The sequence below is a fragment of the Carya illinoinensis genome, chromosome 8 (assembly GCF_018687715.1).
Source record: "Carya illinoinensis cultivar Pawnee chromosome 8, C.illinoinensisPawnee_v1, whole genome shotgun sequence".
NCBI classification, from domain to species: domain Eukaryota; kingdom Viridiplantae; phylum Streptophyta; class Magnoliopsida; order Fagales; family Juglandaceae; genus Carya; species Carya illinoinensis.
Genome location: NC_056759.1, coordinates 29,123,504 through 29,195,249, shown reverse-complemented (window position 1 = coordinate 29,195,249; position 71,746 = coordinate 29,123,504). Strand labels below are relative to the sequence as shown.

Sequence of the window (71,746 nt, the reverse complement as noted above, 5' to 3'; positions counted from 1 at the left end):
GTTGGCGAGGGAATGGCGAGGGAAATGGGAGGAAAAGGAGAGGCAGAGGGTGTTTTTTGGGGGGGGGGGGAGAAATGTGGCATCTTGCTATTGAATTATATCACTGTATGAAATCTCTTTGCAGCTTCTAAATATATTAATGCATTACCAAGAACTTTCATGAAACTCTGCTCCGTATTATTAGAATTGGATTTTTATTTGTTTAAGAAATTAAAAAAATAAAATATATATCCGGTATCATTTTTTTCGAATGTTATTGATAATCCCCACTTACTACCGAAGATAACTAAAAAAAATTACAAAGATTTTGCAACCAATTTTAGAACATCAAACCATTTAGAATAATTTATTGCAATAAGTTTCTTTTTCTTTTTAAGTAAATACATACCATAAGACTCCAACCTGCGTTTTAATTTAGCAGAAGACGGTTAATAAGTGCTTCCAACTTCTTTGAGCACTCTCAATAACTTATATAATACAAAAAATGTAATTTATTTGAAGAACTGTTCATAAAATGAGTTCCATTTGATGATGTAAAAGAATATAAAAAATAAAAATTACTACAGTAACCATTGACATATCGCGGATACTGTTTATCCTTTAAATAATTTTTAATTATTATTTATATTTCATTTACTCCCTCATTTTCTTTTACTTTTACATTTCAATACAATTTTTTTTTTATTGTTCATCATTTAAAACACCTCTATTTTATTTTTTTCTGAAAATTATATTGAAATTATTATTTATTCAATTTTTTCATATTTTAATTTCATTTTTAATTTTTATTTTGTTTATATATTTTTATTTTGTGTGTATGGGACTAATTATATTACATTGTATATAATAGTATATTGCAAATATAAAAAATATAAGGATGTTACAAATTTATTGGTAGAAAAAAATGTTTAAGAAGAATAAAAAATATTATTCAAATAATATGAAGAAAAAAAAATGAATTGATATATGATATATTATAAAAGTTAATATTTAAATTAAAAAAACAATTTAATGATATATTTTAAAAAACAGAAACGCCTCTAACAGGTGTCACTAACAAAGCTTATTTATCGGAGACCAATGAGGACTCGCCACGTAAGGGATACTTACAAAACCAACGCGAGACGTGCAACATGGGATCCCGACCCCCCTCTCTGCTCTCATTCTCTCTCGAGAAACCGAAATCCCTAACCTCTCTCTCTCCTTCCCCCTAACCTCTCTCTCTCTCTCTCTCCTTCCCTCTCGTGGCCTAAAGATCTGCAATTTTACCTGTCAAGGACCTCAAGACCTGCAACTTTATTCTCACAGCAGTACTCTATCCTCACAGATTCATCTCTTTCCCTTCACATAAATCCCTAAACTCTCTCTCCTTCCCTCTTGTGGCCTGAAGCCTCCGTGATTCGTCAATCTTCATCACCGCTCAGCGTTCGCCCTCTCTCTCGCAAGCATGTATTTTTATTGTTATGCTAGTTGTTGCGTTCACACTTGAGCTATGTCTATGGCTTCCGGTACAGGAAATGAAATGAGAGAAGGGAAAGATGGAAGAAAAAAAAAAAAAAAGACAAAAAAAATTTGGAACAGCTTGGCAATTTCATTAGAGGCAAGGAGATAATATGAAGTCCAAAGAGACTCTCTTAGGAGGGTCTTGGATTACAGTGCTAGAAGAAGCAAAGCCGAGGTACGGGGGAATATTGTTATTAAAATTGCTAGATAAAAGAAGTGACTTCTCGTCTTGGTCTATCTGGGTTGGTAAGTTAGGTTCTTACTGCATTTGGATGCAAAGAATCTCTACTTGAGCCACTGCAAGTTGCATTTGCAACTATGATACTTGATTTTGCAGGTAAGAAATTGCCCCAACACATCCGTAAACAGGGTCTAATTTTAATCAACCACACAATCTTATAGTGGGTTAACCATATGCAGTACAATCGCCATTCATGTTTGTTGTCGAATAAAAAATAATTCTGAGAATTTTTCGGTGTGAGAGAGAGAGAGAGAGAGAGAGAGAGAGAGAGAGAGGGAGAAGGAGAGAGAGAGGGAGCTTTGATGGAGTGTGTTAATGTTTCGGTGGCTTGATGGCTTCGACAGAGTGGGAAGGAGAGAATTCATTTGAAATCGAAGTGTTACCTGTTCAGCTCACATTTGCCTCCTGGAAATACAAATCAAACAAATTTTTAGTGAATTGAATAAGTAAAAGAGACAGAGAAAGTAGTGGGCTTCGACAAAATCAAGAGAGAGAGAGTGGATGGAGAAGGGGCTGGGTTTTGACAGAGCAGTGAACCTTTTTTTTTCCTCTGCAACGCATCTTACTAATGACAAGATGTGTATCCCACGTGGGCTATTATGATTGATTTCCGTTATTTGAAGAACAACAGAGACACCTGTCTGAACTTATTTTCTTTAAAAAATAAGATAAAAAAATATCATTCTGAGTGCTCTTAAAGTTGCTATCGTAATTCGTAAAATAAGTAAATCATACTTTCTAAGATGAGGCGGTGGATGTAGTAAGAGACTCGTCTCAAGAAGAGCAAAAATTTTTTTTAATTATTTTTTTTATATTCTTAAATATTTACTTTTAAAAAATTTATAATAGTACTAAAAATTATTTTTTTATTATTAAATAAAAAAATTCATCTAAACCCAAATATCGGTATAGGCCACTTTTGTTCCAAGATTCCTCTCTAGAAAGGTACAATGGCATTCCACTACAATCCCGTTAAAAGTACGACTATAAAAAGGTCACAACTTTAAAATAAATAAATAAAATATAAATGACACGCCATTACTTTTCTCGTTTATCTCAGCTTAGGTGAGACTTTAGTGCATAAACGACAACCACCTTAATACACACAACTTATTAAAGAACTCGTTATATTGGTAACAAGAGTCAAAGTACCCGTACCTTTTCATTTAATATGGCTTGTTTGGCCACCAATTAAAAAAAAAAAGACGTAAAAGCCTTGTGTGGTAATATTTTTTTTTACATATAAGTAAAATTGTATAATAATCTACGTATTAATATTAATTTTTTTATATTTAAAATTTAAATTACTACTATTTTTAATAAAATTTATTTTTTAATCAATCATATTAGATTAATATATATATTAATATACAATTCTGGTCGTAACTAAATTATTTTTTTGTTCGCAAATAACCTTACATTGAAAGAAAAACCATTACAACTGTCCATTACAAAGCTAAGCGAAAAAATTAAATAAATACAAACTAAACAGAGTATTAAGAGGGAAGATATTTACCACTATGGAAGTCCAATAAGCTTTGAGGGATTTTTATTAATGGGATTTTTCAAATATTTTATTGGAATAGGTCTATTGCACAATGAAATTAACATATCAATTTTGAGGTCGATGTATTTTAACTGCTATATAGACTTCAAAGTCATTGAGTAAATATCTTGATAATGGATCACAATGGCCATGAGAGTACAATACCACCTAATTTTTATTTTTATCTCAGCTTAGGTGAAATTTATAGTGCATGAATGACAACCACCTCTACTCATTAGAAAACAAGTTTAGGTATGGTTGGCCTGTCAATAAAATAAACTTGCATATGAGTAATATTATATATAGTTATTTTTGTATATTTTCTATATATTCTACTTATGTGATTGATTGCATTAATTTTTTTTAATAGGCAATCAATCACGTCAGTAGAATACATAAAAGAATATATAAAAATGACTACAAATAAAACTTTTAAATATTTATATATAAGTTTTTTTTTTTGAAATAGACTTCAATTCATTTCTGAATGAAAGAAATTACAGCTGTGACCAATAATTACGAGTAACAAGCCCCGATTACAAGCCAACTACCCATCGGTTGTACGCTCCCTCGGGCACAACTTTCATTGCGCCGGATTATGTCTAAAAACTTCTAAACTCTCCAATGACGACACCGTACTGAGATGCGAGACTCTGTTAAAAATAGAAATGTTCATCTCGGCTCGTCTGCGAGAAAAAACCACACAATACATCCCCATCCTCTAAGAAGGAGAGGAACTACCCAACCTTCACCCTTTATAAGAGAAGGGGACTCACAACCCTCATCCTCAAAAGAGGAGAGGTACTTGTCTATTTCAAAAATATATTTATTAAAACCTAAATTAGAAACAACCCTAACAGACCCCTGAACAAACAAGCACCGTATGGTAGCCTGCACACACACGATAGCCTGCACCACGCCCAACACTGCTCTCCACAAGCACCGTATGCCCACTAGCCTTTCGCCCAACACTTTCTGTCAGCACCCACGATTTTCACTGGTAGCCTGCACACACACGGTAGCCTGCACCACGCCCTTCCTGCACAAGGATTTCTGACAGCAAACAACCAAAACCAAATCACCCTCTGCACATGGGCTTCTCACCGTCGCCAGCTCCATCATCGTCACCGTCGCCAACCCATATCCACCAACACACCCCAAACTCCACTTCGGCTAGATGGAGACCAGAGACAAACAGCACACTGAGAGCTTATTTCCAGAGGCAAACCATAACCCAAAATCAAAAAACTTCAAACCGTTGCGTCACCCCATGCACAGAGCACCCGGAGCTTAAACACAGACATACAAAACAGAGTACTACAGAGAATGAAACAAGCGAAAACATAGAAAAAAAAACAAACAAACAACAACCGTTTGACCCTGCATTGCTTGATACTCCCGTCACCATCCATGAGGACAACCACCGTGAGCTACGCTGGAGATCCATCTCGGAAGACGCTTTATCCCCTCCATGCAACTCGGCATGCATCCCCAAAATAATCCTCTGTTTTTCATGGATAAAACAGAGTTCCTATACCCCATAGAAGAGCACCCCAACCCGCAAGCTAACTCCATCTCCATGAGCAAATTCCATGACCAACCCACGCCGTAAACCCTCAAAAACTGTCCTCTCAGAAGACCAAAACTGAATGGTCAGGAACACCTGCCATTTGAAACCGAAATCCTCCATCTCCACCGTGGAATATCTCTCCGCCCAGCTGGGTGATATGTTAAGGAAGAAGACTCGGAAACAAACGCCTGGTGATGAATATAACACAACCAAACAGCTTTATTATCAAAGGAAAAAAAGTGACTTAGAACCAAAAGCGAAGGAAAAATAAATGGAGGAGGGGCTCCTCCCTCCCTCGAATGGTTTTCCTAAACGATTCCTAAAAAGAAGTGAGAGTTTCTCCCACTAAAACAAGTCTAATGAACATAAACTAAATATTTATATATAAGTTAAGGATATGTAAACCTTGCGTAGTCAGTTAGAAAAGAAAAATGTCCATTTAAAAATATTAATTAATTTATTTTAATGATGACTCTCACAATTTCTCAAAAAAAAAAAAGAAAAAAGAAAAAAAAAAAGCATAGGACTAGCACGTCCAGAACCTGCACAAATATTTTCTTTTTTAACATATCTAAGAGCATCCTTGTCCCATTCCTCATCCCCATTCTTATAATTTAACTCAAAATCACATTTTTTCAAATTTTTTCTTAAATTTTATTCATCTTTCAAAAACCTCATACATCACATTCCCCATCCCTATCTCTATTTTATTAAATAATATTTTTGTATTCTCTTTTTATTAATTTTTTCTTTCACTTATATTTACAAATTTAACTACTCAATATTTTTTCTTATTTTTTGAACTATTACTCTAGCAAATATTTTAAACAAAAATTTAAATTATTTTTTTGTGAATATGATAATATTTTTAAAATTAATTTTTTTATATTTTTGTAATTAATTAAATTATTTTTAAAATTATTATTTAAAACTATAATAAATATGAGTATGAGAGAAAGTATAAATGATTGAAAAATTATTTATTTTATATATTAGAATAAAATATTGATAAAAATGATTTAGGGAATAAATAGTGAGTCCCCAAATATGGAGGCTTACTATTTATTCCTTAAACCTTTTCCCTAAAATAGAGATCCGGATATGGGGGTATTTTAATCAAAACCTTAAAATAAACTCCAAATTATGAAAAATCTGGTATTTTGAAAAACCTGTTGGAGATGCTCTAACAAATTGCTGAAACGAGTCCCTGCAATGATAATTTTAAATTGATTTATTAATATAATAAATCCTTTTTTTTTTTTTTTTTTCTTTAATGAAAGGATGTGCCGAAAGGCCATCCAAATTTTCAAAACTTACTCTAGTTAGGCAAGTTGGACAAGTTCACAAGGAAGTCTTACGTTCTTCTAGAGGGTGCTGTGTTTCCGGCCAATGACTTTTGGACTGGGTCGGTCACCGGAGCAGGAAGGTAAGGGGAAGGAACCGCGGAGTTTGAAGAAAGATTCCATGATGCTATCACGCTGTTACTGTATTTCTCTCAATACGCGTGGGCCTGTCTTACATAGGCTTGTAGTTGACCTTCGGAGTTGACGCCATTACATTACCATAATGACCTCTTGTTCTTCTTGGAATCCCAAACCGAAAGTCGCATGCTTAAAGACTCTTTCCAATAATATACAAGGATGGTTATGTAAATTCAGGTCTGAAACGTTGAAAACTTGCAACGGGTTGAGCTTTATGCATTGAGGAACATCAGCCATTCCTCTTGTATGTAAGCTTGCTTTAGTTCTTCCCTTACAACAAAATTGGGAGTTCCAAAATCCCAACCTCTTGGTAAGAAAAAGGAAAGCCTGTCGACGATTTGTCTGATCTTTCTCCTACAAGGTTCAGTTGTGAGTATGATTATGATCCTGTTGAAGTTTAGATCGTTTGATTTGCAATAGTATCTGTTATTATTGATCCTGATTACATGGTGCCAATTGTTGCAGGCCAAAGTCACTTTGTCTTTGTTTCGAAAGTTACTGAGCATCATTGTTGAATCCATACATCGAACGCGATCAACTGTGAGTAACCTGACCGAGATTTCTTTCTGTTCTTTCTTATTAATCGTTTTTCAATTAAATGTTAAATTCTAAACGAACTGGTCTCACGAAGATAAACTTGAGTCTTTAGCTTGTTTTTTACGAGGTTTTGTTCCAATTATATATGCGAATTCCTGAGATAGAGACCTTATGTTTACATAGTCGCAAGAGTTACAACTCTTGTCCAGTATTGTTAGAATCTTGGCTTCTGGGTGGGTTGGTAATCTGTTGGGGGGGATTCTTAATTGTGCATCGGTTTGATTGAGGGAAACAACAGGGAAGAGTGTCTAAGGGAAACTACTTCGCAAAGAACATGAGAACTCACAAAATACCAGAACCTGTAAACAATTGAAAAGAGGGTAAGTATGGCGGAACAGACAAACTAAAAAAAAAATAATAATAATGTTAAAGTAGATAAAGGAGTGGTCAAAGTTGTTGTCGTTGTCTAGCTTGAGAAAGTTATTTAGTGGGCTTGACGGAGCAGATTTTATCTGTGACCATTCCTTTATAGTATAACTTCCTAGCCAAGTATGGTACATATCATCAGTTTACCAAGCTAGCTTCTTAGTGATTCCTGTTTTCCATGATTCTTGTATAAACAGTATAAAGGGCAAACATATCCTATCTTGAAAATCTGGTTATAATAGTTAGCCGAGTTATAAAAATATGCTCTGAAATCGCACTTGGATGCCATATCAGATTATCCTTTTAACTGTGGGATATGAGTTTTAGACGATGTTGGAATCTAAATGGGAAGCTTTGGATTTTGCTTAAGTCTTAAATTCTGGTTGTGACTTTGGGTTGTTGGTTTGTGAATTGGAAATTGAATGGTTTTTCATATGAGACCGGATGTTTAAAGTTTTGGCAGATTGTTTATGAATGAAACCTTTTTCCTTTCGGTAGATTTTGGGCTTGCCATGTTTTGTTACGGAATTTCCAAATTTCTCAACTAGAATTTCCATAAGGAAGGTTTTGGTGCGACTAATTCAGTTGCTTTGAGAAAAGCATGTGTGCATAGGGTTGTATTTTTATTCTGCCAGGGTTCTCTCTTGAAGTTATATTGCTTTGTAAGTTAATGAGTAATTGGAGCATTGATGTTTTCTTGAATGAAAACTTTTGGAGAGAGAAAAACTGATTGTGTGAGTATTGACTGGATGTACCCAATTCTTTACTGGTTTTCTTATGTTATAGGAGTTATGTTAAATGACGGACACAGTTTTCTTATTATTTCTTCTTTTAAATTTTTTTCCAGTAAAAGACATGGTGGATGCAGTAGTACAAGTTTTCTTGGAAAAACTGCTTAAAGCTCTTTCAGAAGAAAGCCATATTTTGAGCGAGTTCAGGGATCAATTTGAAAAATTACAGAGTCAGCTGGTATTAATGCAAAGCTTCCTCAAAGATGCTGTGAGGCTAAAGAGTAAGAAAGAAACTCTTCGAACGATCATGGTCGATCTGCGAGAGCTGATTTTCGAAGCAGAAGACATACTAGCAGATTGCCAACTGCTGTCAAGGGATAAAGACCTCTTCTCCACTGGATGGCTAATGTGCATCTATCCCACAAAGCTTCCATGGCAGTATCAGACTGGAAAGCGCCTCAAAGAAATCCATGAGAAAATAATAACCAATAAACAAGATATTGCAACTTATCTCGGGGTCTCGATTTTAAACCAACCAGAGCCCGTGTATGGTTGCAATGACTTGTCACAGAACTGGAGCTCTCCTGTATATGATCATACACAAGTGGTAGGATTGGAAGATGACAAGAGGAAAATAAAGGATTGGCTGTTTGGAGCAGATGATGGGATATTGAAAATTGGAGTTGTTGGCATGGGTGGACTGGGGAAGACCACCGTTGCACAGGAAGTTTTCAATGATAGAGAAATAGAGGGACGATTTGAAAGAAGAATGTGGGTTTCTGTTTCTCAAACTTTTACTGAAGAACAAATTATGAGAAGCATGTTAAGGAACTTGGGAGATGCAAGTGTGGGAGATGATCGAACTGAATTGCTGAGGAAAATAAACCAGTATCTCCAAGGGAAGAGGTATTTGATTGTATTGGATGATGTTTGGGGCCACGACTTTGCTTGGTGGTACAGAATTTCTGAAGGATTGCCTAAAGGAAATGGAAGCAGTGTCATTATTACATCCAGAAATGAGGAAGTTGTACAAAAGATGGGAGTGTATGAAGAAAGAATCCACCGGCCTAAATTCCTATCTAAGGCTAATAGCTGGTTACTGTTTAGGAAGATTGCATTTGCAGCACGAGGAGGTGAGTGTCCTGAGCTAGAGGATATTGGGAAGGAGATTGTAGATAAGTGCAAGGGTCTTCCATTGGCAATTAAGGTAGTTGGAGGAATGATGCTTTATAAATTGCCCCGATATCATGAATGGAAGCGGATTCTAGACCATTTCCGTGACGAATTAAAAGAAAATGATGATTCTGAGAGAGGCTTGATGGCCTCACTTCAATTGAGCTATGACGAGCTCCCACCTAACCTGAAGTCATGCTTCCTTTGTTTCTCACTTTTCCCGGAGGACTGTGTCATAAGCAAAGAGCAGTTGGTCTATTGGTGGATTGGAGAAGGTTTTGTTCCACTGAGAAGTAACAGGTCGACAACTGAAGCTGGAGAAGATTGTTTCTCAGGGTTAACAAATCGATGTTTGATAGAGGTTGTCGATAAGACATATAATGGAACGATTTCTACTTGTGCAATTCATGATATGGTTCGTGATTTGGTCCTAAAAATCTCAGATGATGATGCATTCTTTAGAAAAGATGGCATTGGTTGTCGTCATTTAGGGATCAAAAGTGATTTAGATCCAAAGCTGCTTATTGCTAATCGAAAGTTGCGGGCATTGTTGTCCACAACCAAGACTGGGGAAGTGAACAAGATTGCCTCAAGAACTGCCAAAGCACTTTGTCAATCTCGATACTTACGGGTACTAGATATCTCCAAATCAATATTTGAAACATCTCTCTCAGGTATTCTAAATCATATTTGCTCCCTTCAGCACTTAACTTACCTCAGCTTGAGCAACACTCATCCACTAGTTCAATTGCCATCTTCACTTGAGAAGCTTAGCAACCTTCAGATTATGGACGTGAGTTATTGTCAAAATCTAAAAACGCTTCCATCTTACATTGTGACTTTTAAGAAGCTCAAGGTCTTAGATGTCAGCCATTGCGGTTCACTTGAATGCTTGCCTAAAGGTTTGGGAAGGCTTTCCAACCTTGAAGTGTTGTTGGGTTTTAGACCTGCTAGATCAGACCAATCAGAAGGTTGTCGAATTGGTGAGCTAATAAACCTGACTAAGCTCAGGTCATTGGAATTACAAATTACTCGCGCTGATGAGATTGGAGATAATGAGGTCAATGCATTGGTGAATCTCCAAGAACTGCAATATTTGTCAATGAGTTGTTTTGACAGTAATAGTGATGGCAGCGACCTCATTACTAAGGTTGACAAACTCTTTCCCCCACAGCAACTCCATGAGCTGTGTCTCCAATATTATCCCGGAAAGATGAGTCCCAAGTGGCTCAACCCTATATCACTTCCTATGCTAAGGTCTCTCTCAATCTCCTCCGGAGATATTGCAGAATTTCATCCGAGCTTTTGGGGAGATGATAATATCGTTTGGAAAATAGAGGCCTTGATGTTGGAATCTCTCTCGGATCTGGGAGTGGAGTGGTCGTCGCTGCAACAAGTTATGCCATCATTAAGAATTGTCACTGTGAGTTGGTGTCCAGAGTTAGAGTCATTCTCAGTTGAAGATTTTGGGTATAAAGGTGGCGTCTGGAAGAAGGAATAGTACATGAACGAAAACTAGGGGGAAAAAAACCTGCTTGGGAAGTAAATTTAATTTCTTTTATATTGATTATTTTGCTGGAAATATTAGTGCCCTTGATTACATGTAAAAAAGGACTGAATATAGATTTTGCACTATTTGATGTCATTGTTTTTGGACTTCTGGTTTCTCCATGTTGTAACAAATAGACCAGGGCAAAACTTTCCATGTATTCTTTCTTAAAACTTGTAAGTCTCATAGAAATTTTCGACACTGCTCCAAGGAAATCAAAATGACATATTTTTATTATGTTGGCAATTGATTCGATATAGTGGTATTTAATGTGAGTTCTTTGGAATAAATTTGGTTGAGAGACAGTGATGCTACTCCTGCAACCCTTTTACAATTATTATATAAACGATTTGCAAGCAATCATTACAATCATGTTACTGCATTAAATATGAATTTTATTTTTACAAAACTGTCGTCAATACATATAAAATTATAAAAATAGTTGTAAATGAGTTTAAAATTTAATTATTTTTCTTGACATAATTAACCTTTTACACAAAGTTTGGACATTGCAGCTGTATATGCGTCCGGTACGACTTGTGATAAAATATTTGATAGTGTTACATTATTTGATCCAAATTCTTACAGAAGACTCATTGGACGTATGCTCTATTTGAAATTAACCAGACCAGATCTTTGTTATGATGTAAATTCATTAAGTCAATATTTAGAGAAATTCTATTTGCGGTCCCTATTTGGGGACCGCATGTGCATGTCTTTTATTAAAAGAGAAAAAATTTTATTTTAAAAGGGATATTTTAGTAATTTTAAAAAATTTTAAAGATAAAATTTCCTATATCTACATTGCAATCTCCAAATAGAAACTGTACGTAGTATTGCTCGATGCCTGCATTGCTGTCAATACCCAAGATTGGGGAAGTGAACAAGATTGCCTCAAGAACTACCAAAGCACTTTTTCAGTCCCAATACTTACGGGTACTAGATGTTTCCAAATCAATCTTCGAAACACCTCTCTCAAGTATTCTAAATCATATTTTCTCCATTCAGCACTTAACTTACCTCAACTTGAGCAATACTCATCCACTGGTTCAATTGCCATCTTCGCTTGAAAAGCTTAGCAACTTTCAGATTATGAACGTGTTCTAATAAATGCAATATTTGCCAATGAATTGTTTTAACGGTAATAGTAATAACAGCAACACCATTACCAAGGTTGACAAACTCTTTCCCCCGCAACAATCCATTGCTGTATCACCAATATTATCCCTGAAATTAAGATGAGTCCCAAGTGGCTCAACCTCTTATCACTTCTTAATTAACCTAAAGTCTCTCTCAATCTTCGCTGGAGATATTGTAGAGTTTCATCAAAGCTTTTGGGGGGATGATAAGATTTTCTGAAAAATAAAGACATTGACGTTGGAATCTCTCTCGGATCTGGGAGTGGATTGGTCATGGCTGCAACAAGTTATGCCATCATTAGGAGTTGTCAATGTGAGTTGGTGTCCAGAGTTAAAGAGTCATTCCCAGTTGAAAATTTTAGATATAAAGGTGGCCTCTGAAAGAAGGAATAACACATGAGCTAAACCAGGGGAAAAATACCCTGCTCAGGAAGTAAATTTAATTTCTTTTGTATTGATTATTTTGCTTGTAATATTAGTGCCCCTGATTACATGTAAAAAAGGACTGCATATAGGTTTTGCATTATTTGATGTCATTGTTTTTGGACTTCTGGTTTCTCCATGTTGTAACAAACAAACCAGCGCAGAACTTCTCGTTATTTTATACTGTAAATTCAATAAATCAGTATTTAGACATATAATGGAACACTTTCTTCTTGCGCAATTCTTATTTGGTTCGTGATTGGTCCTAAAATTTTGAGATGATGACGAATTCTTTGGATAAGATGGCATTAGTTGTCGCCATTTGGGGATCAAAAGTAATTTTGATCTAAACTTGCTTATTCCTAATCAAAAGCTGCGGGCATTGTTCTCCATATCCAAGACTAGGGAAGTGACCAAGATTGCCTCAAAAACTTCGAAAGCACTTTTCCAGTCCCGATACTTACGGGTATTAGATGTTTCCAAATCAATCTTTGAAACACCTCTATCAGGTATTCTAAATCATATTTGCTCCCTTCAGCGCTTGACTTACCACAGCTTGAGCAACACTCATCCACTGCCTCAATTGCCATCTTCGCTTGAAAAGCTTAGCAACCTCCAGATTACGGATGTGAGTTATTGTTAAAATCTAAAAACGCTTCTATTTTACATTGTGGTTTTGCCTAAAGGCGTGGAAAGGCTTTCTAACCTAGAAGTGTTTTTTGGGTTTTAGACCTACCGGATTAGACGAGTTGAAAGGTTGTCCGATTGGTAAGCTAATAAACTTGACTAAATTGAGGTCATCGATATTTTAAATTACTCGTGCTACGTTGAGTGGACCTTTAACCATTCAGATTGGGCTCGACTCTCCAAACTATGTTTCAAGCATTCTAAATAAGCCTCCCTTCTCCCTAGACTCTCTCCCTTCTCTCTAAACAAACCCTAACCCTAAATCCACGGATCCTCCTGGACAGGGCTCCCATCCCTTCTCCCCCCCCCCCCCCCCCCCCCCCCCCCCCCCTTTCCTTCTCTTCCCTCCCCCTCCCCCTCCCCCTCCCCTTTTCATTTCTTTTTTCTACATTTTGTGTCTTTTTTCGTTTTTTAGTTTGTAGGTGTGTTTTCAGGCAAATAAGGGGAAGTGCCGACCGGGTCGTTTCTAACCGCGATCTGCCAACACGCACCCCGCCAGGATGTTGGCCAGTAGCCGATCTTCAAGTCTACCGAACCCGGCGCCAAACAAACTGGCGGGTAGCTCGCATGCGCTGGACGAAGTCTCGGACGCTCCATAGCGTGGTTGCCACGCGCCACCAGGGAGCCACCGGCCGATTCAAAACTTGGCTTTTCTGGAACCTCAGACTCTGGGAAAGCATAGACCGACCGTCAGCTCTCCTCCAACTACACTTGCACCACAACCTCTGGTTTTTTGTATTTCGTCCCTCCATTCTGTTGATGTTTTGGTGTTTGTTCTTAATTTGTATTTTAACCGAGCGGGGTGAGGAGTGTTTTGATCGGTCATAATCTTGGGCTAGTGCTAGTCGAGAGTGGCAAACATTGTTATGGTTGGTGGACATATGGCCGACCTCTGGTAGAGGTTTTGTAGTCCATACACGAACTGGGTACTCGTGTCGTTCCTGGACTCGTGATGCCGATGCCTGCAGAGGGTGTGCCGTCGAGGCTCATGCCGGTGCTTGTGTTTATGTTTCGATTGTTTTGTTATTTTTTTGTAATGTAGTATTACGTAGTTTTATTAGTAATTTGTAGTAATAGGCTTTTGGACTTAGTGTCCATAGTAGTAATATCCCATACTCCGTCTCTTTAGGGGATGGAGGGGCCTTGTCACTCTGTTTATTCAGAGTGTGCTCTCTCTTCGGAAAGTTTTAGAAGTTAAGACAATATTTGTCACCTTGTGTGAGGGGATGCTCCAGAGCCGATGCTTAGGTTGGCTTATAGTTTGGTTTTTCCTGTATTAATAAGTCACATTTGTAATTTCGGCTTGATGAATGAATTCACTATTTCAAAAAAAAAAAAAAAAAACATTCTAAATAAGCCCAATAATTAAACACCGCTCCTTCTTGTAAAAAATTACAGAGTTTCGATCATTACTGTCCATTCAGCCATTTCGGCCGGGTGAATAATGTGTGTGTGTGTGTATATATATATATAAAAGAAAATGCTAGTATGTTATCTGGGTTTGGTTCTTTATTTTGATTGCTCATATATTTAATTTTTTTTTATAGTGATTAAGGAAGTAATTTTTAATGTATTGGTATTTTTTTTTAAATTTTTTAAAAATATTTAAATATGCTTAAAAAATGTGAAAAAGAAAAGAAGGAAAAATATGAGGACAAATTTATTCTAACGACCATGCCCAGCAGTTAAAGCTGGACAACACGCTAGCATTACTCATATAAATATAAATATGTATATATATATATATATATATATCTCTCTCTAAGCCCACAAGCTAACTCCTTAAAAAAGGTAACACGCATTCTAATACCTTCTTATATATTATAAACGACGGTTACGCCAATTGTGTAAGAATTAATTGTTTTCTTTTTTCAATGGTATATATATAACGAACACTGCTCTAAGGAAATCAAACTGACAGATTTTTATGATGCTGGTAATTAGTTCAATATAGTGGCATTTAATGTGTTAGTTTTTTTTTTTAATAAATTTGGTTGAGGGGCAGTGATATTACACCTTTAACTCTTTTATAGTTATTATTATTATACTTAATTAAAATTTGTGTATATTTAAATATATTTACTTGTTCATATCTATTATTATCCAACTAATTTAAATATTATAATATTGTTATATCTAATTAGTTATTAAAATCTCCCATTGATCAAAATTGCAAATTGTCAAAGTCTGATTGCGCTTCATTATCTGATCCAAGTTCTTACAGAAAACTCATTGGTCATCTTCTCTATTCGACAATAACCAGACCAGATCTTTTTTATGCTGTAAATTCAATTAGTCAGTATTTAGACATATAATGGAACGATTTCTACTTGTGCAATTCATGATATGGTTCATGATTTTATCCTAAAATTCTCAGATGATGACACATTCTTTAGAAAAGATGACATTAGTTGTCGCCATTTGGGGATCAAAAGCACTTTGGCAGTCCTGATACTTACAGGTACTAGATGTTTTCAAATCAATCATTGAAACACCTCTCTCAGGTATTCTAAATCATATTTGCTCTATTCAGCACTTAACTTACGCTAGTTTGACCAGCACTCATCCACTAGTTCAATTGTCACACTCACTTTAAAAGCTTAATTAGCAACCTTCAGATTACGGATGTGAGTTATTGTCAAAATCTGAAAACGCTTCCAATTTACATATTGGCTTTGAAGAAGCTCAATGTCTTAGATGTCAGTCATTGTGTTTCACTTGAATACTTGCCTAAAGGTTTGGGAACGCTTTCCAACCTTGACGTGTTCTTGGGTTTTTAGACCTGCCAAATCAGACCAGTTGGAAGGTTGTTGGATTAGTGAGCTAATAAACCTGACTAAACTGAGGTCATTAGTATTATAAATTACTCGAGCTGATGAGATTGGAGATAATGAGGCCAATCTTATTAAAGTTAGTTAGCTGGCAATGTCTTAAGTTACACATTTGTATTCGGTTAAGTTAGGCCCAGACTATTTTGTTAACTTGTATATAAGTTGGGCACTTATTTGTACTTTGACCTTGATCAAAAACATTTTTTACTTTGAAATACATTTAGAGAGCACGAGGGGAATTTCCCCAATTTCTTGTTTTAGGTTTTTTACATGGTATCAGAGCCATGTTGGGTATCAAAGAGAAAGAATTCAAGTGATGCAAAATCTAGCTATCACCGTCCATCTGCCAATCAAGTGTCTACTTCCCTAGAGGCAAACACAGTTCCTAATCCTAGTCAAGTTCTTTCTCAAGAGAAAATTCAACAACTTCTCAATGCCTTGCACACTTAACTTAAACCAGACTCTCCTCTAGGTTTTTCTTCTCCATCCAACTCATCACAGCCTACCAGTTATGCCAATATGGCAGGTATTTCTTCTTCTTTTTCTTTTGTTAATTCTAATTTTTCATCACAATTACGTTTCCCGAATATTTGGATTGTTGACAGTGGAGCTACGGACCACATGGTCTGCTCTTTGTCTCTTTTCACTTCACCTCCTGAATCTGTTAGTGCCACTGTTAGCCTACCAAATGGTCATTTTGCTTTTGTGACTCATATAGGTTCAGTTATGCTTTCGGCAAGCTTAACCTTACATCATGTTCTATATGTTCCTTTATTTACTTTCAATTTAATTTATGTGAATAAACTCACCTCAACTTCTAATCTTGCCATGATATTTTTGACTGACAAATGCTTAATTCAAGACCTGCTTGCTTGGAAAATGATTGGAATGGCTGATCAAAAGAATGGATTATATTTGCTGAACTTTAGTTTTTCTTCATGTCCTGGTTCTCAGTTTTTCAATTCAGTTTCATCTTCAATTTCTGCAAATACTTTGTGACATAGTCGATTAGGACATATGTCTTTGTCCCGAATGCATTTGTTACATGATGTAATTCCTAATGTACAATTTCAGCATAATAATGATCAATGTTGAATCTATCCATTAGCTAAATAGCATAGACCTTCTTTTTCTAGAAGCTCAATTAAATCTATTATTCCTTTTGAGCTTATTCATTGTGATCTTTGGGGACCATTTGCTATTCTTACTAATAATGGTCATCATTATTTTTTAACAATAGTTGATGATTTCACTCGTTGCACTTGGATTTATTTGTTAAAATTCAAGTCCCAAACTCGCAGCACCATTGAGTCTTTCTTGGCTATGGTTGAAACACAATTTTCATCCAAAGTCAGGATTTTTCATTCTGATAATGGAACAGAATTCAATATGTCCACTCTCTTCTCTTCCAAAGGCATTATACGTCAACATAGCTGTCCATACACACCACAACAAAATAGAGTCCTTGAAAGGAAACACCAACATTTATTAAATGTTGCTAGGGCTTTCAAATTTCAATCTAACATTCCTTTATCCTATTGGGGTGATTGTATCATGACAACTATATACTTTATCAATAGATCTCCTTCCCCTTTGTTAAACAATAAGTCTCCTTAGGAGCTTTTGTTTTCCAAAAAGTTTTTTTATTCTCATTTGAAGGTATTCGACTGCTTATGTTTTGCTACTAATGTCTCTCCTCATGAGACCAAATTTGATCCTCGTGCTAAGAGATGTGTATTTCTTAGTTATTCATACGATACCAAGGGTTATAAACTCTTAAATCTTGATACTAAATCCATTTTTGTATCTCATGATGTTATTTTTCATGAGACTTCATTCCCTTTTCAAATTCAAAATCTGACTTGTGATTCTTCATCTGATCTTGTTCTTCCTGTCTGTGTTGATGATATTAATTCTTCTCTGCCAGTTCATATTCCCCTTTCTAATGACATTAGTCCAGACCATCATGATCTGGTTGATGCTATTCCTAGGAGATCTTCTCGAATCAAACAACCACCCTCTTATTTGCAGGACTACCATTGCAAAATGGTCCAAACTTTTGATTAATCTTTACTCTCTTCGGGTTCCACACAGTAGGCTTCTAATAAAGCTTTTGATTTCTCAAGGTATCTCTCTTACACTCGTCTTTCCCCTGCTCACAAAGCCTTTAGCATCTCTATTTCCACTCACTCTTATTTGCTATTCTTGATTATTTGCTTGGAATTTCTACTTGGCTCTTGGTCTGCTTGTTTTGTTTTGACAGGTCTATATTATATTCATCAAAGTTGATTTTGTCACCAATCCGCCAACGGGGGAAATTGTAGATGCAAGATTTTGGTTAGGACTTGGTGACTAAGTTGATAAGTTTGAACATGACTAGGTGACTAAAATGATAAGGTTTATCCTATCATTGTGTTTGTAATTATGAATGAATGTAAAATAATTATTGACTTTATATAACAATACTGAGTTTATCTAGAAGTCTTAGAAGTTGTTTAGATAAGTCATTTATGTGAAATTCGAGTCTATAAGGATCTGCACTTATCCATAACAGAAGCTGAATAGAAATCAATTACTATAGAAAAGAATTATCGCAAAATGTCAGAAATATGTCAAGAGACGTCTTCGCAATAGATTCTATCCGTTAGCAGAATCTTACTGAAACTAGAACACTTTCTAGATTGTTTATTTAAGAGATCCTACTGGTTAGGATCGGTAGAGATTCATATTTAGATATTTTCTAGAGCACTTTCTGGTGCATATTTTGGTGAGAAAATTCCTTAGTGAATTTTCATATTGTTTCTCTCAAAGAGTGTGATCATGCTCCATGTTAGAGATTTGATTGGTCGAGTTTCAGCCCCTGGAGTTCTAGGAGAAAAGCCAATATTTGAAGATCGTTAGAGGTTTTAGCTACTATTGCAGTAAAAGAAAAATGGGTTGTTTGTCTGGTCAAGTAAGAGAGTCAATTGACAAAAGGTTTTTTAATTGAGAACTTATTTGAAATTTGATTTTCAAATAATAAAATTGACTTTTATGAGTTTAGCTGTCTATTAGGTTTTACATTTAAAGAGTTCTTTAAATGTTTCCCTTTGTAATCAATCTTTGTGTTATTCAATTTATTTACCTTATGTTATATGTTTGATTGATTAAATAATTGTAAGAATGAGATCTAACCAATTTGTTCAATAGAACTTGTACTAAACAATTCCGTGAATTCACAGGGGTACTTGGATAATTCACATTCTGTATAAATGCTCTCGCTCCATCTCTCTCCCCCTTTCCCTCTTTCTTCTGCGTATTCTTAACAAGTTCTCCGTCTCTAGTATGCATGGCTTGAACGCGGCCCTGCATATTCCTAACAAGTTCTCTCTCTCTCTATCACGAATTATTTCTCTCGCCCATGAAAGTTGAGGGACATTTTACGGAACTTCAAAATAATTACGAGATAAATGACAACAAAGAAACATAGATTTTACTGAACTTCAAAATAATTACAGGATAAACTTTTCGATTCGTCTGAGTTCTTTGGTAGCATCAACCATGGTTGGTCTTTCCATAGGGTCCTCCTTCAAGCACCTTAAAGCAAGGTCCCGCACAGCTTGGAATTGCTGGTCCACTCCAGCTCCTCTTAATTCCCCTGCCATGATTACAGGATCCACCACTGAATTTATAGCACAATTTCTAAATTCAATTAGTGCCTCCTTTAGATTATCTATTGCCCGATAATAAAAATGATGACTCAATCCAGTTAAAATTTTCAAGACAGTTGCACCGAAGAAATAGACATCACTTTTCTCTGTTATGCACCTCGTCTCCCTATAGTAGGGGCATGGTTCTCTCATAGGATGCCAAAAACATTCCCTTTCATGACCATCCACCCTGACATGAGTTTCACCCTCAGGGATTATTAAAGACTTTGAAAAACCAGTTAGTTTTGGAACCCCATGGCAGTCTATGAAGATATTATGTAGTCCAATATCGGTATGGATGATGGGTCTAGAGAATGCTGTGTGGAGATATGAAATTGCATGAGCAATCTCTCTTGCCATCCTTAGCCTACTCTCCCACGTCAGGGGCTCTTTATTAGAGGCGACAATAAGATCCCTTAGGGTTCCCTTCCCAGCAAATTCATACACTAAAATGACATTTCGAGTCTCAAGGCAACAACCAACGAGCTTTAGAACATTCTTGTGAGCACTCACCTTTGCAGAAATTGCTAAATCGGTGAACAACTTCTCCTTTGAATCGACATCTTCCGCTTTCTTAATGAAAATAGTTCGGCCTTCAAGATAACCTTTACACCATTGATAAGGCCACACTTCACGTATAACAAGTTGAGGATCAAAGTTATTTGTGGTTTTGCTCAACTCTGCAAAGGAGAAGGTACGTATGGGAATAGGTTTGCCATTACAAATGGAAACCAGCTTCTCAAGTACCCTGCCTCCATTCTCTATAAATGCTCTCTCTCTTTCTCTCTTTCTCTCCCTCTGCTTTCTCAACATTCTTAACTAATTAAAGTTGTCTCTCTCCGGTAAGGGAGGCTTGAACACAGCCCTAACCTTTAAATGCCTTAGTCCTTTCCGTCCACGATAAGAGAGAGGTGGTTTCCAGTCCACGATAAGAGAGAGGTGGTTTCCAGTCCACGATAAGAGAGAGGTGGTTTCCAGGTAAGCGGGAAGTCTCTTGCCCTCCGAGAGTAGAGGGAAATTTCGCGGAAACTAATAAGCTGGTCAACACACGTTATAGTGGTCATGAGTAGGTTGTACATGGTAGGACATCCTACTATCTGGGTTGGAATATGTCGGTCGGATTCTGTGTTTTTTTCCACCACGTTTCCTCAATCACACATTGTTAGAGACGTATCCACAGCAACAACTGGATCACAAAGCAGTTACATGAAGACGTGTTCAAATAATTCCCTAGATTGTTGATACGTTTGTTTAGATATGTGATCAGTTTAAATTCAAATGTACTCCTCTGTTTTTATCCTTCCATGATTTAATTGTAACAGAATATATTTTTCATCATTATAAATATACGCCTATACCTACGTTTAAGGTAAGGCAACAATTCTCCAATTATTTGAAATTCTACATGGTATCAGAGCCTAAGTGACAAACGTCTAAATCCTAATATGGCCTCCTCAGTTCCCACTTTGTCCTTTGCTCTTATCCCCACCCCACCCACTTCTCTTACTCCTCATCCCTTCATCTCCATCAAATTAAGTCTTGATAATTACCTGCTCTAGTGTGCCCAAATTGTTCCATCTCAAAGGCACCCATTTATTCGGCTATGTTGATGGTTCCCTCCCAGCACCACCTACTCATATATCTTCCACTGAAAATACCAAAGCACGTAGCATTCCAAATCCTGCCTTCCACTCCTGGCATCTTCAAGATCAACTCATCTTGAGTGCTCTTACTTCTTCCCTCACGGAATTTTTTTTTTATCTCATGTCGTTAAGTGCACTACCTCGCGTGATATGTGGCTTGCACTAGAACGAATGTTTTCCTCCACCTCTCATGCTCGGATCACGCATATTCATTTCCAGCTCGCCACCCTAAAAAAAGCCAACCTCTCCATTGTTGATTATTTCCAGCAATTTACAAATCTTACAGACACCCTTGCTGCTGTTGATCAACCCTTGAATAATTATGAACTTGTCTCCTTTCTTCTTGCAGGCCTTGGACCAGATTATGACTCCTTTGTCACATCTGTTACCACTAGAGTTGAACCTCTATAAATTGAAGACCTTTATGGTCATCTCCTTGCTCATGAAAAGTGATTAGAGCAGCAGTTGAACTAACTATCGCCAATGCTAATTTCACATCCCGCAAAACCACAAATCGTGGTGGCCGTGGCAATCGTCTCAGCTCTCCAAGCCAAAATGGACGAGGAAATTATCAGAATTCACCATCTCGAAACTACCGAGGTAGGGGACGTGGTTGAAGTTGTCCATCCTCCTCCAATAGCTCTCGTCCTGTTTGCCAAGTTTGCAACAAAACGGGTCATGTGGCATTGGATTGTTATCACAGGTATGGTGAATCTTACCAGCGAGACTACTCTTAAGGCCAAGCATAATTATGAGCCTCCAAAAATTTGACTGATGCAAACTGGTATCTAGACTCGGGTGCTGCACACCACCTCACTTTGCAACTTGCCAATCTGAATGTTAAAGCTGAAGAATACTCTGGATCTGACACAATTCGTGTCGGCAATGGTAATGGTCTTCCTATTCACCATATTGGAACCACCCAAATTGCTACTGCTTCATTTAAATTTCACCTCAACAATGTTTTACATGTTCCCTGTATTTTCAAAAATTTGCTTTCTGTGCAATGCTTCACAAAAGATACCAACACATTTTTTGAATTCCACCCATCTTATTTTCTTTTGAAGGATCGAGTTACGGGGAAGTTGCTGCTCCAAGGCCAAAGTAACAATGGACTCTATCAAATTTCATCCACTCAAAATAAATGTGCTCCTTCCGCTTTCTCAAGTGAACACTCAACTCTCTCCTTATGGCATGCTCGCATGGGTCATCCTTCATTTCAAATTGTTCATCGTGTGCTTCATCAAATGCAAGTCCCAGTACATCGTCCCTCCATCTCTCAAAAATGCTCTGCTTGCTTGAGTTCAAAGAGTCGGCAATTACCATTTTCCACTTCTTTAACTCAAGCTACAGAACCTTTAGCATTAATCTATACTAATGTATGGGATCTTGCTCCTATTTGTTCAAACACTGGTCATAAATATTATGTTTCTTTTTTGGATACATTTAGCAAATATTCATGGCTTTATCCCATCTCTCTAAAAAGTGATGTTAGTCGTATTTTTCTCAAATTTCAATCATACGTTGAACGATATTTTAATACCAAAATCAAAGTAGTGCAATCTGATTAGGGCGGTGAATATCGCTTTCTTCATAAAATTTTTCAAGATCAAGGTATTGTTCATCGTATTTCTTGCCCTCATACGCACCAACAAAATGGTGCTATTGAGCACAAACATCGCCACATAATGGAAACAGGCCTTACCTTATTATCCTAAGCAAATTTTCCTCAACAATTTTGGGACGATGCTTTCCTTATAGCCTGATACTTAATTAATCGCATGCTTACTCACACACTTCAAAATCGCAATCCATATGAGGTTCTTTTCAAATCTCCACCTAATTACACTTTTCTAAAAAAATTTGGTTGCGCTTGTTGGCCTAATCTCCGACCATACAATACCAACAAATTTCAACCTCGTTCTTTTCCTTGTGTCTTTCTCGGATATAGCCCTATACACAAAGGATATAAGTGTCTCCATGTTCCCACTCGCAGTGTTTATATCTCCCGTGATGTGCAATTTGATGAATTTACATTTCCTTTCAAAACCATCACAACGTGCCACTATCCTTCATCTCAAATCCATAATGGTTATCTTCTGAGTCTATCGGATACAAGGGTCTCGACAGCAGCAGCTTCTCCGAGCAGTCCCTCAATTGAATGTATAGACACTCCTCTCCACAACTAGCCCACAAGTGAACCAGATATACCCAGTCCGAACCCATCCCTCACCTCACCACATGTAACTGAATCTATTGAGCCTTGCCCCACCAATTCACAACCTTCCCTACACTTAGAAAATTCTCCTCCTTCCAACACTGATAACCAAATAACATCAGTGCACCCAATGATCACCCATTCCAAAAATAATAACCAAAAGCCCAAACATCTTCTTGAAGGCATGATTTGGTATCCAATCCCACAAGCTCTCCTTACTGAATCTTCCCAACAGCCTATTGAGCCTACCTGCTATACCATAGCCATCAAAGATCCACTATGGCGTCAAGAAATGAACATTGAATTTGATGCATTACTAAAAAATCAAACATGGACCCTGGTTCCTCCTAATTCAGCTTCTAACATCATTGGCTCGAAGTGGGTATTTCGCATCAAACGACATGCAGATGGTACTGTTGAACGCTATAAAGCACGTCTTGTTGCCAAAGGCTTTCATCAACAACCAAGTATTGATTTTTACGAAACATTTAGTCCCGTTGTTAACCTTACAACAGTACTTACTGTTCTTTCCTTAGCCATCTTGGCTGGTTGGCCCATTCATCAAATCGATATTCAAAATGCTTTCTTACATGGGAATTTATTAGATGAAGTGTATATGTCTTAGCCCCCTAGTTTTCTTCATCCCCAGTACCCAAACCATGTGTGTAAATTACAAAAAGCTTTGTATGGTCTTAAACAAGCCCCATGGGCTTGGTTTGCTAGACTCAGCCCTAAGCTTCTTGCTCTTGGTTTTAAAGGTGCTCGGTCCAACACTTCTTTGTTTGTTTATACATCTTCCACAGTCAAAATATTTAAGCTTATATATGTGGACGATATTCTCATCACAAGCAATAAACAGTCGGCTATCAATGATTTACTATCAGCTGTACATAATGAATTTGCTATTAAAAATCTGGGTCCTCTAAATTTTTTTCTTGGTGTCGAAATGATTCAAAATTCCGAAGGCTTCATTTTATCTCAACATCGATATATCATGGATCATTGGATATACTGAAACGCACCAATATGCTAGAAGCAAAACCGGTTCATTCTCCTATGGCCACATCCACAAAACTGTCGGCTTATGAAGGTGAAGCATTCTCAGACCCAACACTTTACAGAAGCACTAGACCAGATATAGCATTCACTGTTAACAAGCTATCCCAGTTTCGTCACAAGCCAACAACACTCCATTGGCAGTCAATCAAGTGCTTGCTGTGCTACCTCAAGCAAACCGTGGATTTTGGCCTCCAATTTCACAAGTCACACTCTCTTTCACTACAAGCCTACTCCGATGCGGATTGGGCTGGTAGTAGTGATGATAGACGTTCCATTCTATCATTTCCTCTGCATAGTTAAGCTTGAGGGGGCATGTTAGAGGCTTATCCACAGCAACAACCAGCGGTTCCTTATCCACAGCAACAACCGGATCACTAAGCAATTACATGAAAACCAGTTCAAATAATTCTCCGGATTGTTGATACGTTTGTTTAGATATGTGATCAGTTTAAATTCAAATGTCTTCCTCTGTTTTTATCCTTCCACGATTCAATTGTAACAAAATATATTTTCCATCATTATAAATATACGCCTATACCTGCGTTTAAGGTAAGGCAACAATTCTCCAATTATTTGAAATTCTACACACATTATTCAAATAGTCAAATTGGTAAAAATCATGCCACTGTAAAAATAAATAAATAAATAACTCAAGCTATGTCATGATTAGTGTAACCATTCCCGGCCAGCCATAGAGTTGCTATAGAAGTGCTCTACTAATCAAAACGAGGTTAAAAATTAAAATTGATTGTTCAGATTGGTATTGAGATTTTGATTCATGGAAATGCTTGGGTCTTCGGATACTTGTCGGGATCCAAATTTGGGTCCAAGTCGGTGGTTGTAGAGCCACTCTTTGATTTATTACAATTTCTACCTCAACTAAGTGAATTTTAACTAGTTTGTTTTAATCGTTCTTGTTTTGAGCTCTGTTATACATTTATGTTGTCTTCATATGTGGGGTTGATCCCTCTGAAACATAAACTTAGATTTGGCTAAAAGATGTGGGAAGAAATAGCAAGGGGAATTGGGAAGAACAAAGGGGACGCGGGTACTGTTCTCAAAACAAACTAGTTTTAACTTCAGTGTTCAGATTACATCAGCGTAACCAACTCTTAAATTCTTAAAACTGGTTTTAGTTTCAATGTTCAGATTACATCAAACCCTTGTAGCCAACTTCTCTTTCTTGCAATAAAGACGATTGTGCATAAAAAAAATCTACGTTCCCCTTAGTTCATCATCGCCCCGTTGCCTGTTGCCGTTGGGAGTTGGATGTCTTTTCGAGTTGTTTTAGCTAGATCCCCATACTCTTCTTCTTTGAGCGACTCTCACCTATGCCTCTTAACACAATTAAGACTCTCTCTCTCTCTCTCTCTCTCTCTCTCTCTCTAAGATATATATAAAGGTGTATTAGGCTTAAACTACATCTAACTTTTGTTTCTTCAAATGGCTGGGTTTCTGTTGCTCCTCAGGTGCATATACCTTATTCTCTACAACTGGACCATCTTGTTCCATAAAATTAATTTTGTACCATTTATGTATTTCAGGTTTCAAGTGTCTTACCTTGTTGTGAAGCCGGTCTCATGAATAGGTTTACAACGTCGTCGAGCATCCACTTCTACTCGCTCAAATCACTGGCCTCTTGAAGGTACAAATGCGAGCGCCACCACCACCACCATTTGGCTTCCAAAAGTTTATTTCTCCCTTCAAAAAAGTTTTAAGGAATTCATCCATGGTTCCCCAAAGATCTTGAAAATTCTCCTCATTGACCAATCTCCCAAAATATGAGATGATTTTCATGGCCCATAAAAATTAAAATAAATAAATAAATTATAGCCATATTTAACAAAACCATTTTTCTTTGTGTAAAAAGAATAAAAAGCTTTTAATAAAACTTATCTTCCCTTTTTTATTGTTTGACAGATAATTCATGGTCTAGTGGGTGAGCAATCTTTTATTTTTTATTTGTTAAATTCCAAGATTTGAAAATGTTTTGTTTTGAAACAAAATTAATATTTTGTGTTTTCTTTCTACAGGTCGGGTTGTTTTGGTGCTACCATTCTTGTAGGTCAGGTTGAAAATAGCACATGTTGGTTGGGTTGTAGGCCTATTTGACACCAACCCCTCCACCCGCCAGGATTATAGGATCGATAATTGCATTTATAGCACCATATTTAAATTTTTTTACTATGCTCTTTTTTGCATCCACAAGTGAACTATAGACATCTATTTTTCTCTATAACAAAATCTATAGTCAAATAGTTGGGGCATCATACACATCTCACACTCCAAATTATCGGTGACATGAGTTTTGCTCTCATGAATTATTAAAGAAAGTGAAAAACCAGTTACTTACTTTACATTCTACATGACACCCCTCTCTCTCTCTCTCTCTCTCTCTAAAGCCTCTCAAGCCCAAATCCGGTTTTTTCAACAGAGAGGAGGGGGAAGCCTCCTCCTACTTTTTCCCCATCAACCTAATTTGTCCATAAAGTTATTTCTCCTTCCTTAGTTATGTTGGTTCCTCCAAGGATGAAAAAGATATATTTGTAGTTTTCTAGCATCATTCGAGAGACATGGATATGACAAAAAGGCGCCCAAGCCACCGATACCTCTGTGAGAAGTGGTGGTTTCCTGAAAAAATTTGCATGTGATTCTCATGCACTACCCACAGCCGCTTATGAGTCTCATGTGCCTCCTCTTCTGGAAGCTTTTCTCAACACAGGTGCCGAACTAACATATTCGCCACCATTAGATCCTCTAGATCTAATTGTGGTGGTTGCACGGCGACAAGCGCGTATAGGGGTGTAAATGGTCCGATCTTGTCCACGGGTCACAAACTGAAAATTTCAATCCACCATTTCCTAGACTAGACTGGACCGATCACGCTTAGGGACTAGATTGGACAATTAGCTATCGGTTCATTCAGTCCATATCGATCCAAGCTAGTTTATAATAGGGGCCCAATCATACAAAAAGCCCTTCACTCCATCAACATGCAAAAAAAGTCCACAATGTGTGCGGCCCACAAGTAAGAATGGCCCACAATGTTTACAATTTTGAATAATATAACTATTGAACTTTATTTGCATATTTTGTATTCAAAATAGCCTAAAAGACGTTGGAAAAAATTATAAAAATTATCCATATCCATCCATTCTCCATAATTAAGTTAAAAACTTTAAAAAATAGAGAAAATCAAATTGAAAAATGCAATATCATCCAAACTCCAAATAAAAGAAAAAAAAATTGAAATGGAAATGAAAAATATACATAAATAAATCATAAAAATAAAATAAAGTAAATTATATAAATTTATATCATAAATAAATCATAAAAAGATATAAAATAAATAAATTTGTTAAATACTCATATCCAGGTTCTCAAAATCTTCCACATCATCCATTATAGTCCTGACGCTAATTGGAGTATAAGAATGACACCAATTCTATGTACAAATGAGGCCCTTTACCTTAATTAGAGACAAACTACTTTGAAAGGGATCAAATACATGACCTACCATGCTAAATGCATATTCAGAGGCCACTATATATACCGGTATTGCAAGAACATTGCGAAAGTACATGATATCTAACAGAATTAACGTTCCACCACAATAGAATGTCAGATTTCACACTATCATCATTACAACGGCTAGGTATTTGTGACGTCCCCAGATTTTGCTGGGATTAAACGGATATCTGAAGTATCAAGACATGCAACACATGGTTACCTGCCCTTATTTATGACATATAAGATGCAATGTTCCTAACACGCATCTAGCATTATGCAATCGTAGCGGATAATTTTTATTTTTATTTTAGCAATACTATGCACCAAACTTATAATATCCCAAATAGTTAAATCGTAATCTATGCATACTTAACAAAATAAACATCCACGATTACAGTACGAGGCTTAAAACATTATAATCTCAAAAACATGGGAGACCAGGTTTCATATTTATATTACCAAAATACATTGTTGGGCCAGTTTGTTGAGTAACTCGCATAACTTGACCAACGTAGCCAAAATACTATCCAAAAATCTAACTATAGAGGTTATAAGCTCTGCATAGCGTCTGCAGCGTCTAGTCAACATCCTCCAATATGCCCATATCTGCTCCCATTCTTGGCACATCACCTACCATTCAAGGGTAATGGTAGTTGGGACTACCACGGTGAAATTTGATTACAAATCTCAGCAAGTTAATAGGAAACTCTTATACAGTTTAAAGATGCATGCATGGTAGTAAAGGCATGAATGCACAATCAAAATCAATAGTAAGCATAACATAACTTGACATAACATGACATAAAAGAATAAACATAATGTATCTTGACATAACATGACATGAAATAATAAGCATAACATGACTTGACATAATATGGAATGAAATAATAAGCATAACATGACTTAACATAGCATGGCATGAGTTGACATAACTTGAACTAAAACTGAAACTTAGCTTGATGTGACATAAACTTGAAACATAATATGGATGTGAACTTGAAACATAATATGGACATGAACTTGAAGCTTGACATGAACGTAAACTTGAACATAACGTAATATGAAACAAGACTTACACATAAAATACATGAATTTGGAATCTTGTTCAATTGAATTAATTAATAAAGTGACCATACGAACGCTACACGCGTTCCCTTAAGAGTGTGCCCCCGCCGATTACTGCATCATAACACAAGTATCTACACTAGCTGTGAATGTGTTAATATGTACTCTACAGTTGTTGTGGCCCCACGTATTTTACGTCTCACAATTACTGTGTCTCACGTAGTGTATACGTCACAGTTGTTGTGGCTCTATACTTCATGCTCTACAGTTGTTGTGGCCCGATCAATTGTTTGTGCCACAATTGCTGTGGATACATGTAAAATAAAGTATGGCTCCATTGGCGTTAGTGCTTCGTGTACTCCGGTGACCAACTAGTTAGACTCCATTCGCAACCTATTGAATGTACTTAATCAACCCATGGAATTTTACACCTATTTAGACACTCCAGCATGAACAAATGAGTTCCACTAAGATATTACCCCATTCTAACACTTAGAGTCATGATTGATATGAATAACTTAACAAGACTATTCTCGAGATACACAAATTGTATTCGAGACAAGACGTGACATGAATACGAAATGACAGGAGTCCTGACATAGCATAACATGAAATGAACGTAAGATGATAGACATGACATACTTTGAGACATAAACATAAGATACAATATTTCATAACATGACATATATGTAACAGACAGTTTTTTGTAACATGGCATAACATGTAACATATAACATTTCATAATATGCTAAAATATGTGACAAAAAATATTTTGTAACATGGCATAACATGTGGTAGTGAATATTACCTGACATGACATACATGTAACAAATGTCAAAACGTAATGTGACATACTTGCAATAAATAACAACATGTCACATAATATATTGTGTAACAGATAAGAATTTCGTGATAGAATAATTCGTGTAATAGATAAACATGTGATGGCATGGCATATATAACAACATACAAACATAAATCGTACTTTCCTTACCCATCACACATACACAATAAGTTGATAGTAAGTTAAGAGCTAACTTACCTTGATCATTGCGTTCTACAAGAATAAAGCATGAAACACGAGGAACTGAAAATAGTAATTCTAAAAATTAGAAATTTAATCACTCACAACTAGAAGCATGAAATCAAGCTAACTTAAAGTAAAATTATCATTTTACCCTCTACACATGGGAAAATGACCATTTTACCCCTAACTTAATGATTTTACATCCTAACTCAAAAAATTACCAAGATTTACATTACTCATGCCAATTTTGTCCTAAACTCAATTCTCAACTTAGAAAAATTTAAAACAAATTACAACTATGAAAAACACACTATGGCCAAAATATCCATAGGCTTTTTCCCTAAAATTTTGCAACATTTCTTCCAATTTCAAAACTCATGATCACACCAAATTTTTGCAACAAAGATCTTCCTATCATTAGTTTAAAAACATCCTTCAAACATCCAACAGGAACATACTAATCATCAACCCAAAACTTTTTAGTAAAAGAATCCAAACTTTTTAACTAAAAACAAACCCTTGAATCACAAGTTTTGATCTTATTCAAAACATCTCCAAGAATTCCAAAAAATCAAATCTTACTTCTAATATATTCATAAGATCATCCAAAGATCAACCATGCTTTAAATTATCAAACAAAAGTCACCAAAAATCACAAAATAACACTTGGAGTTGTCAGTTTTACACTTAGTCCAAAAATAGAAACTTTTGTTTTTAACTAGCTTTGATCAATCCCTTGATCTATAGCTTAAAAAAATGATATCTTCAAAATAAAACATCATATGGTTAAAAAAATGAGTCCTAAAGAAGATCCAACCATCAAAATTAAGATCACATGGCTAAAAATCAATAAAACATGGATCTAACCCAAAAACATCAAATCTTAGGCCTAACCAAAATCCTCTTGTATAAAAAAATCATATCTTTCAAACTGATACTAAATATCTTCAAAATAACATCCTAACATGCATATAAGAGGCTTAGGATCATCACATAAAAATTTCAAAGCCTTTGAAGTAAGATTAAACCATGAAATATTCAAACTTTCTCAAAACAAAAACTGTTTTTCCACTTCAAGTTTTCAAGTTTTTAGATCTAAGAAAATCTATCATCAAAACCTTTAGTCATGTAATAAAACCTAATTAACATTCATAAGCACATGCTAACAACACTCCATTAAATTTTTGGACCAAGATATGTCCATTAGCTTGGTCAAAAACTCCAAAACATAACATACTCTCCAATTTTATGCCCAGAATTATCTTTCCATGGTTAAAAATACTTTTGAACGATACAATGACCATGAAATGAGAAAAATAAGATATCCACACAAACTAAAGTCAAAGAAGAATAACTTTTATAAAGGTGTAATTGTGAGAAAATACTTATAAAGGGTCTAAAAGCTGCACACAAGAAGACTCATAAATATGCCCGAGATAGCTATTTTGGGTTTCTCCCAAAGAATGGGGTAAAGAAGTGACGAAAGTGAGTCAAATGTGTCTTGCACAACTTTAGACCTCTAGAGGGGGAAGTTATGGGCTTGAATGACCCTCTCGAGGGCCAAGGACTACTCTTGTAGTTGTGAGGTATGGATGATGGTGAGGTGTATATCTCTTTCATATCAAGACACTATTGGGTGCAACCATGGGCAATGGTCTGCCATGTGGAGGAAGAAACTTCTTCAATAAAATTTGCCTAGGTAGCCAAATTCGTGGGCTTTAACCAAGTGGGTTTCAATTTGGGGTCTAAATGGGGTTTGGAATGCTATTAAGTCCAAATTCAATTTTTCTCGACTCAATCAAATTTTCAAGGTTTAAAAGGTTGGATAATGACGTCATAACAAGGATTTGAGGAATTAATAGCATGTGAAATTAATTTAATCAAGTGATTAAACACAATGCTAGAAATCTGGTCAAAAAGGGTTTGAAGGCCAACTTTAGGGTTTGGGGAAACCGTTTAGGGTTTCAGTTTTAAAGAAGATTTTGGTGTTTCAATTGGATTCCAACCATTTAGGATTTCTCTAGGGTTGAAACCCTCTTTGATCGGCCCAATTTGGTTGATTAGATGAAAAAAGAAGTTTGGCTTCGGTGGCATGATCTCACACCTTGATTTCCTTTACAAATATATCTAATGGTGCCAAGTGTCTAATATTATTCACTATGTGTGGCTAAGATCTTATCAAGTATCCAAATAAAATTTCTCTAACTTAGTTTGGACATTCCACGCTGTGATTTTGAAAATACTGCACTTGGTACGCTTATCTAGCTTACAATTCAGTTAGAAAAAAATACATAATAAACTTAATACTAAAAAATCATAAATATTTATATTAACCTACAGTGAAAATTATTTACCAAAATTCAATCCCTAAGTGCCCGCATGGAAGTTCATATGAACTTGTTTGTCATTAAGGCCCGCATGTAAATATAAGGCATTTTTGTCATTATTCACTATAGTCTGTTTCATATGAATTTGTTTGGCCTACCAGGGAGTTGACCAGCTGACTGCCCTGATCGTGGAGGAATAAGGGGAGTTGGAAAAGGAGGTTCGGACACTGCGGTCCCTCGCCATCCTTGCCCGCATGGAGGTTTGCAAGGTGAATAGGGAAAGGGAATGAAGTTGAGGTGGCATTCATCCAACTATACTCCAGCCATAAGCATAGGAAGAAGAATATTTTCAAGCTTCGCCAAGAGGAGGCCCTCCTCCAGGATGACCCAGCTAAATCCCAGGAGAAGGTTGGCCAATGCCTTCTCGAGACCAAGAGAGGAGTGAGACAACTTGCGAGACAAGTGGGACCATTAAGAGGTAGAGTTGGAGGGGCTTAAGAAGTCATGTTACAACCTCCAGTGCGAGAAGGACAAGCTAGTAGAGCAATACAGCTCCAACGTGAGGTCCCACAACTGGCTGCATAAGATGTACCAAGACCTCTCCAAGGCTTGGAAGAGCAAGATAGAGCTTCCCAAATCTCAGGACAAGCATATCAAACTGCTAGAGTCTGAACTGGCTTCCACTCGGGTGAAGAAGCTGTAGTCTTGGGACTTGGAGATTGAGGCTCTAGAGTTTGAGGTGGCTTCCACTTAGGGTGAGCTAGCCTCTTGGGATCTAGTGGGGCCTTAGACCGTCTCTCTACACAGCTATCATCGATGAAGACAGTCCCATAATGAGGTTGGGGCTACGACTACAAAGAAAGCTTGGACATGATGAGGGATCACCTGTTTGAGAATCCTTAGACCAACTTGAGGACCATGAACCTAGTCTCCCTCTAGCCCGACCGTCAGGCACTCCAATTTGCCAACTCCCTAGCAAGGATTTGATGACTGAAAGATTCTTGGACATAGCTCTAGGCTTTTAAATGTATATTTGTTTGCCTATTTAATTGTTTTTTAACATAATAAGATGTGCTTTCTTAATGTACGAAGACGTTCTTACCCTACTTTTATGTTTCTTCTCTTTTTTTTTTTTAATCTCTTTTTTGTTGTTCTGTTGCGCTCCTTTCCTTTTGCTTTTATTCACACTGGGGTTAGGTAGTCAAGGGACTTGCACCGCCCATTAACTTGGCCTGTTGGTTAGTGGTGAGACTTGGGACCCGACTTGGTATGCAAGGGGTGGGTAGTCAAAGATTGTTTGCACCCATAGTTTGAGGCGAGTATAGGGACTCAGCTTGGCATACGAGGGTTGGGTAGTCAAGGGACTTGCACCACCCATAGTTCATGGTGAGTCAAGGGACTCAATTGGGAAGCAGGGGACAATCAGTCAAGGGACTTGCACTACCTAGTTCACGGTGAGTCAAGGGATCTAGCTTAGCATTGTTGTCACCTTGTAAGAAGAAACACAAAGTTTGGGGAAAAAGTAATCATATTTATGGTTTCCAATATTTGCGTTTTCATAGTTCAATTAATACTATATAAAGTTGTTTGAGATGAGTTTAACTTTTTTTACGAGAAGTTAAGATATTACTTATCATGATTTTGGCAACTAATATTGTTGAAAGGCCATCAAGTTGTCTTCCTAGTATCTGCACCATTTATACATGTTCAAGCGATTTAAAAATAGACATTTAGCTCTTTATATTATGAGAAGTAATAATTCCATATAGACAATTAAATAATAAAATAAAAGCTTGCAAATTAATATGAATTAATGCAATATATCATATTTACCGTACAATAAAAAGAATTTTAAATATTGATGTACTATCCAAGGAACAAACACATTATTTTGGCAAAGATTATAACGCTCTTTAGTTAAAATTTGCAAGAGTGCAACCGAAGCAATAGACATCAGTTTTGTCTGTCATGCACCCCGTCTTCCTATAGTCTGGGCATTGGGTTGTCGTAGTCTTTCAAAGTATCCATCTATCATAATTATCCTTGACATGAGTTTCACCGTTAGGGATTATTAAAGAAGATGAAATATTAGTTAGTTTTGAAATACCGTGGCAGTCTATGAAGTTATTAACTAGTCAATATCGGCATGGATGATAGGTCTAGAGAATGCAGTGTGGAGATATGAAATTGCGTGAGCACTCTATCTTGCCATCTTTAGCCTACGTGGCTACTCTCCCACATCATGGCAACATTAGAGGCGTTAATAAGACCCTCCAGGGATCCCTTCCCAAAAAATTCATAAACTAAAATGAGTATTGGAGTCTCGAGGCAGCAACCATTGGTACCCATAACCGGGTACCAGGCTTTAAATCCGGTACCCGGGTGTAATACACATAAATGGCTTGGATTGGGCCGGTTTTAAAAATGTGGGTTTCAGCCCGAGTCAAATCCAGGCCGAAACGCATAACCGGACACCCGGTTATCCTGGTCCCGGGTCGAACGAGATAAAATTTAGCCCCTATGAACAGTCTGAGCAACCAATGAGCTTTAGAACATTCTTATGAGCACTAGCCTTTGCACAAATTGCTAAATCATTGAACATCTCCTCCTTTGCATCGGAATATTTGGCTTTCTTAATGAAAATAGTTCGGCCTTCAAAACCTGCTTGAAGTGAGGTATGTAAATTTCGCTCTCTTTAAGGAGATTTAAGTCCTCTGCAATATAAAGTTTCAATTGAACCGATGCAGCAAACCGCCTCTTGATTTATCTCCCTCAAGATACAACAGCCCAACTAATCGATGTATAGCTCGAATAAACTCTATATAAGTTATTGAGCTCAAACCTCTTCTTTAAATAACACCTCTCTACTATCTAGAAAACTCTCACTTAACGTACGATAATAGACAAAAAGATAGCTTCTCTCTCTCTCTCTCTCTCTCTCTCTCTCTCTCTCTCTCTCTCTCAACATTCGTAATAAATCATGTATGTCCCCAATCCACAAGGCTCCTTGTTCGTCCCCAATCTACAAGGCTCCTAAACAAGGCCTCACTTATAAATCCCTTTCCTCCAACCTGTAGGTCGACGATAGTGGAGGGAGGTTTTCTAGGTAGCTGGAAGCCTCTGTCAATGACGATCTCTTTTGCCCTCGAATGTTGATGGAAATTTCGTAGAAATTAAAATGAGAGTGTTCCTCAATATCAGCATTTGTCATTAACGATAGACATCATAAAGAGGAATGCCAACACAAATTAACGTGGTCCAACGGCCATCAATTGGGCGATAGCTTCAACCCTCTGCGTCCTTCTACTATGTGAAGCACTAGATCAATATTTCCTTCGAATTCTGTACTACAGATTGTACTTGCTTTCCTCCAAGAAGGTTCCCTTAATCATACAACATTCAAGTAGTCAAATTCGTATAGACGAACGAACTGTACGACTTTCGTTTTTGTGTTCTCTGGCATAGCTAGTGGATGTTCTTGACATCTCACAGCATCTTGGAGAGAGGTTAATTTTTTTTATTTATGGAAAGTTGAAAAAGTAGTAGTTCCTATTAATGATTGATTTGAGAAGAATTGAGTTTAATTCCACAACTAAGCACAACCTTAGTATTGATGAGAATATCATACACTTTAAAATTGAGAAATATATTATTGGAATTAATGTTATAGTACGTTAACTGTTTTCATAATAAATTAATAGGGAAATGCTATTTTACTCTCACAAACTTATCACTCGAATATTTTATTATTATTATTATTATTTTCTTAATAGTTAAGAAAATGACTATTAGTGAAGTTGTATTTTTTTTTATTTTTTCTTAATGATTAAGGTTGTTAAAAAAATATTTAAAAGAAAATTTACCGACATGCTTAACGGTAATCACTAGGTGGCCCACTAACACTGTCCAAATAAATATAACAAGCCATATCATAATTGTTATGGATATAAAATATTTAATAAAATATACAACTTTCCATCAGTTTCAAACAAGTAATGATTTCACATGATATCAAAATATCTAAAGTTCAAATCTTATGGAATATAAACTAGTTATTCTATTGCAAGCTAGTGGGCAGTGTTGAGGGGATTTTCACAGAAGCACAAGCCCAGTCCAACTAAGGACGACCCCTTGCCCAAGACTTGGCCGAAGCCCATTTGGCTTCTCGATGACCCACCTGAAGAGTCTCAACACTGTAAAACACTGGTTTGGCCGGCAGGTCGAGCTGGCCATAGCCAGGAAAGGCAAGGTCTTGCCCCTCCTTTTTCCAGATAGGGAGGGAAAAACATGCCACCTCGATGGGAGTCCACATTCAGGCAACCCATCCCAGAGGCCATGCCACATTAATTGCCTGTGCCAGGAGCACCCTCTGCTCAGTCGTAAGGCATGGGTTTCTGACCCTGGGCACAGGTTTAAAAACGGCCCTCCAAGTGCCAAGTGACAGGTTCGGATAATCCTCAACCAACACTCTGAGAAGATTTCCTCTTCTCCTAGCTAACTTAAGTATCGAAGGCCCTACTCAACTGCCCACCTGGTAGCTGGACCTAGGAGTGGTTTCATGTTTGCAGGAATAGGTGAAGGCCCAAGCCACCCAGGAGCCAGCCCAAAGACATACGAAACACGTCGTTAATAGTTGGCACCATTTATTGGATTCAAAAAATTTCAAAAGGCAAACGTTTGCTTTGAATGCCTGCGAGAACCCACCCTCAGAAGGCTCGAAGGTGTGGAAGAGTATTGAAGTAGGAAGGCAACTAGAGGGAGCAAAGAGAACAATGTAGGGTGGGATCAGCGACCGGCCAAAAGACGTTGTAGGGGGAATTAGTGTCACACCACCAAGAAATGAGGCGCTTCCAAACCCCTTACCAGCCCCAGAGTGCATCCCCACTTAAGAAGAAATGAGAGATGAATATACATTGAAAAAGACGAAGGCGAAAGAACCCTTGGAATTGATTTTGCTAGATCAGAGCCGAACGGAGGCAACCATCAGGGTTGGAACAAGCATGACTGCTAAAATGAGAAATGCACTACAACAATTGCTTATTGAACACCAGGACATCTTCATGTGGAGCCACGAGGATATGCCGGGGATAGATCTGGCTATCATGCAACATCACTTAAGAGCATAGATCCCAAGGCCAGGGGGTGAGGCGAAAGCGTAGATGCTTTAGTGTGGAAAAGAAGGACACAATTGCAGTAGAAGTGGATCGCCTGCTTGTGGCAGGGTTCATACGTGAAGTGCGCTACCCGAACTGGTTTTCCAATGTAGTGCTTGTGAAAAAGCCCAACAGTAAGTGGCAAATGTGCGTGGACTTCATTGACCCAAACAAAGCATGCCCCAAGGACAGTTTTCCGCTCTCCTGCATTGACTTCATCGTGGATTCAACGTACGGCCATCGCATGCTGAGCTTTATGGATGCTTACTCAGGATACAATCAGATTTGCATGAACCCGGGCAATGAATAAAAGACGTCATTCATCACCGATCATGGGCTATACTGTTATTTCACCATGCCGTTTGGCCTAAAAAACGCAGGGGTCACTTACCAACGGCTGGTCAATCGAATGTTCAAAGCCTAAATTGGGAGGAATATGGAGGTATATGTGGATGATTTGTTGGTCAAAAGTAAAACCCCGACACAAGATTTAGATGACCTCCGAGAATCTTTCGCGGTACTAAGACGGTACAAGATGAAGCTGAATCCCGCCAAATGTTCGTTTGGAATGAGGTCAGGAAAATTCCTTGGATTTGTGGTATCAGATAGAGGAATCAAGGCCAATTCCAAAAAAGTCAACGCTACCTTATATATGCCTTCTCCTCAAAACACTAAAGACGTATAGAAGCTCATCTGCAGGTTGGCGGCCCTCAACTGATTCACATTGAGGTCAACGGATAAGTGTTTACCTCTCTTTAAAGTGCTGCGGAAGGCACACGACTGGAATGAAGAATGTGACACCACATTCACCACACTCAAGCAATACCTAACTAACCCTCCAATGCTTAGTCATCCCCAATGCAGGTAAATGTTGATCCTGTATCTATCCCTATAGGCGGTCTCCTTATCCTTAATGCGAGATGATGGTGGGATCTCGAGACTAGTCTACTATTTTAGTCGAGCGTATAGAGGAGCGGAAGTCAAATACCCCTGTATTGAATAGCTCACTTTCGCATTAATAATAACCAATTGCAAGCTCTGACCATACTTCTAGGTGCACCCGATCAAAGTCATCATAGAAGCCCCTTTATGAAAGGCCCTACAACACCTGAATGCCTTAGGTCACCTCGCAAACTAGGCCGTGGAGCTAAGCGAATTTGACATCGAGTAATCCCCCTAACTTCCCTAAAGGGACAAGTCCTGACTGATTTTATCGTAGAATTTACTGGCTTCACCAGTAAAGAAGGATATGCACCACCTATGAAGCCCTGGCAAGTTTTATTGATGGCTCCCCTTACTGGGTTGAAAGGGGATGGGGGTGCGTATCATCACTGACAAAGGCGAGGAGCACTACGCTATCAAGCTAGTATTCAAAACCATAAAAAACGAGGCAAAGTATGAGGCACTCTTCCTCGGCATGACTATAGCAAAGTCCCTAGGTGCAAAGGAAGTGGAGTTCAAAGCGAATTCCCAGGTAGTAGTTAACCAGGTGAGGGGCGAATTCGTGGAAAATGGCAAAAAATTGAAAAAGCACCTGGCATTGATACAGGGTGAACACACTCACTTTCAATACTTCCAGATACAACAAATCCCAACGATTGAGAACAACAAGGCAGATAGGTTGGTGAAGACAGCATCCAGGCAGGAAGCCGCACCAATGTCGGAATCAGCCGTCCACAAGACTATCGAAGTGCCAGTTGTTGGGGTCGAGCTGCTAGAAGTAGGATCGGGTGCACGCAAGTGGGTGCAAGATATCTTACGATATTTGAATGACAATAAATTTCCCGGCAGTAAAGAGGGACCGAGGAAGGTAAGATACCAAGCAGTAACATATACTATAGTCGATAGGGTGCTATACGGCAGAGGATACAGTGCACCCCTGCTAAGATGAATCTCAAGCGAGCAAGCCCAGTAGGTATTGGCTGAAATACATGAAGGAATATGCAGTGATCATGCTGGGGGAAGCATACTAGCAGAGAAGGCAATGCGAGTTGGATACTATTGGCAGTGCACCCTCAAAGATGCTAAGAAATATGTGCAGAAGTGTAGAAAGTGCCAGGAATAAGGTGGAATCATCCATTGACCATTAGCGGAGTTGACACCAATAATCTCCTCTGGCTATTTACCCAATGGGGTGTCGACCTGGTGGGCCCTCTCCCTACAAAGAAAGGCAGGGTAAAGTTTGTAGTGGTGGCAGTGGACTACTTCACCAAGTGGGTCGAGGCCGAAGTACTAGCCACAATTACGACTAATAACATTATCCGCTTCCTAGGAAGAATGTTGTCTGTAGGTTCAGCATGCCCTGGAGCATCGTGTTAGATAACGGGAGACAGTTTGACTCCAACCATTATACTGGTGCTGGGACCTGAGGATCAAATCCCGATACTTCCCCCACTCCCCCTCGGGACATCCACAGTCAAATGGTCAAGTGGAAGATGACCTCCCGGGGGGACTAAAGATGAGGGTTGGTTTGAGATGCCCCTACCTCTCCCTTGGTGAAGTGCGGGATAGCCCCAAGACTACCCATCTCAACCATAGAATACATCATGTTTCCCAGAGAGAACAAAGATCCCAAAATCTCATCGCACCAAACCAACAAGACAGGTTGGTAATTGTCAAATAAAGTATACATATATCTGGGCTTTGGTTATGCAACATGTACACGAGTATTTGGACGAGCCAAGTCTTATGTACCACTCGGCCCCCTCTCGCTGAGTGCTAGGGTCAACGAGGTGTGCATGGTCTCACCGCATGGCCTCCATCAAAGTATTTGGGGAATCCCAGTCTTACATACCACTTGCCCCCTCTCACCTAGCAGAAGGATCAAAGAGGTACGCTAGGTCTCACATGCCGTGCGACCTCCGCAAAGAATCTAGGCGAGTTCTAGTTGATGCTTCGCTTGACCCCTTTCACTGAGTGCAAGGATCAACTAAGCTGGTCTGGTTTTGCATACTGTGAGAGTTCCATAAAAGCTTTGCATATGCCTCGCAGAGCCTCAACGAAGTTAAAAGTAACCAAGGTCATCACATAAAAGAACTTGGAGGAATTCGGCGTAAACCCTTTAGAGGTCCCGAAGTCCAACTAAAAGGCAAGTGTTCAGCCCCCCACAAAATAAGGTGGGTAGAGAAGCCTTTATGCTCAGCGGGGTGCTGCACGTAAAGTGATACCCCATATTTACATGTATTTTAATTAAATAATTATTTTATTTATTAGTATTATTGCTTCTCTTGTTTTAAATTTAACTTGATCCTCTTTATATTATTTTATGATTTCTAAGTTGAGAAATTTATTTTGATGTGCTTTCTTAATGTTAATTATTGTTTATTATTTAAATTTGCTCTTTACTTTAAATTATTTTTTCGTTGGGTTTAATCATTTATTTTATTAATATTTAGTTGTAGTGTTTTCATTTGTCTTTAATTTATTTTATTGTACTCTTTTTATTTTACTGGACCTCTTCTTTCTGGATTGGGCTTGTTTGGTGTGCCTTATTTTCTGTTTGGGGCCCAGCCCATTCTTTGTGTGAAGCCCAACCCGAGTTAATTTCTTTCAGCCCTTTTTTCTTTTTGATCAAGGGTGAAAAACCCTAAGCTTTTCTTCTTCTCCCCTACACTGAACAGCCTCTCCTTCACCATTGAAATGCTTCTTCTTCCTCTAAAATTCTTGTTGCCGCGCAGCTCTGTCCTTCTCCTTCATCTGGTTTTTTTCCTTTTCTCTTTCTCTCTTTGATTCTCTTTTCTTTCCTCTGCTATGCTGATTCCTTCTTCTTCTCATTTTCCAGTTTCATTTTCTTCTTCTTCTTTCTGCAATGTCGTGCCACTACAGTCTTCTTTTTCTTCATTTTCGGCTTCTTTTTCTTTTGCAAATTGTGTGCGGTTGCTGTGTCTCTCCTTCTCCTTCTCCTTCATTTCTTTTTCTTTCTTCTTTCTTGTGCACCATTGCTCTTTTTCTCCCTCTTCTTTTTTGTGTTTTTTCAACTGCTCTTCCATTTTTGTCTGGTCTATTCATGAGCCTTCAAGCTCAGTTTCTCTCTAATTTTCCTTAGTAATTTCGTAGTGCATACTTGTGATTTATTCCCATTTCATTTCCTTTTGTTTGGTCCTTTTCATTTCTCTACTTTTACCCTTGTCGTGCCACTGTTTTGCCCATAGAAGTTGTGAGCTTCACTTGATTTCTTGTTGATTTGTAGTGCATGTTGTGAGCTACATTTCCAGCCATAAACTTCCAGATTTTGCCTTTTAGCACTGTAAGTAATTTTTCAAATAATTTTATGAGATTAGATATATTTTGCACTAACAAATCTTTTGTAATCTAGTTGGTTGTGCCGAACGTTGAGTATGAGGAGTTTGGGGGTCGATTGGATTAGAGAATTGAGTTATTTGGGTGATTAGATTATGCTAGGATTTTGTTGGTTGTTGAATAATTGTGTCATGTCATATACATTGCATAATGACACACATGTTCATGTTTGTAAATGAAAACTGGGTTTTTGCATAATTACATGTATGTTCATGTGTATATTTGAAAACTAGGTTTTCATGAGAGAATGGATTTTTGGATTCGTGTGTATCACGACCCCAAGCCGAGATGAGATATTATCTCGGTGGAGCTTTTTTGGTCATTCAAGAGTGGAATATATTGAGTGACGTCCTCTGGGTTGTCATTGGGCGACAATGGGATCGGACGAGATGGTAACGCTCTCATGCTGACTCCGTGACCCCTCTATTGGCAGGAGCTAGAGGATGCTTGGCAACGAACGCACTAGGCGTGAAACTAGGCATCGCTCATTACGAAGTCACACGCAAGGTCGTTACCCGTGGTGTGATGAAGGGAGCCAGGGTGTGCAAATGGTCCCTAGGGGAGATCATGGTGCATAAGGGATAATTGGATAATGGGCCATTTTCTAGAAAAATGGTGGGCTTTGATAAAAAGATTTATGTGGACCATTTTCTGAAAAAATGGTGGATTTATATTGGGCCATTTTCGGGGAGGGAAATGTTTTAATGGAATGTTTTGGGCCAAAATGAGATTTTGATGTGTGTTGGAAAATAATCATTTTTGGGAAAAATGATGATTTTTGGGTCTCATGCATATTTCATCATATGCACGCATATTTGCTGTTGCATGACTGTATTTTCATCTCTTAGGCTATTTGGTTTATTACTTATTGAGATTCATAATCTAAAGGTATTTGACATCTTGTGGTAAAATTTCATAGTACCATAGATTTTGATGCAGATGATGTTGATATAGAACCTGAGGATTCGACTCCGCCGAAGAAGTGATTTGGGATCACTTGCTCGTGTATTAGGATTTGTCTTCCACTTTTTGGCTATGTAATTGGTTTGTATTATATTTATATTGGATAACTATATAACCTTTAAAGGCATTTTATTTTGGAAATCTGTATTTAAATTTCTGGTACTTAGTTTACTAACTTTTAATTAACCACTGCGACTTTTGTTGTACACATTTTGCATGTTGCACACACTTGAGCACTTATCATTGGGATGTGTGGCCCGTATTGTCATCATCACGATGTCTCGATTCCTGTATTTTCGTACGTGGAAGTTGGGGGCATCACACGCAATGTTATTAATTTGTCATGACAATAAGGAAACCGTCAAGCCTTAGCAAGCAGCCAACATGATACCACTCGAGAGGGCATGTGCAAAGCACAGGCAAACGACAGGGAAAAGTAAGACAAAGTTTGGAAGAAAGCTACTTTATTCATCAACAGTCAGAATACCTATGAAATGGGAAAATGCAGTGAGCACCCTTCCATAAGCTTGGGAAACGTGCACAACCAGTCGCCTACCACATCCAACGAGATGCGCGCCACTTGTACATTTATGACTTGCAGCGCAAGTCAGGACAGAAAGGACACCACAATAGCAATTTAGAAAATAATGAGACCCCACAGTATGGAGACTGAGTGATTCGGTCATCAAAGGAACGTGAAGTATGCATAAACTCTTAAAGGTAAACATATCTATTGAAATCTAGTCCATACAATCCCAAAAAATGCAAGGAGCCAGAGCTTTATACAAAAATACATAGAAAGATAAGGCAGGAGCACAGGGCCCTCCCAGACGATTTCAAAACTCCTCAGAATTAGAGGAGTCCACCTCGAAAGAGGTCGGGGTCGCCATTGGCGCCACCGATGCAGCTAAGAATGCGCTAGGAATCAGATCCACTCCTATTCAAGCTCCCACCTCTAGTGCCGCAAGGTTGGGGGTCAAGAATTTGAGGTCTAGTGAAGACAAGTCACCTCCAGGATTTGACAGCAAGTAATCTCTTAGTTCTTCCCTACCTGAGAAGAAGCCATGACGCCATGCCTCGTCCTAGATTTGCCACACCTGTGACAGTTCACGCCACTGCTGCCAAGAAATGGACCTCAACTCCTTCCTATCAGCTCTCACGGCCTTAAGGAACTCCTACCTCTTCGAGAAGGTCTCACTAACCCCCAGGAACCTGTCTTTGGCAAACCGACTAGAGGACTCTGTGGAATTGTACCTCCACCTCCTGATCAATGAGGCATGTGCGGCTTGGCATCTTTCGAGCTCCTCTGCCTGACAATCGAACATCTCCTAAAGGGTTTCCCGGATATCCTACTCATGTCCCAAATCATGGTAACACAAGGTGACCTCGTCCTGAGACCTTTGCAAATAGGACTTTCACACGGTGCAGGTGTTCACACAAGTCAACAAGAGAACCTTTAGGCCCATCCAGAGGCTCTGCCGCACCCACGGCTTTACTAAAGGCCGCGTGGCCATGGAATGAGGTTCTTGGTCCTTGGAGTCCCCCTACCGCACTCGATCGTCTGTCACCTAGGTTGGTAGCTGGTCGGCAGCCTACCAGGAAAACATCTAGTGAAACCACAACGAAACTATCAAGGCATGAGAGGATAAAGGAACCTAAACTTGAAGAACAACCTGAGCAGAGTGCCTGAGTCATCCGCCCGTGGTGGCTCGAGCCCTTGGCGCCAAGCAACAGCCACTCCAGATGTCCCCTCTCAGCTTCGTAGCACCTAGGAAGAATAACATAGGAGACATGAGAGAAAAAAGATGCTAAGCACCTCCCCTCGGGAGACAGCATGGGGGAAACTTCCACGATCGATGGGGGTATAAGAGGGGCAGGCAATGGGCCATTTGAAGGACTGGTGCCCATCGGGAAAAGGGCACGCTAGAACAGCGAGGAGGACACTAACTCTCCGAGGGCTCGGAAGAAGGAAATGAAGCCCCTGAGCTTAGAAGTGCGTAAATTCCTCACCCCTCTAGCTCTCTAGAAGAAGGAGGCCTTCGAATAGAGACCCCCACTGAAGACTGATCAGGAGGGGAAGGAACATCATCGTCAAAATCCAACTTAACCGGCGTGCTCTGTCGTGGCCTCTTTCCTTTCCCCTCAACTGGAGGATTGGAAGATCGTTGGAGCATCGAACGACCCATGGGTTCTAGCAAGATTGAAGACGTCGCTTGGCACAATGCCACTTGGGCGGGAAGATACTACAGTAGACTGTCCGTGCTCAATAGCACATTCAACCAAACTTCATCTGGATAGGTAGTAACCCAATCCCGCACAATTCCAATACGGTGAAACTCGTCCGGTGTCACCGAGGACCTCACAAGCTCCTCATCTAGCACTACTCCCCAGTTTGCCTGAATTGGATAGCTTTGTCCTGATGACTACCCTAGGGGGTAATCCCATCTGACGCCAAAAACAAAGAAAACATGCTTGGACCATGATGTTCTCCTGTCGTACTGTTGTTCCAAGTGAACAAGTGTTTTCCCTCTTCTTCAGGACCCGGTGAGTAAGGAAGAACTCCCGACCAGTGAGATTAGGCCAGGTGTCCCAAGCCTCTTCCAAGGCTTGCTGCCATATCACGTAACACCCCACAAGGATCCTTCAAGCATTGGGGAGGAGTTAGGCAGGCACCACACCGACCATGTTCAAACCTGGAGATAGAACTGCAACCGAAGACCATTGAAAAACACGGAGGGAAACAATGCAACCTTGTAGACGAATCCCTCAGGATCCACAACTCCTTCATCCTGTGGTGGAACTTTAAGAACTACACACTCAAGTATGTTGTATGCCTGCCTCAAAGCCCGTAAGTCTGGAGGGGTTACTGAAGAGCACCACGAGGATCCCGCATATCCTTGACCTTCCTTAGGAACTTTGGAGGATACTGTCCTCATGGGCAAACTGGACAAGTTGAGGGACATTGTAGTCCTAGGGTCCTTCGACCGCTTCGAAACTATTCGAATGGGTTTTTTGGGAGTCATTGAAGAACAATAAAGATGGAGACAAATGTCCAAGGCAATAGATGGGGCAAGTTAGGGGGTCTCGAAACAATAAACATCTTGTCCACCTATCTGTGGCTATATGTAGGGCCTCGAGAGACAGTTCACATTTCGGGATTGCGGGGGCACTCATGCCACATTAACTCAGCAAATTCGAAGCGACAGAAGGAAACATGGTACGAGCCACCTAAAACCACCCATGCACACTGACCGAAGTGGATATCATCACGAGCGAGGAAAGAACTGTCTGAACGTGCCATTATTAAGAGTAGGGGAACCATCAAGCCACTTTCTTAAGAGCCAATTAGCATAGGGCACATGAAGCAACTGCCCGTAGATGCATTAACAGCATGGGAAAAGAAACTACTCCAGTCAATTTGTACCAAAAGCGAGGGAACCAGGAGCTGTAGGAATTTCCATTGAATCCTTTCAATAGGAATTGGTGGGATAATTGTTGGGATGATTTTCCTAGAAGCACAAGCCCAATCCGGGTAAGTGCGACCCCTTGCCCAAGAGTAGGCGGAAGCGTGTTTGGCTTCCCAATGGCCCACTTGAGGAGTTCTCGACCTGGTAAAACACAAGTCTGGCTAGCGGGTCAAGCTGGCCATAGCCTAGAAAGCACAAGACCCTCATTTCTAGATATGGAGGGAAAAACACACATCCGGTGTCCCATCCTAGAGGTCATGCCGCATTAATTGCCTACGCTCAGTCGCAGGGCATGGGTTGCTAACCCCGGGCATGGGTATAAAAAGGGTCCTCCAAGCGCCGAGTGACAAGTTCAAATAATCCTCAACTAACACTTTGAGAAAATTTCCTCTTCCCCTAGCTAACTTAAGCATCGGAGACTCCGCCTAGTAGCCCACCTGGTGGCTGGACCCGGGAGTGGTTTTGTGTGTGCAAGAATAGATGAAGGCCTGAGCCACCAAGGATTTGGCCTAAAGGCGTACAAAACACATCGTTAACAGGTAGAAAGACAATCAACATCACTTACATGGTCAGATTTAATTGATTTGTCAAATTTTCAAATTTTTCTTTCAAATCATATAAGTGTTTTATTAGATGTGTTATCTACACCAATTTGTAAATAGAATTTTTCTATATAAATATATTATGGAATATATCTCTTCCCATCAGCTTAATATTTGAGATATCGTGATTATTGCTACCTGGCCAAACCAGGTTTGCTATAGTTAGGGTCACACCTTATCTTGGACAAAAAACACATGGTATAAATCCGTTAGAAATCCTTAGAAAAATCAGCATTTGAAGCTTTAAAATTTCAATTTTTATTAGCCTTGATAGAACTAAGAATCTTTTACATTTTGATAGCTGGAATGTCTATGACATTGAAAGGGATATAAATACTGGTACTCATGTTTTAGCAAAAAATGCTTTAGAGTTCTTAGAAGATAATATTGATTTTGAGGAGTGTCCTCCTTGTATTCTTTCCTTTATTTGATAAAGTCTATCAATAAACCCTGTTGTTTCTAAAAAAAAAAAAAAAAAAACCCATTTTCTCCAATAATATAAAAAATAATAATAAGATTAGGCACACTATTTGCAAGTCATCAATAAGTTTACAATCAATTTAGTTTCTAAAAGATAAACAACTTAAGAACAAGATCCCAACTTCCCATGCTGCGTCTTTTGGTTTTTCTTTGTAGTAATTCTAGAGGCTGAAAGACCTTCCTTGCTCATGTAAGAGATTGCGACTGTAGTGAACTGACCCCACACAACCTGGACTGGGCCCACCAAACAACATTAGTGGCTATAATAACGAAATTGTCCGGTCTCCTAACCGACCGATTATGGCAGAACACATTCTTTATCCAATCATAATAATCCAATCATAAGAATTGCAAATCCTAAGTCTCTATCTAACTATTATCCTAATCGCAAATCACAAATAGCCAAGTGCTAGGCTTCATTCTTTGTTAGATTTACAACTTTGGAAAATGCTTCGACCTCCGGAGAAGATGATCCCTCAAACTGACCTATTTTGTCTTTTTATTTTTTATTTTTATTTTTTTACGTAATGATTAAAGAAGTGTTTTTTAAAGTGTTTGTAAATTTTTATTTTTATTTTTTCAAGATGTTCAAAGGGATTTAAAAAAAAAAAAAAAAAAAAGGTACATCTTGCACCATCGTAGTCCAATGCAAGGGTCACCTTTCTCGGACCCTAGCATTGTCCACTAACTTTTGTGTTTAACTAGCGAGTCCAGAAGTACTTTATGTCAGACACCCCCACATTCAATAGCTGGTCATGAGGTTGTCATATTCTCTTATGCATCTCACAAGTACGTTAAATTCAAGATGGGAAATTATATTCGCAAAACTTTTGGGAGCAACTACAAAACTGAACACAAAATGGACCAGGATGCTCAACTAAACCAAAAAAAACGCCACAAGCAAACATAGAGCTGCTGCATGCCCATCCCATTGATGCTATAAAACAAATATATTGCAATTTGACGCAGGAAGCATAGCAACATATCATATGCGAGTTTCAAGCACCATCCGTCGGGCGGGTAGTTTGTATATTTGAAGATGTTAAAACCATATGCTGCAGTAGATACAATCATTCCTGGAATCTGTGAATGCCAATGTATTTCTTTCAAGTCTTTCTGACCCTGTTTAAAGTCAAAGCATTGTTGAGTTAAAACACTGAACCGATAGAATTTCTAAATTCATCAGCTCACTAAAAGAGGTAAGTTCGGATAAAAGAAAAGGGGGGGGAGGGGGGGTGGGTTACCTGATGAACAAACAGAAGTTGTGGAGGTAGATCTTCAGAGGCATTTACTTGCTCTTTTGTTTTACCTCTGAACTAACTCTGCCTCCTCTTCGTCATCCTTTTCTCAGGAAAGGTCCCATATTCTATGCGATGAACCCAAACGATCAAAAATAAATAAACAAAGCTCAAAAAAATGTAACATAAGACTATGAACTTCTATCCAAAGAAGAATAATAAAAAACTTATATATTTGCATGACCAATTCTTAGTTTATGCACCAATCCATTCTATCATGCATAGTACTTATGTTAGCTGAATGTCTGATGATGAAACAGCCAAAGTAGAGGCTTCATGGGCACTCCACTCAATGGATGTGATAGGCTGTTTACGATATTCAAAATGTGCCACTACATAATCTCCTTCCTGCATGCCCAAAGAAAAATCACATTTAACATCAGAGCATTATCAACACATGAAAAAACCCATTTCGTAACCTACAATCCTTTCTTTGTTTGCGCGCGCTCGCGACAGAGAGAGAGAAAGAGAGAGAGAGGTCAGCCCTTTCTATGACTCCAAAAAATATATACTTGTGTATGTAGGTACATAAAACATACATGCACAATGAAACAAGGCCTTGCTTTCCCCGCCCCCACCCCCACCAAAAAAACAAAACGCACTAAGTGCCTTATCCCCTTTTTAGTAGTGTCATACCATGCATGCTAAGAGGCAAACAACTTTCTTTAAAGAATGACAACAAGGGATTGTAGTTAACCCACTTTTTTCAAAAAGCGATTGTAGAAAATTGCGTGTGACCAATCTGAATTAACAATACGAGTTATACAATCAATGCAGAAGAATGACAGCAAGAAGATTGAAGACATACTATTCTAACAATGGCCCTCAAACTGATATATTATAGATCATATATTTTTTCTAGAAAATATGATAGAATATCCTATATATACTTCCCTAAACGCGCATCCCATATTGCAATAGTCCCATCCACAGAACAAGAGGCAAAAAAATGAGGTTCTGTAGGGCTCCACTACAGGAGAAGAGATGGAACAAGAACGGTTACAAGTTTCAAAAAATAAAGGAAAACAGTTATGCTCAAATCACAGGATTCAACTACATTTAGGGGAAGCCTAAACAACTATAGATTCACTGGTTAACTATATACCTGTAGATCTTCGACACTCTATTAAAGTTGGTTTAATGTGATGTTATTTTTCAGAGAACTCTTCATATTATGTCTAAGTTTACTATGTTTAGTTTTTACTATTATTAGCTAATCTTGAAAGTTGTCCTTCTGATTTAAAGATGTTGTGAGTCTCAATGTAAGCATATATATCAAATTAATGAGAAATGAAAGAGCAGAACATTTAGAATCAATCTTCACGTTGGAGATTGTAGTTTCTCTCAAAAATACTCTGTTTTCCTTCTGTTATTATCAACAATTGGCATCAGAGCAAACCAAGTTGATCTTAACGGTCATCAATGGCTGCCTTCGGAGCAACTACATCAGTTCCCATCTTCAATGGTAAGAACTATGACTCTTGGAGCATAAAGATGAAGACTTTTTTCTTATCTTAGGATCTCTAGGATGTAGTAGAAAAAGGAGTTGCAGTTCCTTTAGAAGGAGTCTTGGACTTTGCACAACACAAACAAGAAAGCACCAAGGATGCAAGGGCTTTGTTTATTCTGCAACAAGCAATGACTGAATCAATCTTTCCAAGATTGATTAGGGCCAATACTTCAAAGGGTGTGTGGGAAATCTTGCAGTCAGAATTCCAAGGAAATGCAAAGGTAAAAATAATCAAACTTCAAGGATTGAGAAGGGAGATTGAAAATTTAAAAATGAAAGAATCTGAAGAGGTGAAAGAGTATTGCTCTAGATTAATTGAAATTGTTAATCAAATGCATGCTCATGGTGAAGAGGTTGCTGATCTGAGAATCATTCAAAAAATTCTTACTAGTCTTCCAGAAAAATATGATCACATTGTTGCAGCTATTGAGGAATCGAACTTTATCAGTTACTAAACTGATGGGAACACTTCAAGCTCATGAACAGAGAATAGCAAGAATGAGTGATGGTTCCTTGGAGGATGCCTTTCAATCTAAAGTAACTTTGAAAAATAAGAAAGTGAAAGATTATAAGAAGAAGCCACATAAAGAGCAAAGCACACAAATTACATCCAGAAAGAAGGAAAGATAAAAGGGAAAGAAAAACAAAGTGACTTTCCACCTTGTGATATATGTAGAAAAACAAATCATCTTGAGAAGAACTGCTATCATCTTGGGAAGCCTCAATGTTGGAATTGCAAGAAGTTTGGACATATGGAAAAATATTGTAGATACAAAAACAAACATCAAGCTCATTATTCTGAAGAAAAGGAAGAAAGTGAGCATTTGTTTTTTGCTTGCCAAGCTATTACAAAAGAAGAAAAACTTTGGTTCATTGACAGTGGATGTAGCAACTACATGGCCTCAGATGAATGCATCTTCATTGATTTGGATCCCTCTATTAAAACCAAAGTTAAGATGGGCAATGGAGATCTAGTTGAATGCAGGGGCAAAGGCACAGTGGCTATCTCGACAAAGAAAGGTACAAAGTTTATTAAAGATGTATTACTTGTTCCTAGTCTTGATCAAATCTGTTGAGTGTTGGTCAAATGATGGAAAATGGTTATTCTTTATGCTTCGAGAATAATATGTGCAAAATATATGATGAAAAAAACAAAGTTGAACTTGCTGAGGTAAAAATGGGAAGAACTAGGAATTTTCCTATTCAATGGAGCTTTCCTAAAGCTATGGTGGCAACTGTGGAATATAATATGTTATGGCACTAAAGATTTGGACACTACAACCTCAACTTCTTAAGATTGTTGCACGAGAAGATGATGAGGGACTTACCTCTCTTAGAAAAAGAAGCACAAGTTTGTGAGGAATGCATGCTTGGGAAACAACACAGGCTACCCTTTCCTTCGGAAAGCACATGGAGAGCTAAAGAAAAATTGGAGTTGGTTCACACTGATGTGTGCGGTCCAATGAGAACTTCAACTCACAATCAAAACAACTATTTCATTCTCTTCATAGATGATTTTACTAGAATGATGTGGGTTTCTTCATGAAAAATCTAAAGTTTTTGGAATTTTTAAGAAGTTTAAGCTACTGGTTGAAAATCAATCTAGTCGTAGAATTAAATCATTGAGAAGTGATCGAGGCACTGAGTATAACTCCAATAAGTTTGAGAAATTCTGTGAAGCATAAGGGATTGAGCATCAATTAACAGTAGCATATTCTCCCCAACAGAATGGAGTATCGGAGAGAAAGAATAGAACAGTGATGGAGATGGCAAGGTGCATGTCATTTGAGAAAAAATTGCCTAAAGAATTTTCGGGTGAAGTAGTGAATAATGCTATATTTTTACTTAATCAAGTACTAACAAGAGCAGTAGAAAATCAGACACCTTATGAGGCATGGAGTGGAATAAAACTCACTGCAAGTTTTTTAAGGGTGTTTGGTTCCATATGTTACATCCATGTTCCATCTTAGAAAAGAAGTAAATTGGAAGAGAAAGCTGAGAAGGGTATTTTTGTGGGATATAGCACCATTTCAAAAGGCTTTTGAGTTTTTAATTTAGAAACTAGAAAGCTTGTTGTTAGTCGAGATGTGAGGTTTAATGAAAATACATCTTGGGATTGGGAAGCTGAGAAAGTGATTAAACAAAGTGTAGAGGTACCAGTTGAGTCATTGATAGAAGAAGAAGTAGAAGTTGAAGCCAGAGATTCTCAGCAAACTGAAACTAGAAGCTCCACTACTGATCAATTGTTCTCTGATCATAGTGATGAAGAGTCATCTCCTGAATCTCCCATAAGAAGAACAAGGTTGCTGAGAGAAGTGTATGAGCAATGTAATTATGTCACTCTTGAAACAGAAAGTTTTGTAGCTACATCAAAAGAAAGAGTGTGGCTGAAAGCTATGGAAGAGTAGATCAAAATGATTGAGAAAAATGAAACTTGGGAATTAGTGGCTCAACCTACAAACAAGGAAATAATTGGAGTTAAATGGATTTACAAGACCAAGTTGAATCCCGATGGTTCAATACCAAAGCATAAAGCAAGACTTGTAGTCAAGGGCTATCTACAACAGTCAAGAATTGATTACAATGAAACTTTTGCACCTATTGCAAGAATGGACACTATAAGAGCACTTGTTGCACTTGCTGCTCAAAAGGGATGGAAAATCTGGCAACTAGATGTAAAGTCAACATTCTTAAATGGTGCTCTAGAAGAAGAGGTTTATGTCGATCAACCTAAGGGATTCATAAAGGAAGAAGGACAGACTTATATATATTAAAAAAGGCATTGTATGGATTGAAACAAGCACCACGTGCCTAGTATGGAAGAATTGATAGTTATTTTACTAATCAAGGATTCAGGAGGAGTAAAAGTGAACCAACCTTGTATGTAAAGTCACAGAACAATGCTGAAATAATCATTGTATCCTTGTATGTTGATGATCTTGTCTTTACAAGAAATAATACAGAGATGATTGAAAATTTTAAAAAGGAAATGATGGCCACTTTTGAGATAACTGACTTGGGAAAGATGCACTATTTTCTTGAGATGGAAGTAAGCCAAGAAGAAGATGGAATATTTTGTTCTCAAAAGAAATATACAGAAGATTTGTTGAAAAGGTTTAATATGACAGGTTGCAAACCAATTGCAACACCATTGATTCCTAATGAAAAGTTGAGAAAGGAAGATGGTGTCAAGAAAGTGAATGCATCAACCTATAGAAGCTTAGTGGGAAGCTTGCTTTATTTGTGCAATACCAGATCTGATATTTTGTTTGCTACTAGTTTGCTTTCAAGGTTTATGCAATGTCCAAGTCAGATTCACTTTGAAACTGCTAAGAGAATTCTAAGGTACAAGGAACAATTGGTTTGGGCATGTGGTATAAGAAATCTTCAGGAACAAAGATGGTTGGCTTCACTGATAGTGACTAGGCAGGTTCTACATATGACATGCGAAGTACTTCTAGTTACTGTTTTGGTCTTGGATTTGGTATGTTTTCGTGGAGTTCAAAGAAATAAGGAAATGTAGCTCAATCCACAACTAAGGCAGAGTATATTTCTACTGGATCAGCAAACCATGCCATATGGTTAAGAAGATATGGGGGAAAAATAGCAAGGTTCTACTAATATTTTTTGTGACTATAAATTAGCAATTGCCATTGCCAAGAATCCTGTTCAGTATTGTCGAACCAAGCATATAGCAATCAAATACCATTTTTTTCGTGAAGTGGAAGCAAGTGGAGAAATTGAATTAAAGTTTTGCCGCTTAGAAGATCAAATAGCTGACATTTTTACAAACTCTCTTCCTAGAGAAAAATTTTAGTTCCTCAGATCAATGCTTCGAATATCTGAAAAATAAATCAAGGATGAGTATTGAAGTTGGTTTAATGTGATGTTATTTTCTAGAAAACTCATCATATTATGTCTAGGTTTACTATGTTTAGTTTTTACTATTATTAGCTAATCTTGGAAGTTGTCTTTCTTATTTAAAGATATTGCAAGTCTCAATGTAAGCATATATATCATATTAATGAGAAATGAAAGACCAGAACATTTAGAATCAATCTTCACGTTGGAGATTGCAATTTCTCTAAAAAATACTTTATTTTCCTTCTGTTCTTATCAACACACTCGCAATGACCAATAAATGGTTTGGTATCAACATTCCATGCCTAATCAGATGTAGGTTCCCACAGATAAATACAATTCTTGTAGTCCCCTTCACGCATGAAGAACATCGCCAAAGTGTCACATTAAATGCATTAAGCAAATTGTAAGTAAGGTTCCTTTAGGGAAGAAGCAAAAAATAAATAAACAAGTACAAAATCAAGAATAAAAATAAAATACCATATAGTAGTACCAGATACAAACCTTCCTGGAACAATAGGATTCCAATCTATAGCATAGCCTTCATCTTTGTGCTTAAACTTAACTAATGGGGCCTGATTGAAAATTGACGAAGCCCCCTAAGCACCTTGTGTTTCTGATTCTGCTAAAGCATTCAGATGAGAGCTGAAGTCCCATACCTACATAGCATTATCAATTTTATTGCAATCTATTCCTAGATTAATCACACCATAATTGTTTTTTATAAATAAAATGTCATAATTTCTAAGACACGTATTAAATCTCAATTATCTATCTTCCCTTATCCTAAATATTCTATCTTAAAACTGGATGTTTTAGTTTGAAATGGAACAATTATTGAAGAAAGGTAAAAAAGGAAAGTAATCTTCATAAAATGTTCTTCATTTTATGTTACAAATGGCGAGATTTATAATGGGAACCTTTAGTTTATTAGAAAAATGTGAGGACTGCTAGGAAAATACAGTAAGTGAAGCAAAAATTTTGAGTACTGGGACATTTAAAATTGGAAAGTAAAAACATTATATTTGAATGGATAGAGCATCTTTTCGATTACTACTATAGAAACTTAGAGAAAAACAGAGAAAGCAGAGTTTAAATATTTGAAACTACATATTCAAAGTGTTCAGATGTGATCATTATATAATACACAGGTATAACTAATTACATATGATGCGGAAGTATTTAAATTTAAACAAGATAAGAGTCCCAAGGATCATGAAGTTGCTTTTTTCACTCTGCACGGCAGTTGAGGATTTTGTTTTGCTGAAGACTCGGGTGCTCCAGGTGCTTCAGATTTTCTTGTTTTAGTTCAGTCAAGTAAGCTTGTTTCAATTCCGTTTGATGCTCCAATATGCCAACCAAATGGGCAGCTCCTGCACATGCAGGTTGTGTCGTAATAAATTAAATCGAGCAGCAGCCAGCGATTTTGTAAGAAGATCTGCGAGTTGGTCTTTGTGGATAAAAAAGACACATATAGTTTCTTCTGTAAAATTTGATCTCGTACATAATGAAAGTCAATTTCAATATGTTTGGTTCTGGCATGGAACATGGGGTTTGAAGACAGGTAAGTTTCTCCAATATTATCACACCATAGCTGCGAACAGCAAGGGAGCTTGAGATCGAGATCATGTAGTAGAGCCTGCAACCATTGAATTTCTGCAGCAGTGTTAGATAGGAATTTATACTCAGATTCTGTATTGCTGCTTGCAACCTTTTTCTGCTGCTTACAACTCTAGGAAATCAAATTGTTTCCATGAAAAATACAATAAGCTCCAACACTTCTCCTATCATCATTATCTGCCGCCCAGTCGGCATCACTAAAAGCATGCAATGAGTGAGTAGAGCTGCTTGAGAAACGAAGGCCAAAGGATATTGTATGTTTGAGATAATGCAAAATTCGCTACACGGCTTGCCAATGAGGTACCTTGGGGTTATGCATAAACTTACTGACTTGATGAACAGAAAAGGCAATATCAGGCCATGTAAATCCCAGGTAATGAAGGGCACCTACAGTGCTTTGATAGAGTTGTGGGTCTTCAAAATCACTTCCCTCAAATTTTGAAAGTTGGCAACTAGTGGACGTGGGTGTGGAGCACGGTTTTACCTTGTCCATTTGGACCCTGCAGAGAAGATCGGCAATGTATTTCCTTTGTGTGAGAATGAGATCGGTTCCATCATGCAATATTTCGATGCCAAGAAAAAAGATAATTCACCCAAGTTCTTAACTGGAAGATCACAAGCCAATCGAGTGATAAAAGTGTTAATCGCTGCCATGCTAGAACCTATAACAATGATGTCGTCCACGTAAATAAGAATTACCAAATAAGTAGGACCTTGGTTAAATATGTAGAGGGACGTGTCTACCTTGGATCCATGAAAGCCATATTGCTGCAATTTTTCTGTTAGCTTTGAGAACCAAGCACGAGGTGCTTGATGAAGGTCATAGAGACTTTTATGTAAGCCACAAACATGATGCGGAAAATCTGGATGTGTGAATCCTTGTAGCTGCTGCATATACACTTCCTCATAGAGGTCGCCATGGAGGAAAGCATTTTGAATGTCGAGTTGGCAAAGAGGCCAGCATTTGGATGTTGCTAGAGATAAAACAAGGTGAACTGTGCTTGGCTTTACTATTGGGCTAAAAGTTTCTGAGAACTCAACACCAGCTTGTTGGTGGTACCCCTTTGCAACTAGGCAAGCTTTGAAGCACTCAATACGGCCATTTGCATGGGTTTTGATTCGATACACCCATTTATTTCCCACAAGATTTTGATGAGGCGTTGGTGGAACCAAATCCCAAGTTCCATTTTTTATCAAGGCATTGAACTCATTGTTCATTGCATTAAACCAGGAAGCATGCTTGGATGCTTCAGTAAATGAAGTTGGCTTCTTGAATTGTGAGTTACACTCTGCGAGCAAACATGTTGGTAAAGGATACCTGGCCAAGCCGACAAAGGGAAGCTTTGGCTTCAAATTGTTGGTTTGAGAGTGGGTTATTATGCGCCGAGGAGCAGCTGGAGGATCTGGATAAATAGGAGGAGGATCAAAAAGATCTGATGCGCAAGTGGCAAGTTGAGTTGGAGCAGTTGGGACATCTTGATCTCAACTTCCGGTACGCAAGTAGTCGTGTCCAGATCAAATGAAGTTGATGGTGGATCAATAGAACAAGAACCAGTACCTGCAGAAGGAGTGAGAGGACGTAGAAGTGGTGGATTCAAGGACAAAGGCAATAAAGCATTAGGTGGTTGAATATTTGTCCAGGTGGATTTGGAATCTTTATAAGGAAAGAATGGCTCATCGAAAACAACATGTCTGGATACAAATATTATTCCTGTAGATAAATCAAGACACTTGTAGCCTTGATGTGAGAGACTATAAACAATAAAAATACACGTTTTCGATCGAAAGTCAATTTTATGTTTATTATAAGGTCGTAAATTTGGAAAATAAGCACACCTAAAAATACGCATAAAATTGTAGTGAGGTTTTTATTGATAGACTTTTTCAAAGGGAGATTAATTGTGCAAGACTTTGGTAGGTAAACGATTAATAATGTAAGTGGCAGCCTAGAAGGCATCTTCCCAAAAAGATGTAGGTAGGTGGGAGTGGGCTAACAACGTAAGACCCATTTCCACTATTTGACGGTGGCGACGTTCAACGGAACCCATTTGTTCGTGTGTATACGGGCAAGAGAGACGATGTTGGATGCCTGAGTTTTTAAAATAGGCGTTAAGTCGACGACACTCGCCACCCCAATCAATTTGAATTTCTTTTATGTTGGTCTCAAAATGGCGTTCGACGTATTTTTGAAATTGATAAAAAAATGGCTTCAACATCAGATTTTTGTTTTAAAGGAAACAACCAAATAAATTTAGTATAATCATCCAAAAAATAGACATAGTAACGAGAACCATAACTGGAAATAACCGAACTGGGTCCTCATACACCAGAATAAATTAGTTCCAAAGGCTTTGTAGAAAAACTCAGAGAATATGAAAAAGGTAAATTATGGCTTTTAGCCATCTCACATTCAAGACACACATATTGTCTTTTATTGGATCCAACAGGAATTCTATTTGCATGCAGCACATGATTGACAGCCGGAAAGAGGCGTGGCCTAATCAATGATGGCAATCAGAAATAGAGACACGAACGCTAATGAAAGCAGAAGAAATAGTTCGTTGGAGAGGCTGGGAAAAGCAGTACAGCCCATCCTTGCTATGACCTTTATGCAGGATGTTCCCCGAGTATTCCTTGATCAGAAAAGAAAGAATTGTGAAACTCAAAATAGACATTATTATCTTGAGTAAATTTTTTAACAGAGAGTATATTTTTAGTGATTTGTGGAACAAGTATTTGATCAAGTACAAAAGATTTTGAAGGTGTGGGAATGGAGGCAATGCCAGTATGAGTTATAGTCAAACCTGATCCATCACCAACTTGGATTTGATCCGTACCAACATACTCGTCTGTGTGGAGATTGAGATTATGCAAATTATTTGTCAGGTGGTAAGTAGCTCCAGTGTCATCATTCCACTCTTGATTAGATGCTTGTTGACTTTGGCCTGTAAAGAGATTTGCTTGTGCAGCTTGGCGTGATGGTGGGGGAAGAAAATGAGGATCATACCTTTTGTAGCATTTGGAGGCAATATGGCCTGGTCTACAAAGTTCACACCAGAGGTTAGAAGTAGATTGAGGTCGAAAATGAGAATTGCCTCAGCATGAGCCGCGGTTGTGCCCCCTACCACGGAAAGTTTGGGAGCCACGTCCACGGAAGCTGGTGAAGGATGGAGATTTAGCGGCAACATGGGCGGAAGCATTTACGAAAGGAACCTGTTGAGAGTGCTGTTGAATGCGGGCCTCACAAGTGAGTAGCATTGAATAGAAATCTTCTAATGGCATAGTGGTATCACGAGCAAACACCGTGATGACAAGAGAGTCATATTCAGGTCCAAGGCCAGCAAGAATATATGTAATAATGTCATCACATGTTAAGGGATGACCAGCAAGAGCAAGATCATCAGCCAAGCTTTTAATCTGTAGAAAATATTCACTAGTCGTCTGGGTGGTTTTACGGGCATTAGAAAGTTGTGAGCGCACATGAATAGACTGAGCTCGTGAGTGAGAAGCAAAGGCAGAGGTGAGGGCAGTCCAAACTGCATGTGACGAAGTGCAATGCGCTAGATGCAGTTCTGCGCTACTTGCACAAGAACCGCATTAGTGAGGGAAGCATTGATGCAACTTAGAATTAAATTATCCTGAATTTCCTAGGTGTCAAACACAGGATTTGGAGAGCAGGTGCGATCAGCAGCACGTAATTCTTGTGGTGGTGGTGGGAGGGTGCCATTCACATAACCGAAAACTTTTTGGCCTTTCAAGTAAGGAATTATAGTAGCTTTCCAGGTGAGATAATTATGACGGCTAAGTTTGGTGATATTGAGAGAGGAGGTGGGATTGAAGAGAGGAAGAGTAGAACTAGACATGCTAAAGAAATTGAACTCTGCCTCAAAACATTTTTATCTCCTTGTATATTAAAGACGTTACAGTGATGCCTTTTTATAGGCGTAGCTACAATGAGAGAGAAGTTTTTGTACAGAGAATATTCTTAGCCTAGGTACGGTTTGTTATAGAAAGGATGAAATGCAGGGACGCTGCTCATGCAGAGACGCTGCTCATGCAGAGATGCTGAAGCCGTTACGTGATTCCACTAAAGTCCTTTGGCTGTGATTCTTTTGCTGTGACGACAGTTTGTTCCTTAACATCCCCCCTCAAGTCAAGCGGTGAGTGAGCATGCAGGCGTAGACTTGAACAGAGAAGAGCAAAGCGTGTTCCAGATAGTGGTTTTGTAAGAACATCGGCAACTTGGTCTTTTCCAGAAACGAAGGCCACTTGAAGAGATTTGTTAATTACACGATTACGCACAAAGTGAAAATCGATTTCAACGTGTTTCGTGCGAGCGTGAAAAACTGGATTTGATGAGAGGTACATGGCCCCCATATTATCACAGTAGACGACAGGTGGGCAGTTGAGAGGAATTTCCAAATCACGGCAGAGATGTTGGAGCCATATTACTTCAGTGGTGGCGTTGGCGACAGCTTTAAATTCCGCTTCAGTGGAGGAGCGAGCGATTGTGGGTTGTTTCTTAGATGACCAAGAAACTAAGTTTGCACCGAGGAAGACACAAAAACCACTTGTGGAACGCCGGTCGTTTGGGCAGCCTGCCCAATCGGCATCGGAAAAGGCAGTGAGCTTGAAGGTTGAGGATGGCGAAATTTGCAGACCAGTAGTTGATGTATATTTCAAGTACCTCAAGATTCGTTTTACAGCTTGCCAATGGGGAACTCGGGGATTATGCATGTACTGGCAGACCTTGCCAACAGCGTAGGCTAAGTCAGGCCGTGTGAATGAAAGATATTGCAAGGATCCGACAGTGCTGCGATATAGAGAAGGGTCTTCAAAGAAATTACCGGTGAAGGCACTTAGTTTCTCTGTTGTAGTCATTGGGGTTTTTACCGGTTTTGCTAGGGACATATTTGTCCGATGAAGCAAATCAAGAATATATTTTTGCTGTGTGAGAAGTAATCCTTTGGAATTCGATGTAACTTCAACACCCAGAAAATACCGTAAAACACCAAGATCCGTGATAGGAAAATCACATCGCAGAGCTGTAACAAGATCAGATATTTGCTGAATTGAGGATCCTGTTATTAACAGGTCATCCACGTACACAAGAACACATATCTTGCTGTGTGAGGTGGTGCGCAGAAACAGAGAAGGATCAGCAGTAGAGATATTAAAACCAAGATCAACCAGGCGATTACTTAGGCGGGAGTACCATGCACCTGGGGACTGCCGGAGGCCATAGAGAGCTTTATGTAACCTGCAAACATGAGAGGGAAATTGGGGATGAGAAAATCCAGGTGGTTGGGTCATGAAAACAGTCTCCTGTAATGGTCCATGCAGGAAGGCGTTTTGAACGTCATATTGACGTATGGGCCAGTGGTTTGTAACGGCAAGTGCAAGGACAAGTCAGACAGTGGTTGGCTTCACGACAGGGCTGAAAGTCTCCTCAAAGTCAATACCGGACTGCTGAAGAAAACCCTTTGCCACAAGACAGGCTTTCCGTCGTTGAAGAGAGCCATCGGCATGCCGTTTTGTTCGAAAAACCCATTTACAGGTAACAATGTTGGAAGCTTCGGTTGATGGTACTAAGGACCACGTTCGATTGTTAAGTAGAGCATTAAATTCTTGGGCCATGGCTTCTCGCCATTCATGATGCTGCTGGGCAATCGTATAGCAGGTTGGTGTCTCTGGAATATCAGAGGAGATGGAAATTAGAGCACGAGGAGGCGGCAACTTGATCGTTCCATCAGTGTACTGACGCGGACGGAGAGCATTGGTGCGGGATCTTGTGATCATTGGATGTGCAGGCTGCGGCGTAGCAGATGAATGAGAGTCCTGCGTGCTAGGTGATGAACATGATGAAGGAGATGAGTGAGAGGTAGAGGATGATGGAGGTGGGCCTAAGATAGATGGAGAGGAGGAAGTGGGTATAGATTCAGTTGGAGAAGGATTTGAGTGAAAAAGAGAGAGATCCGTGTGAGTTGGAGGAGAAATGGGCTTGGGTTGAGTATTGGCAAACGGAAAAATTTTCTCATTGAATTGAACGTCAATGGACGTAAACGTGCGACCCATAGGCAAATTATAACAAATGAATCCCTTATGAGATGGGCTGAGACCGAGATAAGCACATGGAATGGATCGGTAATTGAATTTGTGGGAGTTGTAAGGGGAGGTAAGTGGCCAGCATTCCGAACCAAAAACGCGAAGGGCGTTGTAATCGGGATGTTTTTGATGAAGTAGAAAATAAGGAGATGAATTGTTAAGAGATGGGGAGGGTAAAATGTTAATTAAGTAGACAGCGTGGGCGAATGCAAAGGGCCAGAAGTGGAGTGGAATTGAAGCATGTGCTAGAAGTGCCAAGCCTGTATCAACAATGTGACGGTGCTTCCGTTCGATAATGCCATTTTGTGTGTGAGTGTGAGGGCATGTTATTCGATGGATGATTCCGTGAGTTTCTAAGTATTGAGAGAAGGGTCGGAATTCTCCACCCCAATCGGATTGAAATTGTTTAATTTTTGTTTGAAATTGAAGTTCAATTTGAGTTTTAAAGTGAATGAAAGTATCAAGAGCTTGAGATTTAGTTTTGAGAGGGAATAGCCAAGTGTAGCGGGAATAATCATCCATAAAACTGATATAATATTTATGTCCATCATGAGATACATGTGGGGAAGGACCCCATAGATCTGAAAACACAAGTTGAAAAGGGGAGATAGACTTGTGACGCCTAGTGAGTGCAGGTTGTCTATGGGACTTTCCTTGAGCACATGCATTACAAAAAGATGGCACTATTAGAGGATCATAGGGAAGATTGTAATGCTGTAAAATAGAATGGACAAGTTTTATGGAGGGATGCCCGAGTCTTGAATGCCATGTTGGAATTGAAAGAGATGTTGTGTGAGCTGAAGGCAGCGGAGGCGTGAAGGAGTAGAGCCCATTATGCGTGGTTCCGTGAAGTAGATGCTTCCCCGTTGTTCGTTCCTTAACAGAAAAAGAGTCAGCAAAGAATTCAAAAAAGACATCATTGTCAATACAAAATTGACGAACGGAGACAAGGTTTTTCTGAAAAGATGGAACACAGAGAATTTTGTTTAAAATGAAACTGGAAGTAGGAGTAGAAAAGGAGGCAGAACCGGAATGAGATATGGGAATTGTGGAGCCATCGCCAACACGCAAGGAATCATCACCATGGTACTCGGCAGCCTGCAGATTCAAGTGAGACAAGTCACTTGTGATATGATGCGTTGCTGCCGTGTCAGGATACTAGCTGGAATCTGAAGAAGAGTTGGAGGTATAATGTGCAGAAGTTGGTGATGATGAAGTATACGCCTGGTTGAAGCGGTAAATGCAGGTGAGAGCAGAGTGCCCTTGGCGGTTGCAAACCTGACACACCAAAAACTGAGTGCTACCATGATTACCTCCAGGTGGTTCACGATCACGGTGTGAGCGACCACGCCCACGGGTGTTACGACCCCAGCGTTGGCCTCGACCACGTTGATTTCTGGCTGTGTATTGAGCAGATGCTTCAGCGGGAAAGAGGCTATTTGCATTGTGGTGTATCATTCGGGCTTCATGGGCAAGCAGGTGGCTAAGAATTTCACTTGGAGAAATAGGAGTGATACGAGAAGTAACAGAGGTGACAAGGCCATCGTATTCAGGTCCAAGACCAGCAAGAAGATAAGGAACGAAATCTTCGGGAGGTAAAGGACGTCCCGCGGCAGCCATGGTATCTGCCAGAATTTTAGCTCTACGAAAATAGGCTGAGACTGTATCGGTTCCTTTCTTGAGTGAGGCTAGTTTGAGTTGGGTCTGGAGGATTCGGGATTGAGAAACAGAGGCATATGTTGACCCGAGAGTGAGCCAGACTTCACGAGTAGAAGTACAGCCCACAACTTCAGCCATGATGGGTTCTAATAAGGAGGAGATGAGCACAGACATTACTAATTGATCCTGCTCAGTCCAGGTATCATATTCGGGGTTGGGAGCACCATTGTCAAGATGGGTGGTAGGGGCAGGGCAGGAGCCATCTACGTATTTGTACAAGCGTTGGCCACGAAGATAAGGCACAAGCTGTACTTTCCATAAAAGGTAATTTTCTGGGGTGAGTTTGACAGAAATGGTGAGGGAAGGATTAGGATTCTGAGGCTTGGGAGGCGCCATGGACGTTAGTCCTTTTTAGGCTCTTGATACCATGCTAAAGAAATTGAACTCTGCCTCAAAACATTTTTATCTCCTTGTATATTAAAGACGTTACAGTGATGCCTTTTTATAGGCGTAGCTACAATGAGAGAGAAGTTTTTGTACAGAGAATATTCTTAGCCTAGGTACGGTTTGTTATAGAAAGGATGAAATGCAGGGACGCTGCTCATGCAGAGACGCTGCTCATGCAGAGATGCTGAAGCCGTTACGTGATTCCACTAAAGTCCTTTGGCTGTCATTCTTTTGCTGTGACGACAGTTTGTTCCTTAACAAGACATGGTGAAAGGAGTGGAGGAAACAGCCACGTTGGCTGGTTAGGCTGATACCATATAGAAACTTAGAGAAAAACAGAAAAAGTAGAGTTTGAATATTTGAAACTATATTTTCAAAGTGTTCAGATGTGATCAATATATAATACACAGGTATAACTAATTACATATGATGCGGAAGTATTTAAATTTAAACAAGATAAGAGTTCCAAGGATCATGAAGTTGCTTCTTTCACTCTGCACGGCAGTTGAGGATTTTGTTTTGCTGAAGACTCGGGTGCTCCAAGTGCTTCAGATTTTCTTGTTTTAGTTCCGTCAAGTAAGCTTGTTGCAGTCCGATGCTTTTTAAGGCCCCTGATTCACTTATAAAGGTGTATTACTAGAAATGAATGTTCATTCATTTCCCAAGCACTATTTTCTAAATAGAATTGGAAGGGCCTATCCTAGTGCATAACTATATATTATAAACATAAGTTTATTAGCAAGTTTCTCTTCATCCCAAATGAAGAAAGTTTTCTCATTTCCATCTACCTTATCATTTTGAGCCTTGGCTTCCAACAGCTGTGATGTGAACTCATCCAAGACGGATATTCTCAGACACCTGGATGGAGTTTTCTATATATGAAATTGAGGGAGGCATCCGTAGAAAAGATCTTAGACTTTAATCGAAGACAAAAATGAGGGAGGGAGGGAGGGAGGCTTCAATGGGAAGAAACACAAAGAGGGAGGGAAGACGAAACTGAGGGAGGGAGGAGGCTTTAAGGTAATCTGAAATAAAAAATGACCTATTTTGTTCAAATAGATTAAACGATGAATTTCTCATTTTCCACATTGGCAATGATTGCCCAACAATTACAGTTGCTGACTACATTGAGCATTTTTCATATTCAAATGGTCAAATTTGTCAAAATCATACCACTATGAAAATATATAGAGAACTGCTACATACACAAAGAGATTATATAAAAGTAAACACACAAACTGACGTAGCTTTATATGATCGTTAGATTACTTTAAAATAAAAATAACTTTACAATCTCGAATACTGCATCAAACCACGTTAGTATATATATTTATTTTTGTGTAATCTCAAATAAATATATAAATAAAGTAAGCTGGGCCATGATTAGTGTAACCATTCCCAGCCCTAGAGTTGCTTTAGAAGTCCTCTCCTCAACAAAACAAGTTTTAACTAGTTTGTTTTTGTTTTGATCTCTGTTATACGTTTATGTTTTCTGCCTAAGCTGGTTTGATGACTGAAACATAAACTTAGATATCGTGAAAAAAAAAAAATGTGTAAAGAAACGGCATGGGGAACAAATGAAGGGGACGCGGGTACCGTTCCCGAAACAAATTATTCAACTAACATGAGTTTCACCGTCAGGGAGGGTGTTAAGGGTGTGAGAATTTGTAGAATGGCTCCCAAAGTAAATCATTTGTTGTTTGTGGATGGTAGTGTGACTGTTTGTAAGGCGGGTGTCAACTGAAAAAATACAATCTTTATTGAATTTATATGAGAAGGCATCTGGTCAATGTATTAATAAAGAGAAGACCTCTCTGGTTTTTAGTATGAATGTTCATGTAGACTTGAGGGTTCGGATTATGCAGCTTTGGAGGGGTACGTAGTCACATACAACAATTTAAGTCTCCCCCCTATGGTGGGTAGGTCAAAGAAACAAGCATTTTCTGGTATTAAACAACAGATGTGGCAAAAACTTCAATTGTGGAAGGGTAACTTGTTGTCACAAGGGGGGAGAGAGGTTCTAATAAAAGCTGCAGCTTTGTCCATTCCAACCTACACTATGAGTTGTTTCAGATTTCCAAAATCTTAATGCTCCGAGTTAGAGAGTATGATGGCTCAATTATGACGGGGAAATCAATCTCAGGGGAGAAAAATTCGTTGGGTTAGTTGGGAGCATTTTTGTGACTCTTAGTTTCAAGGTGTGATGGGTTTTAAGATTCGAAGAACGTTTAATTTAGCTCTCCTAGAAAAACAAAGATGGAGACTTTTGAAGAATGAAGACTCACTGTTGTTCAGCATTTATAAGGCAAAGTATTTTTCCAAATACCAGTTTCTTTGAGGCTAAAGCTGGTTTGAGATCTTCATATATTTGGAATGGGATTTGGGAAGCTAGACACTTTTTACAGAAAGGATGCAGGTGGCGTGTGGAAAATGGAAGGAATATAAGAGTATTCAAAGATCCTTAGATACCAGGATGTGATTTGCCGGCTGTCCAGTCTTTAGTTGATGAAGATATGCGAGTAAATTCTCTGATAGATGAGAGAACAAGATGGTGGAATGTGCAGGGTTTAATAGCTATATTCAATCCAAATGAGGCGAGCCAAATTTTGCAGCTGAATGTGTCTAGATGATGAAGATTCGGTTTTCTGGGTATATAAGAGAAATGGAATATTTCGATTAGAAGTGCGTATAGGATATTTCAAAACACTGGGGTATAGATGTTGGGTGAATGTTCAAGACAAAAATCTGATACGGTTTTTTGGATATCTTTGTGGCATTTGAAGTTACCTAAAAGGAAAAAAAAAAAAACTCTGCCTAACATGACATTTGGAAATGTGACGGCAGCCACTGCAGGTAACTATTTATGTTGGACCCGAATTCAGTGAAATCAACTCGTAACAATTTCTTTATCTCCTCTCTTGTATATAATTTGCTCTTTCATCTGCATTGTATGATTGGTTTGCGAGTTTTTTTTTTGGTTTATATAACACAATTATCTTGACAAACAACGATCTCAAAAATTTTGATCTTTTGGTCTATCTTGAATAACACTCTTTTTAGGCGTTCCACTGAATTAATTCAAGCATTGGCTATATTTTTATCAACATTTTAGCAGTGATCGGAGACCATCATGACTGTTCTGCCTCCATGTAAATTATGCTAGAGATAATATCAAATCAAGTAAAATTCTTAATAATTCTTAATTTGAATCTCTAACAAATTAGGCCATTCTATTTCCCTAGTAGAATGTAGAGTTGATTGAGAATTGCCCAATTTTCCACTGATTTATGACTCTCTTTTGGTCCAAGCGGACTGAGTAGTAATTTAGAAGATGGTAAATGATGGGTTTGCTAGTTATAGTAGAATATTTTCCTCTTGGGCTGGAAAGGTATGTTTTTTAAGTAAGTTATTCAAATCCATAATGCTAGATTGCTTCTATTCCCTAGCCAAATCGCATGGTATGCTGATTTCATTGTTCTTAATGTGTGCTTATATAATATCACAGGAATTCCTTGCTCAAGAGAAGACACAGGTATCAAGTTCTTTCAACCCGGAGGTCTTTATTGATGAGTTAATGGATTTAAGTACGGTGTGATTTCCCTCCATCATACTAATGCACTTGTTTCTATTTATGAGGTATACATGCACTTGCTGGAAAAATTCCATGCGATAGATTTGCAGCTCTCAAGGTTAGAGTTTCGATGTTTTCCTAAAATTTTCTGGATGTGCTTTGATATTTGGAGTTTGGAGAAACTTTCTGTAACTGGTAACCATTTATGATTGGATTTATCTGAAAATAAAAAAGCTGAGATACTAGAAGAATTAAAAAAGCAAAGGAATGGAGAATACAGGGAGATTACTGGTGGATTTCTTGGCTAAAGTTACTGGTAGAAAAGAACTGATTTGTCATTTCTATTGCTGCAAGTAACTCATTTATCCTAATCTTATATTCTCTCTCATTTAGTTTAATCTCATACTCTCTCTGTCTGCCCTAATTGATACATAAACATGCGTGCACTAAATGTTTGAGTTGCAAAGTTTGTGTATTCATATCAAATGGATTACTACATAGGATAGCATTTGAAGTCCCTGGTGTCACGGGATATTGATACAAATACCAAAATGCGCACTCCGATATACTACTTGGTAGCACCTCCAGTGTCTCGGAATCGGCTTTTCCTCCCTGATCATGAAAACCAGTCAGACTATCGACAACATCTCCTTTCCTTGAATTAAACATTGTCATACGATTACTTTGATGAAAAGGATTGATCTGATGGTCCTACAAGCACTTGCTAAGGCATATCAGCACTGTGAACCTTAGGATAGCCATTGAGATATCGTCGTCTAGGCTAACCTCCAGGAAAGTAACACTAATTGTTCATCCCTATTGTTTTACAGGTAAATAAAAAGAAGTCCAGAATCTTACAGAACTCTAATTGTAAAAATTCCAACTTCTTTTGAACTCTCCTAACTTCTAACACCCTACTGTCATGCCTCTCTCATATCTAAAATGTGGGAATCCAGCATTCGGAAGACAACAGATATGCCCTCACATGAACTAATATCACACATGATAAAGTCTTGAATGCTTTGCAATGAAGAAGGGTGCGTTCTGCATCCCATTTTAAGTATTGTATCTAAGTTTGCACCTTGGCTTCTTAATCAGGTCAAAACAAGATGCAAAACCTCCAAGCTCATGCTCATGCTCTTGAATCCCAATTTGTCAATTTTGATGGCAGACATTCCCTCTTTCTAGGATAGAGTGTCTTTAGTTTACTATTTTCATCGGGGGCGGGAAGAAATATTGACAGGTACAAATAAACTTATATGTATCAAGTGAAAACATAATAATTTGCATTGACTAGAAAAATCCAAAAATTGTATCATTAATTAATACCTGAAGGCAACAAAGAAACTTAGATTTTTACCGAGTGAAGAAGAATCATGGGATAGACCTCTCAATTCGTCTGAGTTCTTTGGTAACATCAACCATGGTTGGTCTTTTGATTGGATCCTCTACAATGCAACTGAAGGCAAGGTCCATTGCAGCTTGCAATTGCTGTTCCACACCGACTCTTCCTTCACCTGCCAGGATTTCAGGATCCACAATCGTATTTATAGGAGAATTTCTAAATTGACTTAGTACGTTCAGTTTAGGACCTATTTGCCATGAATCAAGGCACCGCTTTCCGGTCAAAAGCTCCAACAGAAGCCAACCGAAGCAATAGACATCAGTTTTCTCAGTTATGCAGCCCGTAGCAAAATAGTTGGGGCATTGGAATAGAGTAGTCATCCCACGCTTCCAATTATCATTTACATGAATTTCACCCTCAGGTATTATTAAAGAAAAAGAGAAACCAGTTAGCTTTGGAATATCATTTTGGTCTACAAAGACAGTGTCGAGATTGATATTCGTATGGATGATGGGTCTAGAGAATGCTGTATGGAGATATGAAGTTGCATGAGCAATCTCCCTTGCCATCTTTAACCTACCCTGCCTCGTCATGGGTTCATCAGAGACTACAAATCGATCCCTCAGGGTTCCCTTCCCAGCAAATTCATACACTAAAATGACAATTTCAGTCTCGAGGCAGCAACCAACTAGCTTTAGAACATTCTTGTGATCACTCACCTTTACAGTAATTGCTATATCGGTGAACACCTCTTCTGCAGAGTCACATGTCGCCTTCTTAATGAATGCAATTCGGTCTTTGATATAACCTTTATACCCTTTATACCACCTGTTTCTATGAATAATGAGGTGAGGATCAAAGTCATTTGTCGCCGTTCTCAACTCTTCATAGGAGAAGTTATGGATGGGGATGGGCTTGCCATTAGAAGTGGCAACAAGCTTCTCAAGTACCCTGCTTCCATTCTGTATAAATGCTTTCTCTCTATCTCTCTCTCCCGCACTCTCCCTCTTTCTTCTGCATATTCTTAACAAGTTCTCCCTGTCCCTATTCTGCATTGCTTGAACGCGGCCCTGCATATTCTTAACAAGTTCTCTCTGTCACGAATTATATCTCTTGCCCATGAAAGTTGAAGGACATTCAGTGGAAAGTAAGGGGAGCCTTCCTCATTATTGCCATTTTTTAGCTTAGATGATTAATGCTAATGCAGCTGGTCAACGGCAATCTGGTTTGTATAAGGTAGGTCATTCTACGAATTGGTTCCCTCAATCACACGACATTCAAATAGTCAAGTTGTATCACATGGCCATGAATAATTTAAATATAAATTAAAAAAAATTTAAAATAGACCAGATTTTCTATAGTTAGCGCGTCACATGACCTTGTCTTTCTACTATCTCAATCACACAGCATTGAAATAGCCAAATTGATCAAAACCCTGCAACTCTTGAAGAACACTCTGGGCGAGTTGCATTTTATTCAACCACAAAATGTTGAGCTGCAATTTTTAATTGGAGGTGTAAACTCCCTGATTTAAGATTAATTCTTTTTCAAAATCTATTTTTTTAGATTTTGTTTCATTTTAATTTTTTTCAAATTCTGGAATGATTTATGATTATTTTATTTTATTTTTCCATGCGGGGATGCCATTTGTGGATCATATTCCCATTAAATTATTCAACTGAAATCCAAGAGAAGGTTTTGTATACTGGAAAAAAATAATATTAAGAGTTCGAAAAACAAATGGATAGTAGCTAGCGTAAGTTCATTAAAAAATAAATAAATAAATAAAATCAGAAGTACAAGAACATGGACGGTTACCAGGTGAAAGCCATACTCATTGACAGAACAACAAAACTCATAAAAAAACGATGATGACAACAAAGAAACAGATGTTTTTACGGAACTTCGAAATAATTACGGGATAAACTTTTCGATTCGTCTGAGTTCTTTGGTAACATCAACCATGGTTGGTCTTTCCATTGGATTCTCCTTCATGCACCTGAAAGCAAGCTCCTGCACAGCTTGGAATTGCTGTTCCACTCTAGCTCCTCTTAATTCCCCCGCCAGGATTACAGGATCCACCATTGTATTTATAGCACAATTTCCAAATGTTGGCCTCCAAGAAGGATGACTCTTTCCAGTTAAAATTTGGAAGAGAGTCGAACCGAAGCAATAGACATCAGTTTTCTCTGTTATGCACCCCGTCTTCCTATAGTTGGGGCATTGGCTTTTCCTAGTCATCTGAAATCTGCATTCGTTATCATCATCCATGACATGAGTTTCACCCTCAGGGATTATTAAAGAAAATGAAAAACCAGTCAGTTTTGGAATCCCATGGCTGTCTATGAAGATATTATGTAGTCCAATGTCGGTATGGATGATGGGTCTAGAGAATGCAGTGTGGAGATATGATATTGCATGAGCACTCTCTCTTGACATCTTTAGCCTACTCTCCCACGTCAGGGGCTCATTAGAGGCTGCAATAAGATCCCTCAGGGTTCCCTTCCCGGCAAATTCATACACTAAAATGACAACTGAAGTCTCGAGGCAGCAACCAAGGAGCTTTAGAACATTCTTGTGAGCACTCAGCTTCGCAGAAATTGCTAAATCAGTGAACACCTCCTCCTTTGCATCAACATCTTTTGCTTTCTTAATGAAAATTGTTCGGCCTTCAAGATGACCTTTATACCATTGATAAGGCCACACTTCACGTATAACAAGTTGAGGATCAAAGTTATTTGTGGTTTTGCTCAACTCTGCAAAGGAGAAGGTACGTATGGGAATAGGCTTGCCATTACAAATGGAAACCAGCTTCTCTAGTACCCTGCCTCCATTCTCTATAAATGCTCTCTCTCTTTCTCTTTTTCTTTCTTTTCTCAACATTCTTAGCTTATTAAGAATGTTAGAGAGAATCTGCAATATAAATGCCATTGCCCTTAACGTCCACGACAATAAAGGGTGGTTTTCTGATGAAAAGTGGTTTTATGAGGA

At 38.5% G+C, this 71,746-nt stretch overlaps 7 protein-coding genes across 8 annotated transcripts; 4 read left to right on the top strand and 3 right to left on the bottom strand.

The window, feature by feature from the left end:
• Positions 1 to 6,189: 6,189 nt before the first annotated feature.
• On the top strand, positions 6,190 to 11,003 carry LOC122318408 (disease resistance RPP13-like protein 4). Of its 2 annotated transcripts, none has more exons than XM_043135715.1 (3): positions 6,190 to 6,702; positions 6,807 to 6,881; positions 8,152 to 11,003. In XM_043135715.1, the coding sequence occupies exon 3, from the start codon at positions 8,160 to 8,162 to the stop codon at positions 10,707 to 10,709; it is 2,550 nt and encodes an 849-aa protein (XP_042991649.1). In that variant the 5' UTR covers positions 6,190 to 6,702; positions 6,807 to 6,881; positions 8,152 to 8,159; the 3' UTR covers positions 10,710 to 11,003. The 2 variants fall into 2 exon arrangements, with proteins under 2 accessions (XP_042991649.1, XP_042991648.1); XM_043135714.1 differs by having other exon boundaries at positions 6,190 to 6,710.
• Positions 11,004 to 19,328: 8,325 nt separating this feature from the next.
• Positions 19,329 to 20,339, bottom strand: LOC122274581 (serine/threonine-protein kinase ZRK1-like). The gene has a single exon (XM_043083610.1). The coding sequence runs from the start codon at positions 20,337 to 20,339 to the stop codon at positions 19,329 to 19,331; it is 1,011 nt and encodes a 336-aa protein (XP_042939544.1).
• Positions 20,340 to 20,490: 151 nt separating this feature from the next.
• LOC122318086 lies at positions 20,491 to 22,610 on the top strand. The gene is made up of 3 exons (XM_043135220.1): positions 20,491 to 21,872; positions 21,962 to 22,057; positions 22,237 to 22,610. Exons 1-3 carry the CDS (start codon positions 21,653 to 21,655, stop codon positions 22,275 to 22,277), a joined length of 357 nt encoding a protein of 118 aa, XP_042991154.1. The 5' UTR covers positions 20,491 to 21,652; the 3' UTR covers positions 22,278 to 22,610.
• Positions 22,611 to 23,571: 961 nt separating this feature from the next.
• LOC122274580 (uncharacterized mitochondrial protein AtMg00820-like) lies at positions 23,572 to 24,012 on the top strand. Its single transcript, XM_043083609.1, has one exon. The coding sequence runs from the start codon at positions 23,572 to 23,574 to the stop codon at positions 24,010 to 24,012; it is 441 nt and encodes a 146-aa protein (XP_042939543.1).
• Positions 24,013 to 38,840: 14,828 nt separating this feature from the next.
• On the top strand, positions 38,841 to 43,822 carry LOC122274579. The gene is made up of 2 exons (XM_043083608.1): positions 38,841 to 39,338; positions 43,589 to 43,822. Exons 1-2 carry the CDS (start codon positions 38,841 to 38,843, stop codon positions 43,820 to 43,822), a joined length of 732 nt encoding a protein of 243 aa, XP_042939542.1.
• A 23,905-nt stretch (positions 43,823 to 67,727) lies between these two features.
• On the bottom strand, positions 67,728 to 70,056 carry LOC122317878 (serine/threonine-protein kinase ZRK1-like). The gene is made up of 2 exons (XM_043134928.1): positions 68,771 to 70,056; positions 67,728 to 68,022 (listed from the first exon to the last, which is right to left on the bottom strand). Exon 1 carries the CDS (start codon positions 69,829 to 69,831, stop codon positions 68,785 to 68,787), a length of 1,047 nt encoding a protein of 348 aa, XP_042990862.1. The 5' UTR covers positions 69,832 to 70,056; the 3' UTR covers positions 67,728 to 68,022; positions 68,771 to 68,784.
• Positions 70,057 to 70,669: 613 nt separating this feature from the next.
• LOC122274578 (serine/threonine-protein kinase ZRK1-like) lies at positions 70,670 to 71,686 on the bottom strand. The gene has a single exon (XM_043083607.1). The coding sequence runs from the start codon at positions 71,684 to 71,686 to the stop codon at positions 70,670 to 70,672; it is 1,017 nt and encodes a 338-aa protein (XP_042939541.1).
• Between the last annotated feature and the right edge of the window lie 60 nt (positions 71,687 to 71,746).

What these genes read in the sequence shown, in the direction of transcription:
- LOC122318408 (XM_043135715.1), top strand. Translation starts at nt 8,160, where the DNA reads ATGGTGGATGCAGTAGTACAAGTTTTCTTGGAAAAACTGCTTAAAGCT.
- LOC122274581 (XM_043083610.1), bottom strand. Translation starts at nt 20,339, where the DNA reads ATGTTGAGAAAGCAGAGGGAGAGAAAGAGAGAAAGAGAGAGAGCATTT.
- LOC122318086 (XM_043135220.1), top strand. Translation starts at nt 21,653, where the DNA reads ATGCTAATTTCACATCCCGCAAAACCACAAATCGTGGTGGCCGTGGCA. An exon ending in GCATTGGATTGTTATCACAG is followed by an intron (nt 21,873 to 21,961) that starts GTATGGTGAATC and finishes ACTGGTATCTAG; the next exon opens with ACTCGGGTGCTGCACACCAC. An exon ending in CACAATTCGTGTCGGCAATG is followed by an intron (nt 22,058 to 22,236) that starts GTAATGGTCTTC and finishes TTTCTTTTGAAG; the next exon opens with GATCGAGTTACGGGGAAGTT.
- LOC122274580 (XM_043083609.1), top strand. Translation starts at nt 23,572, where the DNA reads ATGATTTGGTATCCAATCCCACAAGCTCTCCTTACTGAATCTTCCCAA.
- LOC122274579 (XM_043083608.1), top strand. Translation starts at nt 38,841, where the DNA reads ATGGGGGTGCGTATCATCACTGACAAAGGCGAGGAGCACTACGCTATC. An exon ending in GTAAAGAGGGACCGAGGAAG is followed by an intron (nt 39,339 to 43,588) that starts GTAAGATACCAA and finishes AAAAATACATAG; the next exon opens with AAAGATAAGGCAGGAGCACA.
- LOC122317878 (XM_043134928.1), bottom strand. Translation starts at nt 69,831, where the DNA reads ATGCAGGGCCGCGTTCAAGCAATGCAGAATAGGGACAGGGAGAACTTG.
- LOC122274578 (XM_043083607.1), bottom strand. Translation starts at nt 71,686, where the DNA reads ATGGCATTTATATTGCAGATTCTCTCTAACATTCTTAATAAGCTAAGA.